At 40.9% G+C, this 72,089-nt stretch overlaps 2 protein-coding genes across 2 annotated transcripts; both read right to left on the reverse strand.

The window, feature by feature from the left end:
• Window positions 1-664: 664 nt before the first annotated feature.
• Window positions 665-2,842, reverse strand: LOC117757461 (guanylyl cyclase-activating protein 2-like). The gene is made up of 4 exons (XM_034578651.1): window positions 2,415-2,842; window positions 2,165-2,314; window positions 1,146-1,254; window positions 665-1,031 (listed from the first exon to the last, which is right to left on the reverse strand). The coding sequence occupies exons 1-4, from the start codon at window positions 2,610-2,612 to the stop codon at window positions 904-906; spliced, it is 585 nt and encodes a 194-aa protein (XP_034434542.1). The 5' UTR covers window positions 2,613-2,842; the 3' UTR covers window positions 665-903.
• Window positions 2,843-31,184: 28,342 nt separating this feature from the next.
• On the reverse strand, window positions 31,185-36,842 carry LOC117759343 (ubiquitin-conjugating enzyme E2-17 kDa-like). The gene is made up of 7 exons (XM_034581413.1): window positions 36,689-36,842; window positions 35,238-35,301; window positions 34,708-34,739; window positions 33,301-33,378; window positions 32,724-32,829; window positions 31,811-31,904; window positions 31,185-31,718 (listed from the first exon to the last, which is right to left on the reverse strand). The coding sequence occupies exons 1-7, from the start codon at window positions 36,710-36,712 to the stop codon at window positions 31,673-31,675; spliced, it is 444 nt and encodes a 147-aa protein (XP_034437304.1). The 5' UTR covers window positions 36,713-36,842; the 3' UTR covers window positions 31,185-31,672.
• Between the last annotated feature and the right edge of the window lie 35,247 nt (window positions 36,843-72,089).

The following is a 72,089-nucleotide window of genomic DNA, read 5'->3' on the forward strand; positions in this document are numbered from 1 at the left end:
CTCAGGTGACACAGGTCAGTGCAACCAGGTAGTTGTCAGACCCCACCCTCCATGTGGAGTTTCAGTTTTGCCTTACGTCCTCCCTCCTTTACACTAGACCTCAGCCCACAAGATAAAGAAACAATCAAACCTTCTAATGGATCAAAACTCTCCACGAAGTTGCTTTCTACTATATTTGGCCTCCGAACTCAACCTTGGGTCCTGTGGATACCTCACAGAGAAAAGGTAACTCTTAATTATAATACAAATATGATGTGAATTTGTATAAACTTCTATTTATAGATTATCATGAACATGTTCTGTGTCATGCTGAGTAAAAGATGCCTACAAATATTTCAATGCCTGAACATGATACAAAACCAGATCTGAGCAAAGATTTCAGATCTGAACAAAAAGGACAGATGTTCATACACATGTGAAACCAAAACTTTTCATGTTATTATTTATTGAACCTCAATTGACATATATTTAAAACACGCCTTTAGCATCAATAACATAATCAGGTAAAAACTGAATATTCACAGTGAAAATGTTTTAGTTTTCTCAGAGCAAAAAAAATTAATTAAAAACACAACAAAATTAGAAAAGCAGACAATTTACATTTTAGACAATTAATGACATTTTGTAAGATAAGAGGAGAAGCTGTGACTGTGTATTTGTTTAAAAATACAGGAAGAAAATTAAAATACAAATACTTTTAACTTTGAAAAGAAAGACTTATGTGTAGATAGTATATTTCTCTTAGGCTGAGATTTAAGACAAACGTTGGCCAGCTCTGATAAAACATCTCTCACTCATAGTATCGAAGGTGAATCCTGATTTCACTTGTAAGTTGTGAGTTTAATACATTTCGTAGATCGAATTTAAGGCTTATTCTTATTAAGGCAGATCCACGGTGACATTTCAGAAGTGTGCGCTCCGCCTCCTCTGCTCCAGCACCCATCCAGCAGGGTTCATGTCCAGCTTCAGCATGTTGAGCACCCAGGGGTCCTGCTGTGCACCTCTGATGAACTCCTCCATGTTAATCTGACCTGTCCCAAGAAAACGAAGAAGAACTTGGAGCACGATTGATGTTCTCTGCTGATACAACCAATCCGTCTTTTGTTGTTTTCAGTGTAAATGTGAGGTGGGACACAGATGCTCACCGTCTCCGTCGCTGTCGACCGCCTGCAGCAGGCGATCCACAGCCTCGTCCACTGAAAGCTGAGAACTGCTCGTGTCCGTCCTCGAGCCTTTCTTAATCCTGTAGATGCTCTGAAACAGAAAGGGACATGTTGTGTTTCTTGTTGTGTGATGAGTCCTGACACACTCAGGGACTGATGATTGGTTTATAGCAGCAATATGATTGTGGCATTAAAGTAACATCCCTTTTATATCTGTTAAATCCTGTAAATCCTGAATATATTTGACTATTTGAAGCAATCCTCTTTGTGCTGTGATGTTTAATTCATCTTCTTCATTTAACTGATAATACTGATTGAATTCAAATAAAAAAACGACTCCTCATTCTTAATACACAAATTTATCTATTTTACATTTATTTTATACATGTGTTTTTTACCATCATGTCTTATCTAAATGAAAGAGAAGTATGGAAAAGTAACGATTTGAAATCCGGTGGGGAAACAAACGTGAACTTGAGAAATCGGCTCCGCCAGAAAGCACGTCTGCTGTCAGATCTGCATCCAGCTACAACATCGATGAGAGAGCAGCTACAGTGGAAACCAACTCAATCAGGTCATCTGCTTCACTTCAGCATGAAGAAGTCGCCCTTAAAGCTTTGTATACATACGAATCATTGTATGACTCACGAAGAGATATACTCACTTTACATTACATGAATATTTTATTACTACAGAGAATAGTTTTCCTTCTTTTTCTCCCGACTTCATATTCTTTGACTTAAAAACTTCAAAAACTAAAGTATAAATGAAAAGGGCAATAGGCATATAAGTAGATTATGATACACTTATTAAAGGATGACATTTTAATAATTATATAAAATATTCAAGGATGAAAGCACATTTTCTCAGCATAATAAGTACTGTGATGTGGTTTTGGCACAGAGGGTGACAGTGAGCGGTCGTTCACTGTAAGAAAATCTCCTTTCTCAAAGCCAGTATCTTTAAAAAAATATTGTTACTTGACTCTTTGACTAACTTACATCAATTATTGCCCGCAGCTCGTCCCTGTCCACGTGGCCATTGCCGTCTTTGTCGTACACCTTGAACGACCAGCGCAGTTTGTGCTCCAGGTCGCCTCGGAAAACCAGATTGAGAGCTGCCACGAACTCGAGGAAATCTATGGTGTTGTCCTGAAAGAACACATCACTGAAATGAGAACAGCCGGGTCACGGTCCAAAGTAAAGGTGTCGCACGGGGAGCCGGGATGGAAAAAAGCTTTTACTGTCTCACCCCGTTTTTGTCAAAGGCTCGAAACATGTTTTCAGCATAGTCGGACGCCTCTCCCGTCGGGTCCACGCCGAAGAAGCGCTTGAACTCGTGCAGAAACAGACGTCCGCTTGGGCACTCCATGACAAACTTTTTATACATATCCTGAAGTGCTTTGACGTCAATCTCCTCACTGTTCTCTGTTTGCTGCGTCTGCCCCATGGCCGACGTGCTGTTCAACCGTCCATAGTTGCAGCGATGGCGTGGCCGGACTCGGAGAGAATCTCAGTCTCAGGATTTTGTTTTATAACAGGCGTGGAATCCCAAATCTCCAGTTTACTTTAGGAGGAGTCAGGTGATTAGCGTGGCTGCAGGATTACTTTGGTAGTACGTCAGTGGGGTTTCCTCCACTGAGCTAATAAGGTCTGCAGCTAAATGTGGGTCTCGGCCAAAACACAGAGGAGTGGCAGGTGCTATTCAAACAAAAGGTCCAGTAGTAAAATAAAATCAGAGGTGATTAAAAAGCAGTAAATTAGGAATTCATTATATCCAAACTTTACTTTTCTTGTAGCTGTTGCTCCCCATCAACTCTACATACAAATGTCTGACTCTTAAACTGTGAGATATTCAACTTTCTTAACCAACTCGTTACTAATTCTGAAGTTTGCAGCAATTTATGCCGTCAGAGAATTTTGACTTTTTCTCATATTATTGTTATCAGATATTCCCATTAGCCTCAAGCTGCACTGTGTTCTGAACTAACTCATTCCTAACGTGCTAAACCGGGACAATAAATAAGCATCAGCTGTTCTCTGGGTCCACAGCGGCATGCTAACATTAGCATTTAGCTCCAAACAGGCCTGACGATTATAAGCCTGCAGCAGTGAACCTGGTTCAAAGTTTTCATCCTGTTTGATTGACTGCAGCTTCGTTCAGTCGTCACATTTAAACCGTGCAGGGCAGCAGCAGGTCATCAGCCTGACAGGGTTCAGTTTTACACAGAAACGTCCTCTGCTGTCCCTAATCAGTCCCACTCTTGTTTTTCTCGTCAGGACCGAGAGGCTAAGAGGCTCTAAGTCACGCTTATTTAGAATTGGTGTATCAATCTCTTTTAATCAGATTGTAAAAGCTCTGCTGATAGAGGCACAAATCCCTCAGTGGTAGTAGAGTGAGTGGATCCCTCAAGGTGTCCAAATTAACCCCGAGAGTCCAACAACGTGCTGATTGGTTTCTGTTTCATTTGACTTAATTATCCAAACTTAGTAAATGTTTAGCATCCAGTAATTGAGGTGTCACCACTTTCCTCAAGTCCAGAAAGCAGAGGGAATAATAAGTCAATCCCGAAAATGGACTTTTCAGGGAATTCTCAGTTATACTCTCATGTATTTTGTATGTATTTATTCACCTCACATGAATGGGACAGACTGTGGAAATTACTTTAATAAAAAAAGTTTGAATCTGAAGTTGTTCCAGGTCAATTCCCTCAAATTCAAGGACACAACACGTCACAAATCCTGATTAATTACTTTAACAACACAAAGTTTTTACAGAAGATCTTCTCAGATCTCTCAAGACTGTGGGATTTCTTTTCTTTTCCAGTACATTACAGCAACTTATACTGTGTAAACTGAGCAAAGGAGAAACAGAGATGACAGCAGTACAACATCAAAATATCTTCATCTGTTAATCTCTCATGATTGGGACCACTCTTCACTTCTGTGTTGTGGCCTTTCACAGGCTCCTCATGGAGGTTTCACTCAGTCGGTCTGTAAGAGGATTTAAAGAAAGAGAAAACAAGTTGCTTTTCTATTCATGTCTTCAAGTTATCATAATGAAAAAAATGAAAAATGAAAAACTAGACTACAAGTGTAGTACAATTCTATGCTACTATAATAAATGTGTATTTTATCACTACTTTGCAGATTAAGTTTAATTGTGAGGAGCACGACTCAGTGACACATCACTTACAGCCTGAAATAGTTTAAAACACTCTAATTCCACAATTAACCTGAAAATGATAACTCTGCATATGGGATCAAGAAAGACCTTAAAAATAAGGGATTTAAAAAAAAATCAACTCAATGTGCAGGTGCATTAAAACTAATATATCATATTATCTGTGTTTTGGTGTTAAATCGAAAATCCATCCCATTCTAAAGTTTAAAATTAGCAGAAAATATCAAATTGTATAACAGAGAACAGAAAAGAAACAAGAATGTAATCTTGATATTTATGCAGCGTGTGAGTGTGGTGAGACTTGTTAAATGAAATTACGTCCGTGTTTGGCTTCAGGATTAGTTAATAACTATGTTTAACCCAACAGAGAGAAACAAGGCTAACAGGATTAGAACCTGACGGAAGGATTCTCCTCTCAGGGGTCTGACCTCTCACGTCCTCGGCTGGATTCATCCGTCAACAAACACTTGAACATTGTAAACAGTGCACGATTAAAAGCACAACAGATCTACTTCATTAAGTTAATTACAGTCATTGTATTTTGTTTGTCTTTATCAAGGATTTTCAGTAATTTCTGCATATTTCAGATTAATATTAAATCCCTCTTTTAGATTAATTCATGTATTTCACAAACCTGGGTCACCCAGGTCATATTCATGGATTTATTTAAATTTGTGTTAATAACTACAGATCAATTCATGATTGAAAAAAAAGAACCAGTGAATATTATCTTATGTCCACTAGATGGTAGTGTTGGCTCTTTTTTGGAGCTCGTGAGCTGCACAGTAACGTTCCAGTTTGATTTACTTCATAACGCGGACTGGAAAACTATTAAAATACATCACATGTTACTGTGCATTACATAAAGATACACACATCACAGGAATCACCAAATTAAGAATTTAGGTATTTGATAATATAATAAATATGAATATAATACGGTATTATTACTCTGAGATGCATTTATAAAGCTCTATTACATATATAAAGTTTCCATATTGCTTCATATCTTCATGTAAAAGACTCATATTGGCCAAAGTTACCAATAAATCAATCAGGTTATTGTCACGTTAGCATCATTTGATCTGTAATGAAACAAATATAATTCAGAAGGTTCGTTTACTGAGGTACAGTGAGGAATAAGATGTTTTCGTCTTAGAAGATTTTAAGGATATGATGCAATGGAGTTAAAGACAAATCTTTGCACTACTTATGTCCTTCTTCGACTTGCACCAAAACCATGTCTGTAATTTAATACAGGTCATATACAGATTTACATACAGGTGCTGCATCCAAGGCCAAGTTCTACATATTAAATCTGCCGTCAATATCCTGAGTAATGATTCTATGTGAAATTTAAAATGGCAAAAAGAAGAACAACAACATTTGCTGCCACGTGATGTAATAATCAAACAACTGAACTCCACCGATCTGAATCCCACCTGCTCCACCGGGTGGCGACAGGAGATCACGTCGGCCTCAGCAGCACCGACGCTCCATTCATCAAACCTTTTTCATCTATTGCTCAAATCCTACAAGAGCTCTCTCTGCTGCTTCCTCCGTCCATTAGCCTCTGTCAGTAGAGAGGGAAGCTCATTCCCCTTAAAGCTTCACATGATGAATATTGTGCTGTAATTTGTTATATACACACAAGCTTTCAATGTGTCTTATATCAACCTATATACACAAACAATGATGCTTTCTATAAATCATGACTCGAGCATCACACACACACACACACACACACACACACACACACACACACACACACACACACACACACACACACACACACACACACACACACACACACACACACACACAATAAAGTCAAACCAGCATTATTTGAGTTGTGGAGCGTAGTGGTGTCATGAAGTTGTCGGAGGGGTTTTGTTATGATCTGTGTATTTCAGACAGAAGATGGGCAGTGATGAAGTCGTCTCTGTGGATCTGTGGAGACAGACTGACACAACTATTAGTTATGAGGAAAATATTCACTATGGCTCCGAGCACGACGTATAAATCATCTGCATTTGTTCCTGTTGTACATAGAAAAATGTCACTTTAGTGGGGTATTGCTCATGAAGTGAGAATGAAGATGTAAAATAGAACTCAGCTCAACTCTGAGTCAACTTGTTCCATCCAACTTGTTCATTGAAATTCATATTGCTCGCCGTCAAAGTAAAAGTTTCGGGTTGAGCGGCACATTGGCTGCAGTCGTCAATGTACAGAAAGTAAAACTAACAAAATTAACAAATTATGAATTTACAACAACACTGATTTACACTTGGTGGCCTGCAAATGAAGAACTTTTATTTTGAAAGCAAGCTGTTTCTTCTCATTCAATTCCTTCCTTCAATTGTCATAAAAGTGGCAGCTAGCTATATAACTTAAAATTATAGTCACAATAATCAGAAATTTGACTATTTGTTTATTTGATTACTTATTACTTATCAAAGCCTGCGACTTTTATTTTGAGGGAAAAATGTCTGTTTCAGTCTCTGGATTTCATTTGTTTACTTTTTATTGTAAAAGTTAGAGAAAGACACAAGCCGACACTGAGTACGTCTTCATTCGATGTGACAGTGATGAAGACAAATGTTAACTGGGTTTAAATATCAGTATCAAGATTTCAAGATTCATTAACATCTGTATATGAAAGACAACATTATTAAGAAATATTAAGTGACATTTTTCAATATCATACATGAACAACTACATATGAATGTATACGTCATGTTGAACAGTAAATTCATATCTTGCCACCTGTTGTTTCTCTCTGAACCAGTGCATTCGATTCCCGTCTCTTTTTGAAGACAGATTTCCACCTCGAAGGAGCGTGAGAGGTTTTTGTTTATTTCATTTTTCCAAAGGGGGGGGTTGGGGGTCACATATGTTTCGGAAGGTATATTTGCAGATTTCAAGAGGCTTTTCATATTTTCCAGGGCTCTTATTCTCCAGTGTGGGAGACATCATTCACAGAACATAAGCACCTTGTTCAGACGCACTCGACCCTAAGAGACCATGACATCCTCCACATCTGAAAGCTGGAAATCTCTAAACATCCATTAAAGATGCAGCTTGTCCATATACTTAGGTTGTGAGGTTGTTGAATATGATATAACTCCCAGTTCTTTTGCAGCTTTTGTCTGGAAAATGAGAAACACGCTGTAATCTGAACTTAAAGGGTATTTTCATTCATAAGAAATTACTTTGACATTTGATATTATTCACAAGTAGAGACAATAATGATGTGATGAGAACCAAAGTTAAACCTGCATAAAGCTCTTAGAGAAATGCACTTAATGCAGAATCTCAGAGTAGAACAAAGTCAGCAGGTGAAGACGGAAAAAACATGGAGATGTAACAAAAAGGCAATTACTGTGCAAAATGGCTGTTTTTCCTTAATTGGCACATTACAGAGGGAGACTGAAAGTGTTCTGAAGCCCTGACGAGAAACATCTGAAAGCGTGGAGGTCCTCACCCGGGACGATCAGCCGCCTCGCATCGCTCCAACGTGTCCATTAAGTCTCACAGTTCAATGGTCAGATCTCAGAGCTACCGACCTGGTTGTCCAGTTGGCCAGAAGCTGTTAAAACGTGTTAAAGGATTTCTGGACCCAAAATGCAGGCACTTGACAAAAGGCAGGAAGTTGCCATGAAGATGATTGTATGAGAATAAACATGGTCACGTGGTTCTGCGGCAGGTAGAAGCAGAAAGTCCAAACTCAAGTATTGAGGTGAACAAACATGAGGTAAGACATGAGAGACAAACAGACAAACCAACTAGAGCTGAGTTGATTTCCTGCTGAAGCTCAGGATGTATGTGCTCACACTGTACGTAACTCTGGACGGGTTCTGGCTAGAACTCATCAAAGTTTGGTAAAAAAGGGAAAACCACGCTCTAGACAAACAGAAGGAGGAAAAAACAAAGAGACACACAAGGTAGAGTCAGTAAAGTCAAAGTCAAACGGGAAATAATTACAAATAGACATCGAATAAATAGTCAAAAAGTTCTAAAAGTCACCTACTGAGTCCTTTATGGGGGCAGAACCGAACAGAAACAGCAGTCTGAATGAACGCTCATGTCGCTTTGTGTCGGCTGAATGTGTCAATTCACAAATGTCATTCACGAGAATTTTGTGGAACCAGGACAGATTAGATCTTTGATTGTGTCATTGTGTTGTTCAAGCCCCCCCGAGCATCTGCATCATCATTGTTGTCAGAGTTTCCATTGTCCCCGAGAGAGAAGCAGATAAAATCCTGTTCTGTGCCACAGAACCGAGTTGTAATCCCTTTTTTCTGTGAATCGTCCTTGAATCCGACATCTTGACCTCAGAAAGAGTTTGAATCTCCGAGGTTCGAGACCTAGAGGATGAGAGACTGTTTATTATTTTTTATGGTTTGGATTCAATAGAGATAATGGTTGATGATTAATGATTTTTTCACTTAATGGCCAGTTTCATCAATCATTTAATAAAAAATAAATAAAATAAAATAAAACGTAAAATAAATAAATAAGTAAGAACCCAAGGTCGATGCAGTGTTTCTCTGGACTTTCCTTCCTCTGGCAGCTGCTGATGAAGAGTCTGCGGAGGTCAACGGGCGCCACTGCCTGTGATGAAAGAGAAGAAAAGCACAGATGATATAAGGACGCATTGATTTTTAATTTCTCTCTCTGTACAATGCTGTCAACATATGGTCCTAATGCTTCCTTATGCTTGTCTTAGGCCACACACACACACACACACACATACACGGGTCTGAAGTAGTCCAAGGACACTGTGGATGAATTCTCTTGCTGGGTTTACAACGTCGTTCCCTCCGTCCTTTCCCCCCCCCGTTCCATCACAGCCCCCGTTCCTCATGTAGAAAATCGCCAGCAGTCACAGCGGGTGACATTGAACAATACACTTAATAAACTTCACTCTTTATCGAGACATGTTGTGCCGCTAAATATGAAATAACCAAACTTTAAACGTTAAACAAGATAAAACAGAATAGTGTATAAATCGCAGGCTCATAGATATAAGCCCTCAGTAGACTTTAGCCTCTCATCAAGGCCTAATAATGTCGGCCATTACACTCGCTGTCAACTTTGTCTGATTATATGACAGAAGGAACAAAAATCAATGGGCTTGTTTCTCCGGGGAAAGTGTGCACAGCACGGTTCGTGTCTTTATGAGTAATGACTGAGGGAGATGCATTCATTAGAAAACAGCTGGCGGCGGAAGAGGAAAAGTCTTATTGATTACAGGGCTTTGACTTAAAGGTAAGAGATTAACGAAGAGACATGCAGTAACTTTGGTTAAACCCGTGCTTAAAGTACTGCCAAAAAAACAACATGACCAAGCAGATCGTTTGGGTTTTTACGTGCCGAGCTTGTGAGATATCTGCCTTTTTGGCGCCTCCCCAGTTCAATGAAGAAGAATAGAATTGACCGTTTGCTAAATCCTGCCCCAAACTGTGACCCTCCGCTCATAGCAACAGTGATTAGACACGGCAGGCTGGTCAAGCTATGGATCTGCCCACATGGGGCATTAATGAGAGTGAGGTGGAAACAACAACAGCATAAAGTTTATAAAGTTTACTGCACATGTTCACTTTATATCCAACTCAGTTGTTACCAGAGGGTTTAATCTTGGTATAATCTTCATATTCAGGTTCATCATTTTAATTTGTGTTATTGCATGAGAAGGTTTAAATGCTGTAATGTTCAAATGTAGCTCTTCTGTTCAGCCTGTGTCTGAAACTCTTGTTTTAGCGCCTGTCTCTTTAAAGGTCAAGTGTGTAGGATTTAGTGACACCTAGTGGTGACGTGTCATGTTGCAGCTGAACACCTCTCACCTCACCCTCCCCCCTTCCAAACATGAAAGAGAACCTGTGGAAGCTTTCAGTTTTCATAAACACTCAAGAGGTGTTTAGTTTGTTCAGTCTGGGCTACTGTAAAAAACATCCGCAGAGAGGACCAGCTCCTGATGTGAATATAAAGTATTTAAATATAAAGGGTCTATTCTTGGGTGAAGAAAACAGCAAATCATACAATTTAGATGAAACACACTAGTGAAAACATCACTAGGATTATTTTATATTCAATTTATGCACATAGATCCCTTTCAACTAAATTTTACACACTGGACCTTTAAGGATTTTGGATACACAACAAGAATTAATACTTTTTGGAAAGACAAAGACGAGCAGCGTAGCATCGATCACGACTCCAGCCTCACTCAAATACTACAGGCTACCTTTACGGTTCAAGAAACATGCAACCAGCAACACCAGGCATGTTTAGACAAGGCACTGCACCACTTTTCTTCAAACGCCTGCGAGATCCTGTGATACCTCCTAAGTTGTGAATGCAGTTCCTTTTCTCGGTCGGGGGCCGGTGTGTTATTGTGTTTATGTGGCTTTTGTCCTCGGGTTGCCGGGGGAGTTAACAGTCGTGGTTTATAGGAAATTCTGAATCATTTATACAATTTGATCCCGGCAGCACCGCCGAACTAAAGCAGGATAAACAGCCATAGGTGTGTGGAGGAGGCTGCAGAGAAACAAATCAAACTAACAAAAGAGCAGAAACATTGGCCAGTGCTGAACCACATCCTCCAGTGCTGCAGGACAACAGTTCCACCTCTTACATTGGACTTTAATTGATTTCTTCTGCAGAAACGCCCACTCAGGATTTCAAATCACATCTTCATGTGTATTAGTCACTCAGTCAAACTGTATATGGGAGAAATCCCAGATTAACACCAGCGTTTAATTAGTTGTTTCTTCTTCCATATGTGGCTGCTTGGTTTCCCTGACAGTGTTTTTTTGGGAGATATCATAGAGACAGATGGAAACTAATTAAAGCGTTCGAGGAGATAAATCTTAAATCTGGAAATGTACGTTTCTGAGTCTGCAGGAGTTCAAAAGTTTACTCAGAAAAACAGTAAAAAAATCAATGTGGAATTATTGAAATTCTGAAGAAATATAAAGTGGAGAAGCTAGTGGTTGTTTCCTGTAAATCCCCTCAGGGCATCTGTATGTACTCATGTGCACAAATTGAGGTGTTAGAATAGTTCCCTTAGCTGTACTCCATCTTGGAAAGTTCGTGGCTACAGTGGTTTGGACCAATCAGCATCGACGGAGGAACTACTGGCAGCCTGGGGGCGTGTCTCAGGTGAGACCACGATGCTTTAAAAAAGTTACATCCAAACTTTTGAGCATTTCTTAGTTGAAAGAAGAGCAAAGAACGGCCCTGAAAACTTTACCCGACGCAAAGAATCTTTTCACTTTCTCCCGACTAGCTTCGGTAACTGGTGACAGACAGATGGTTCCTCCAATCACCTGCCAAGTGTTTATTGAAACGCCTGCCCTTTCCCAATTTCCAGCAAAGCCTCCCCATATGGTTCAGTGTAACCAACCATCTGTCACATCCAGGTTCTTGTTCCCTCACTCTCCACAAGAATAGTGAAAGACTATGCAACTGTCATTTATGTCCCATGCACGTATGATACCAGAAGCAAATCCAGTTCCTTTCCACGCCCTCATCGGTTCAGTTCTGATAATCCTCATTCTACAGACTGGTCACGTAGGCTCCATCCTACTTGACACCGGTCCTGTTGTAAAAGCCTTGAAAGGCCCAATGTACCCGTCCATTCAAACACTCAGGAACCATCTCACCTGGTTCACTCCATCACACCAGTGCAATGTCCGCTCTAAACCTGTCTGTCTGGAATGGGCTGTGAGTTTGGCCTGTGGTGATGCCGGTGGCAGCTTTCTCTCTGAAACTGTGAAAGTTACCCTGGAGTAATTGAGCCACTGCTAAATAAAGACCGGCTGCTGAACCCAGTCCACAGAACCTGGAGCTGCACCACTGCTGCAGCACAAAGACCTGGTCCCCTCAGGTCACAGAATAAGAATCAGTTGTTGTTGCCTTCGTCATACACAGTGCTAGTTTCCTGTTTATTTAAATTCTATTATTACTGAACGTACTGTATAATGCAAATTCCACCAAATTTGAACACTAAACATCCTCTGGTTTGTCAAGTGTGACGCAGATAAGATGAAATGTTCGAATGTACATTAAGTGGTGTAGTGCACTCGACTGTATGACTAATGTAGTAGCATTGTTCCGTCCTCAGGAGAACCTACTTTATGACAACATAGAAGAAAGCACTATAACATACATGAAGTAGAAGGAACATTAAACACACCACAAACAGTACGTTGGCAAATTAATCGATTGGTTGAAAGATGATTCCAATGATTAGGATACGAGGATTTCCAGTTTTTTAAATGTGGGAACCTGGATTTCTAGGTTTGCTGTATGTTTGGGTGCAGAAGACTGAAACACAGATTCCCCATCTCGGCAACGCTGCCATGAAACTGTTGGAGCTTATTCCGATTTTAAAATGTTATTATTACAGTGATGTGACTGGCTCAACTTGCAGCTTTGGGCTGGCAGCTCTCAGACCAGCTGTGTGGCTTGCTTGGAATCCAGTGCTGCCAACTCTCACGCTTTCAGGCTCCGTCTCACATGCTCACACTGTCCAGACAAATCTCACTCCACATGAGAGGGAGCAGCAGAAGCCCCTGTGTAATGAAAAATACTATGAAGGCTGGTCCAGTCAAATTTTATTCATGTGGCCCAAAAACACAAATTTGCCTCATGTTGTTTAACAGTATATGGCAGCGACTGTCTGCAGATCCGTGTATTGTTCTGGGAAAATCCCCTGAGCAGGTGTAAAAAGTACAGATCAGAGAACCAGGAATCAGGATTAACTAAAGTGAATAAAGATGAGCTGTACGTTTGCATTTAAAAGGATTAGCACAGTTCGGTTTGTATGATTTTCTGCAGCAGAGGTGCAGACACACACCGGACAGAGCAGGTTGGAGCAGTGAAGAATATTTAATAAACCTGAGCAGGTACAAGTAGATTCAGGAAATATCCCAAAAACTCAAAGCTCAGGCAGGAAACATGGACAGGAATCACCACGGTAACAAAACGGAGCTGAATCAGAGGTGGATCGACGAAAACACACATCGAGAGTGAGCACAGACTTTTCAGACGACTGACAACACAAAAGACTAATTAATTCTAAAAGGCCCAAATTTGTATTTTCGTAAAACTGTTTTCAAATGCTTGGGAATTATCTGCTGCCTTTTCAAGTTAGTAAAGTTACATTTTGCCTTTTTAGCTTGTTGCGTTTCTTGTGTACCGTTATCATCCATGTCCCTTAGCTCCTTACCGATCCAATAGCAATTTTATCAAAGGTAAGTTACACAAGTTTTTCAAAGATATTTCACTTTTTAGAGAAGTTGTTTAATAGGAATTAAATCCATTATCGCTGGAGCCAATCTCAGCCGACACAATGGATCCTACCACATAAACAAATATATTTGCATTATTAGAAGACTGAACTCTTCTATTTGTATGTGGATTTATGACGGACGAGGTTAAAGTCAAATGTAAAGTGTCAAAAGAACTTTCCTTGAAAAAAACCTGTGTTAAAATCTGGGTAACAGTTGATCATTAGAGTTTCTTTCATTATTTTTGGTGCAGGGATGTTAAAACCGACACCAGATAATTAGAAAATAAGTTTATTGTAGCCAGAGCAAAGAAATTAGGATTTAAAAAAACGAGTATGACATTAAATGGCCATTCCAGCGAGTATTTCCTGACCTGCCACTGATGTGTTACTTCCTCCCTCCGACTCTATCTCGCTAATTCTCGCTCACCATGAGTGAACCGCGCGAAAGCCGTGAGCCAAATGTAAGCCTTTGTTGATGGGATGTGGAGTAGAAAAGCGATTTTCTGCGGCAAATTTTTCTCTTCAGCGACGGCGGCAGAGAGCAGTTAAAGAGGATTAAAGGCATCCGGCTCCATTCGGCTCCCACTGTCACCCCGGAGATATTGATGTTCGGATACATGACAGAAAAATATACATTGGTGTTTCTTTTTTCAATCTATTTTCTATCCAGTATGATACTGGAATCCGTCGGATTAGCAACTACGTCACCTGTCATTTGACCTGGCGACCGTTGAACTGTCCATATCGTCTCAGACATTTTTGGGGGAACCCACACACACAACCCCCCCCCCCCCCCCCGTCCACCAGCCCTCTGGTGTGTAGCCTGTTTTTATTCTTCAGTTAGTATTTGCACAAACTGCACACAGGGGAGGGAGGTTTTTGCCCTTTACCCCATCGTTAACCTTTGTCTCCCTTCCCAAGACACAATGACATGCACCGGTGAATATCGACCACACGGCTAAGAAGACAGGGAGGTCAGTAGTGTGTGTGTGTGTGTGTGTGTGTGTGTGTGTGTGTGTGTGTGTGTGAGCGTGACCATTGGCGGTTTTCTGTAACTCACGTCTTTTGTCTCCAGAAACAATAACTGGGTCAATGATCAAGGTCACAGACAAAGTTGTGCTTCAGTTTACTGGAAACACAAAGTCGTGAATTCCACAGTGAAAATCACTTAAAAACAAAAACATGGGGAAACAGTGAAGTGGTTTGTGCGTCATTAGTGTTTTTATCACCAACAACATGTGTGAACACTGATTTTATTGATTAAACACTCACCTGTTCTTTCCCAATGGAGTCTTTTGGTATTTTACATTGAAAACATACAACAATATCTGGAAAGAGCCTTTTAAAAATATTTATGTTTTTATTTTAGTGGAATTTTGTTATACACGATTTCATCTATACTTACAATTTTATTGTATTATTTATATTATATTTTATAAATATTTGTTTGGTATGTTACAGCTGTTTTGTTAAAATTATTCTTTATGAATTGATTCATCTATATTTTATTATATGTTCATTATGTTACTGTTATTTTGTATCTGTTTGTTATTGTTTTTCATATATTTGATTTTTTTACATTATTTTTGTTGTTTGTTTTGTGACTTGTCTCGGTTTATACTTCCATAATGTTTTGGGGACATTTTACTAATTAATTAACTAATGTGTTCATTGTTTTGGATTTTCACATAACTTTTATTAAAATACTATTTTTCACATATCACATAATATCTGTACAGATATTTAACCAACATTTTGATATATGATATAATTCTGGCTGTTCAAAATATTTTGTAGAAGATTTTACTTTTTCCGATTTTTTACTGATGCTGTATCTTCCACATTATTGAACATAAATATTTATGGAACCTGATTTGTTGCCATTAAGGTTTCAGGACAGACTCTTTGTGTGATTTACTACACTAACAGATTATATTTGTGATCTGCTGTTAATGGAAGCCACTCTGCTCCTGTCATCTTCAGGTAGCGTCTATGAGGGAGGAGGTTAATGCTGACCGGTAAGCAGACCAGAACAATTCTCTTATCAGGCTCCGTCCAGAAGCTTCGAGGCTCCAGAAACATTTTGTTTTTCTAATTACCGCCATGAGAAAGTGGCCCAGAAGGAGAGGAAGAGGGGGGAAGGGGGGTGGATGAAGAACGTGCAGAAAGAGCAGAGGGGCTACAGGGTTTTATCAACATGCAGAGATGAACACAGTTCTTTCATTGAACCTAGTTTTCTCTTTACAAAACAACGGCCGATACACAACTTATGTTTTTGTCAGTGTGTGAAAATAAACATTTTGTGCATCTGTGTTTCTTTGCTGCTTTTTGACACAGCATGATGAAGATTAGAGAGATGAAAACAAAACGTGATTTCACTGCACCGACTTCAAATTAGTTCGATTTTTCCTTTTCTCCATTTTATGCTCGAGCACGAGAAAATGTTCCATTTGGACTCATCATAAAACGGCGCTGCTGAATGTTAATGATCACGTTTCACACATTAATAATCCTTGACCTTTTTACTAACTGTAAAGCAAAAGAGCGGAGCATCAAACATTATAGTGAATTGAAATGTCTCAGTTTTTCGTTAATGTCCTAGTCTCCTCCTTTATATCTGAAAATGGGACAACTTGAAATTGGCTCCCTGTAAAAATAAGATGTCGGTGAAAATAGTTTATTACAGGTGTTATTTTTGTCAGCTGCTTTTTTTATTTTTATTAATCTAGTTTTAAACAATGTAGTCATACTTTTAGTCTTGAGATAAAAAAGGCACTTTACATTTACTCGTCTAAAACTTAGTCACTCAAAAAAAAATCGAGACCAAGAATGAGCAGTTTATTCAAACTTCTGGGAATAAGGACTATTTTATATCAAAATCCAAGGCGATGCATGAAATCTGCATAAATGATGACGCATCTCCACTTCCTCCCGTTGTACAAAAAGCCCATCTGTTAACATGGAGAAGGGTTTATGACCTATTTGATTTAGCTTCACTAAGCTGTCACGTCGATACACAATCTATATACGTTGACATTCCCGTTTATGGAGCCTCATAAACCAGTGGGACACTTGTTTTTGCCGTATTCCCTCAATTTCAGTGGAGCTGCTCAGTGACCTACATATACTGTATGTTTCCTTCTGCCTGCCAACTTTCTATCGGTTAACTAAACACACATAACAGGGGCGGGGAGCTGTCTTTGTAATCCTCGGTGTTTACCGAGCTTCTACTGCAAAACTGAAGACTGCAGCCTTTCTGAAGAGGATGTTCATCGTTTCAGTGTTTTGTTAAAAAACTGTATATTTCTTCTATATATTATTAATTTCCTTTAAGTTTTAAAGATTCAGATACATTGCAAACATTATAGTTATAATACATCAAGTCAAAAACCCTTCATTCTTCTAATAGGTGCATTCTAATTAAAATATTATCTAGAAAATCAAAAACTGTGTATGAGGTGTAATGATCCAAATTATTATTTTATTAGATTTAGAAGTGAACAATCTAATTTAATCTTTCTTCCCCGTGTTCCACATGCAGTGTTCTGGCACACATAACACTTCCTGTTCGCCGTCCACGCAGCCAAAACATCACCTGATGTCTGCCGGGCCGGCAGCAGTGTGACGCACATGCATCGCACTCATAAAAATAGGCACACTCACTCTAAGCGGGGGGGGAGCACGAGCTTGAATTCACCGCACGTGCACTCACAGCGTCGTACTTGGGATAAAAACAGCTCTCCAGTGCCTCCTGTCTCATTCCTGCTCCTGCTGCATTCAGGATATTTCATTTAATTGAGTGTAATTGTCGAGGACACACTGCGTTTTAATGTGAAACCCAAATATTGTGCAGCCTCCCTCCTTCCATTTACTGACTTTGTTATCAGGGAACACTGACACTTACTTTGTTCAACTCAAGCATACGTTTCAAAGCTTTTTTTTTTCCCGAAAATGTCATTTAACTTCTCTGTGTGTAACAAAGTCAATTATGCAGCAGCACCGTGTGAAAAAGAGTCAAATTGTGCTTTTGGCGACCGAGGATCAATTTGATTTGAGTTCCTCCTTACGATGTACTTATGTGTTTTTATACAAATTAACGTATTTTAACCTCTCTTTTATGATGTTTATATCGTTTGTTTATCGATATTGTTTGTATGCTAACATATTTATGTTGTTTATTTTGTTTAAGGGCTCAACTCATACACAATTGACCGGAGGATTTCGTTATTTAGCTCTTTCCGTCAGAATAAAAGGAGATTGCCTGCATAGATCGATGGTCTGGGCCCTTTCCTCTTCCCAACACAATGCACAAACAACTCTGAACTCCACAGGTTACATAATGGGTCTGTTGCTCCACACCTCAGATTCCTGTGGACGGCTGACGGAGGTGAATCCTAACATGTTTTTCTGCTGTTGTAGCCCGATCGCCTGAAGACCTGGACATTCTGTGCATTCTGAGATGTTCAAAACAGTCGTAAAAAGTGGTTGTGTGAGTTATCGTAGCATTTCTATTACCTCAAACCAGGCGGACGCTCTCCCTCGACCTCTCTCCCCGACAACATGTGGATGTTTTTAGTTTTTAGTTTTTAGTTTTTTGCCCGAGACAGCTTCAACGGCTCCGATCATCTACAAGCCAAATCAAACCATAAATGTCCAGCCGCACTTATCCGATCAACCAATCATGTGGATGCAGTGCAATTTAAAACCTGTTTACTCTCAGAGGTTTGCAAAAAAGTGGTACATTTTCTCCACAACTTTATGAGAAAATGACTCTCACTTTATTTATAACGTCAGTAAACATTTTTCTAAGGAGTTCAGGGTCTCAATAGCTATTTTCAAGTCTTCCTCAATACAGCATGATGTTCATTTTGAAAATGATGGTCCCATTTAGAGTCAAATTGACGATAAAGCACGGTATGCATTGTGCCGTGGATCCCGCCGAACGGCTTGTGCAGGCTCCACCCCCTGCTCTTCCAAAATATGGTGACTTCTGGTGTAAAACCAAGATGACGCTGGACAAAAGTTAACTCTAGAAACTGATGATAATCCCAGAACACCGGCAGTTTCAGAAATATTCAACCCAGCCTGTATCAAAAATGTGAAAATCACATTTTTCTCACATTCTGAGTCTTGCATCTGAAGGATTTTACACGCCACCTGGCTGACACATGATTGGCTGATGGGATAATTGCCCGGATAAGCAGGTGTGCGGTTTTGCTTCTGCTCTATTTGGCTCGTAGACGATCAGAGCCATTGAAGCCGTCTGGTTCGGGGAGATTTTCCATTATCTCCGATTTAAAGGTTAAAGACCATATTTCTGGTAATTTGTGCATCAAGGTGAGATATTGAGTGGTGTGCGATTATGATAAGATGTGATGTTCAGCGTGTGGCTTTGTATTAATGTGCATGTATCTCCGACAGGTATCTTATCTGTGCTCAAAAACGTTTTACAACAATACAATTTTAATAGGCAATAAGAGATTAGCTCTCTAATGAGCAATGAAGTTAAAAGCTTCCTTTCCCCACTTAATCGGTGCACAGCTGCTGCAGCAATTTAAGATTTTGTTGACATGTGCTTATGAAATATACATGTAACTTAAAAAATACCATACATGTCCTTGAGGGGAAACCCTGACAAGCGTCGGCAGTTAAAAAGAAACTAAAACGAGCTGGATGCTGGAAGTTCTCCAGACAGACGGTGGAGTGAGAAGATGTCAAACTTGTCACATTGAAACAAATTGTAAGGAGAGAAAATCTGTCTTTGGATGAGACCGACCTGTTTTCATTTCCAATCAGGATCATTGTCCCGGCCTGGGAAGTCAGCGGCAGAAAAAACAAGCACACAGCAAAACTAACAAGGTGCAGGATATGAAGGCAATAACAGAAAGTAAAAAAAACAAAATCACATCCAAAGTCGCCCTGAAGGCAAATCAGTGAACGGACAACCTCTGCAATATTTCAAGCTAAGTGAAAACCACAGGGCCAGTGAAATGTCCAGAGTCTCTTTCCTGAGACGCCAGGCAATCGGAGTTGGTTTCAGGACGGAGGAACGTGTGGACAGTCCGTTGGGAGCATCGTGGCCTGAGGGTCGTTTGGGCCGGACTCCAACCGTCAACCTGAGCAGTGATAATACAACAAACAGGAACTGACTGACAGGCCTCTCCTCAGAATCCATGTTTCTCTCTCAGGCATCTGCTTCTCCACCAATAACATTTTAGACCTTGAATATGAAGAACGTAGTTTCTGGGTCAGAAAACAAAAGGACTGGACGTATAAATTCTGCTACGGACCGCACAGTGTTATTGTTGATATGTATCCACATTAGCTTATCCAGAATAGTTCTTGAATCTTGTTTTCTTTCCGAGTTGACACCTTCGTCAGCGTCTCAGATATTTGTCTTCTTCCGATTATTTTCAGTTTTTTGCGTCCTTCGCATGTTACACACATCATAAACACACCCACTTGTTCACTGTGGATCTTTCCAGAAATGTTCCTGCTATATTCTTGCATGGGATCACTCCTTTTCATTTCACTGACGGGCTGTTCGGGGAAAGTTCTGCATAATATCTGGAGCAACTGACTTGGGCATTTTTGTGTTCTGACATTCAGGAGATCCGGACTTCAGCTCATGTCTGAAAGCAGCTTGTACCATCGCTATAGTGTACCTTGGAATCTCAGTATCCAGATAACAACTTTCCTCCCTAATGCACATTGTGGCCAAACGTATAACTTGTGAAGTTAGGAAATAGTGTTAGCCTTCAAAATTAGCAGTCCGCTGGTTTGTGAGGATAATTTTGTCAGTCTGCTCCTGCCAGAGGTTCTGATGAAGAGCACAAAGCTCAGAAAAACCACACATAATGAGATTCTAATACATTTTTTGCACATGGGAGCAACTTTTTGGATCGTGCTCCTGCTCTCTCTCAAATCAAAAAAAGCAATTTCGGACGGCTTCAGTTGTACTTTTCCTCATAAAGGCAAAGACTGAACGAATTAGCTTTGAGTGTTCAGAGATGAACACGGGATACGGAACTAATGAACTTTGTAATAAGACTCATAAGACGAACACGAGACACCTCTCCGTTGAACTACAGAAAAAACGGAGTCATCATAAGCTCTGGGAGCGGAGCGGGCCGGTTCGCAGCTGAGCCGGCGTGGGAGGCGATGGCTGCCAGGTAAGTTGGCACGGGAGGTAACTGATTAGAAGAAGGCACGAAGGAAATCAGAAGAAACGCTGGAAATAACTCAGGGGGGCAGGTAAGTCGGGGGCCGTGGCCCATAACACACACAGACACACACACGAATACAAGTAGAGCAGGAGGAGAACACAGACACACAAGGGAGAGAGAAGAGACAGCGCTGCACAGCTATTGTGTTACATTTAAAATGAAATGACAAGTCGACCTTGACTGTTGTTAGTGGACAGGAAGCAAACTGCAGTTTCCAGTCTCCAGTGGGACCAGAGACCGTAAACAAAGACGAGCGACACGACAGCTTCACAACAGAGAAGTCAAATCGTTTTGATTGCCTCACTAAATAATAAATCCCACCTCCTCCATGTTATCAGATGGGATATGGATCAAACTAGAAACGTCACTGCGATAGAAACCTGGTGAAAGGTCACCTGATATTTCAGTGTCATCTCTGTTGTATAGGTTATAAACTGCACCTCCTCCATGTTAGCAGTTGGGACATGGACCAAACTTTAAAGTCCAGAGAAAGGTACACGTCAAATATTATATTTTTTTCAAAGATGGTTTCTGGCAAAGTAGGTTTATTTTAAAATCACACTGGTGTATGTTCAAGAGTTCATGCTACTAATTTGTTTGGTTTAAATTGGTACTAGAAATGTGAGGTAAACATTTTGATCGACAGCTCAAACTGACTCGTGATTGGTCGGACACTGTGCAGACTCTGGCTGGTAATCAAATATTTTAGCTTCATTTTGTACAACAGGGGAAAGTGAAGATTTAGAATCCATCTTTATTTACAGTCTATGGCAGGTATGAAATGTTATACTGCATAAGCAGCAGTACCAGCAGCTACATCTGGATTTTCTGGACCCAACAACTGGTGGTAATGACCTCTTGTTACAGCCTTACATCAATACTCCTCAGTGTTTCATTTCCAAATCACAAGACCAAGCAGTTTGTGATTTGTGCAATATCAACTTCACGTTTTTTTTTTTTAAATATCGTGATCCTGCCATTTTGCTTTAAAAAAAAAATCCTAGAATAATTGAGACAGTTTTGACAGTTTCCTGCATCGAAGACAACCTCATTAGAGGCAGAAAAACATGCTGCAGGGGATCAGTCACCGATCGACTGTGCCTGTCTCCTCCTCACACACACTAGTCAACATTTGAATTTCTGCTGCTTCAGCCTGCTGAGACAGTGGGTGCCACCAAACGCCCATGAAAACAGATTTTCCACAAATGATTACTCACGTCGCCCTCCTGATCCAATCTAATAATTGCATCTGAAAATGAGCCCGAGCCAACACCTGCGGCTGCGAAGCCTCCATTCATTTTATAAAGCAAAATTAATTTGCTGCCACACATTGTACAATCTCCACGGCCGGTAAAAAAGGCATCTGAACTGAATGTGTTTGCGATCTGAAATGTTCTCGTGTCCCGGACTCTGTTTATATTAGTGAGGAATCCTTTCAGACGAGATATATCAAGGCTTTCTTTAAAAAAGATGAGTCGTGCTCAGGAGAACGCCGGACGCCAGGACCCGGGCGTCTCTCAGCTCTGGGAGGCGACTGGGCGGACACGCAGCGGCAGTGAATCAGGCAGCTGTAGATCATCCTCGGCGAGCAGACGCTCCTTTCGCCTTGGGGTCCACAGCAAACACATGACAGTGTGATTCATGCTAATGCATTACAGGCTGAACAGAGACCTTCATAATGTTTTCATAAAATCTGCATAGAAAGACACAGAAGAGATTTGCTTCCAGTGCCGGATGATTTGGTTCATGAATCCTCTGCTATGGGTGAGAATAAAGTGATTATTGATAATATTATAGCTTTTTTAACACATGCTAATACGACTTTATGGATCAGCGTCTTTTATTCACCACTTTGATGTGATACCATGACTTTTCCTCAAGCATCACCAAAAACTCTGTAAGGTTTTAATGGAATATCTTGGAAAATATGATATATATTGCTTTAAAGTTTGCTACAGATATTCACAGGAACCAGATAATGGACTTTTAGTCGTCCCCTGATGGAGGCTCCAGTCGCACCATGAGGCTGATATCCGAGCTTTTGAGAACATTTTAAAAGCAAATCAACCTCACCCACAGTACAACCCATAGACTATAAAGATGCACCACATGTCAGCTCCACAAAACATCTTGATCGCCCCCTGGTGGCTGGCTGCAGCATGGGTCATAAACTTTGCAACGTCCATGTTAGCATTTGGGACATGGGTCGAAGTATCTGTCACTTTAAATAGTTCTGAAACATCGGTCAAGATGATCCTGCGCCCGTATCCTGGATCTTTTTGGCTTCATCTTTTCTGCAGTGGGAGGAAGTGGAGCTCTGTCTATGGTCCAGATTCACAGAGTAACCGCATGGATGTCGAATCTGTGTTGTTTTATTTCTCTGAAGTGAAAGTATTGATAAGTAAAGACAGGATTCCTTTGTAAAACAGCAAAGATGTGATCCAGGCTGATGCTGCAAAGTCACATCTAACATGCCGTGCATGTAGCTTTTGTTCATTTGAGTGTTTCTTGCTCTTCTTTACCGATTCCTCCCCGGCATGTGTGTTTTCAGATCTGGTGCCTGTGGTGTCCTCGTGCCTCCCACCTCCTTCCAGCATCGCATTCGAACAGATTTGCTCAGATCTGGATTCTCTTTAACACAATTCATTTAAAAGAAACGTTATATTTTTGTCTTCCCACGCTACATTTCTCTCCGCCAATTCTTTTAATTTTTACAGATCTGATATCATGCATCATCACACCACCTGGTTTTTAAAGGTCGTACAGAGCCACCACAGTGTATTGTTCTTACTCAAGCCTACTTCATCCATCTGTTCTACCGGTGACAGCTTTCAGAAGAGCAGCATCTTGCAATAAGAGGCCTTGATACCTCAGATATTTATCTGCGTGATTAGTCTCTCACACACACACACCACAGTTTACTCATAAAAGGCAACTCGACTTTATTCTCAATATGGCAAAGTTCTTCTCTTGTTTGTTTCTATCATTAGAAATGCTTTATTAATTCCACAGTGTTGAAAGAGTCCAGGAACGCTACAGTCCTTCATCATCGCTTCCACAGGCTCATTAGTGCACGTGAAGCATCTGCATTGACAGCTGCAAAGTTCCAAGTTCATCAGATTTTCATTTACACATCATCGGTGCTGCGTAATTACTGGAGGAGCGGGCGGAGAGCCGCACAGTGGAGGAGCACACGAGATGGTACGATTCAATCGGATGGATAATGATAAATAGGATAATAGGCTGTACATTTCATAAATAGCAGTGTTAGGCTTTAATAAATAATTTATATGAGACACAGGAAGAGGAATAACACAAGCTCTCTGCTTTGAAGTGTGTTATTGCTCTGCTGCAGGACAGTTTTGATGGCATTAATTGAAATGCTGTGTTGTTTTTCGATAAACAAGAACAATGATGATGAAATGTGAAACACGTTCAAAAGAAAAACTGAGATGAAAACAAATGAAATGACAACTTTTAAGTGTTAATTACAGAAATATAAGCTGTCGATAAATGATGAAGTCAAAAAGATGTAGTTTTCAATTAGTTTTAGTCCGATGGTTTGAAGAAGGGATTGAGTTGAGCGAACAGAAAGACAAGGAGATAAAATGAATTATAATGAGGAGATTGCAAATAAACATAAAAAACATCTGTACTGATATGATCTGGTAACTTTTTAAAGATTAAATTTAGAGACACTTGATTTGATGAGTCATATATGAGTTATATGTAACACAATAAGAAAATTATTGACAACATCGTCTCCTTTGGCGAAAGATGAACCTTCGCCGCACCTCAATGTTTACACGGTTTGAGGAAATGTCACAATTCTGACCATGATCCAATGACTTGACTTGACTGAGCTTTTTTGAGCTATATATTGTAAAGCAGCCAGGAGCAGTTCATCAAAGTATAAAACATGTCACTTCCTTTAGCCAGCAGGTGGCGCTGTGATTTTAAGTCATGATTTCTGTGTAGATGTCATCAGGCCGGGACACTTGTCTTACATGTCTAGTTTGGACTCGATTGGACCAAATATGTCTGAGATACAGAAGCTCGTGTTTTGATGGCGTGTAATCAAACTTTGATGCCACGCCACGGTCACACCGTGTGATAAAATCAAATATACCAAGGTAGTTTATATCTCCATCTTGTTGAGATGACATTCCCAGAAGTTGAAGTTGATCTGATGAAAGCCCTACGACAAGTTCATCAGAGTAAAAATGTGGAAAATGGCCAATATGGCCACTAAAGTCAAAATGGCGGGCTTCCTGTTGCTTTTTTCCAATTGCACCTCCGACCTTTTTTGTTTGTCTGGTCATGATACACCTGGGCTACGATTTTTGTGAAGATCGGTGAAAGCTAACTGAGGGGCTTTTCCTTAGATGGCGCTGTTGAGCCATTTTGCCACGCCCATTTCAAATTACTCCAGAATACAACAACTTTTTGGGGTTTTGAATTCCCTGCAAACTTTGGTCATGATTTCAGCATGTCTAGGCCCTGAAAAAGCCCCAAAAGGGAAATACAAGTCCTTCGAAATACAATAGGAAATACAAATTATTATTTATCTGAATAAATATGTTTTTTTTTACAGGTATCATTTACAACAAAGATTTATCACCCAAATATTAACAGCAATGGCAGTATTTGTTTGGACATTCTCCGTTCAGAATGGTCTCCAGCACTAACAATTTCTGGAGGTAATTATACTCTTCTCTCTTTATATTTTATTCTGGATGCCTTTTATATTTGAAGTTAAACATTTTAAATTGCCTTGTTGTTGAAATTAGCCATGTTCACACTACACGACTGCACCATTGGTGTCATGTGATTCCGGTTCTGGCAGTTACTGTGAGTTCATATTACACGACTGACGGGGGGTGACAGGGGATCTTGCACTACACCATCTTTCAACAGGATAAACCCTGACTGGTATGTCTGGTCTCCAAACTACATTTGATCAGGAAGAGACACACTGAGTTTGACTGATCCTCTCAAAACGCGTCCATGGAAATCACAGTTGTATGGAAAAATCTAATAATGATAATTATTCTCAACTCTACATTTAACTTTGTAATAATTGTATTTATTTATTAGGGAAAATAGCTTAATATTTACTAATTGCTTTGATAATATACACTTAAAAGTTTTACTTTGTGTGGCTCATACTTAAACCAGGCCTACTACTAAATTTCAAACCAAACCACTACCTCTATATACCACCTTCACCCCATCCTGAGCTCCGATTGGCTGTAATTGTTGCCAATTTTTCTTGATATTTATCTGCTAGAAATCAAGACAGAGGAAGCGGATTTGTCAGCAAGCCTTTAAATCGCATCTTTGAAGAGTTCACAGATAGCGAACGTGAAATAAAATAGCTTAAATGTAATATGGGACAATAAAACTGGAAGAGATAAAGAGAAAAATCTAAAATCTAAATGTCATACTTTTAAAGTATAACAGCCAATAATGTCTCAGGTGTTTATTTGTTTGTTCATGGGACTATCACATGTGTATGTGTGTTGTTTACAAATATAACAGTGATCGAGAATCATTCTATATAATTTCAAAATAGAAAACTAGTTGTGTGACTCTATCATGTCTCTAATTATTTTTCAAAAATGTGTCCTATATAGTAACACTGGAGTAAATATTATCTTTAAAACCCCCAGCAGATGGTATGTACGTGTGCTTGTTTGTGTATTGGTTTTTGTTTCCTATTCAAGACCTTTTCCAGCATAAACACTAATCTTGTCAGGACCAGTGGACCTCATGGGGACCAAAAGAGGCCAGACATGATTTCTGACCTCCTGGATAAGGTTAGTGGTGAGATGTGAATTGTGGTTAGGTTAAGGTTATATGTTATAGCCATGAAATGGTCATAGTTAATGTTAGGGATAATGTTTTTTCGTTTGGGCTGCACGATAAAAAATCTATCATCATCGCGATATCAACATGGGCGATAGACATATCGCAAATGGCGGCAAAAACTGTGATAAATGGTGTTCGATGCGCCACGCATTCACACTCTGCGTGTCAATATATTTGGCCAATCAGATGAAGCCCTGCTACCCTAGATGATAAATTAAAGAAATTCATATCATTGACGGGTTTTTCTGTCAATGAATTATTGTCAAAAGAACAGAGAGAAAACAGATTATTTGAAAAACAGAGATATGACGAAGCCGTGTCGCTCCGTCAAATCTCGCTCTGCCTCCTCCACTGTGGAAACTTCAAGTGATCTCGTTTGTCCCGGGTCAGATTCATCATTATGATAAACGTGTGCATGTCTATCTATAGTTTTGAGGACAAATTTTGGTCCGATACCATCATTGTGAGGACATTTTGGCTGTTCCTCACAAACTCAAAGGACTGTTTGAAGGTTAAGAATTGGTTTTAAGGTTAGGGTTGGATTTAGGTTTAGGTTTGGGCCCGAACCGACTCATTTACCTGCTCCGTCCTATCCGCAAAAACTAAAACCTGAGAGCCCGTCCTATGTGGACTTGTGGTGCAGATGCCAATGTTGATAGTGGGGAGTAAAAAATCCAATACCAATATATTGGCAAATATATCTATGAACATTAAAATAATTCAGACATAGCTAAACATAATTAAGACTTTGTATGTGATATTTTTAACGTATTTAAGACTTTAAATTCAGATTAGGGAATTTTAGACTTTTCCAACCGGCAGTAATTGTGGATTCACAGTTTTATTTCACTGTCTTAAACAATGTGAGACAAAAGATTTCTTTTACATTTTCACTGATTTCACAGAGAATAATTCATGGATCTTGATGAGAATAATAATACATTTAGGGGACTGGTGGAATCCACGATTATTAATCTAGATTTTTGCATTTTGTGATGAAATATGACTATGAAATATGTTGAAAGTAAACATGCAAAAATAAAGAAATCAAGGAATAAATGGAATGTTCCCGGAAGAAGAGGACTGTTTGGGGCGGCGTATAGCCTAACTGGTAGAGCTGCTGCCCCAAAGAGGAAAGCCGACCCGCGGCCATTTATGCATGTCCTCCCCCACTCTCTCTCTGTCCCCCTTTCACAACTAAGCCTCTGTCCTATACAAATAAATAAATAAAGGTTATAAAAAGCCCCAAAAATACATTTAAAAGAAAAGGACTGTTTAAAATGACACGTTTAATGTTAAAGATTAAAGACATGTTCGATGTTCTGTATCAAAGGCTCACGCTCTTTGATCGTAAATGTTCCTTAAATACCTTTTATCATTAAGTCTCTAATATATAGCAACAATAAAAGGAAGGAGATATACCATCTGTACAAAGGATAATGCGACATTGATTTCAGAAAGTGACACCCCACTGTGAGAGAGGGAAAACTTCTACTGACGCAGAAATCTGTTCAGAATAATTGTAACTTTCTATTTCAAACTGAATAGATTAAACCAGTGATGGAAGGTTTTTGTCACCCAAACGTGGAGACTAGTCAAACCCCAGGTTCGATTCAGCAGAACTCTATTTGTATGTCTCAACAAATAAGCTACCTCCTAGACCTGCTGGCGAAGGAGAGGGCCTACCGTAGTACAGAGTACCACTGGAGGATCCAACTGGGCCAAGAGTTGGAGGAGCACAAACAAGAGCTGGTTCGACAGAAAAAGCTAAAAGAAATGTTCATTAACAGAGGAAAGGAAACAAAGCAAGAGCTGGAGATGTTACAAAAGTACAGCAATGCAGAAGCCCTCAGCGCCACAAAGATCGCCTCTCAGGTAAACAACACCATCAAGAGGAAGAAGAAAAAAGACCTTCAGAAAGATTACGAGGAGCTGAAGGTGGCACACATCATCAACCAGGAGAAGTTTAACAATGAGGTTCAGCTGGAGAAGGATAAAAACAAGCTTCTCCAAGAAGAGATGGAGAACTTCATAGCTTCCTTTGAGGAATTATACCAAAGTCAAGAAACCAATCAGGAGAAGTTCAACACCGAGCTTCAGGAGGAGAAGGAGAAGAAGAACGATCTCCAAGAAGAGATGGACAACTTCATAGCTTCCTTTTCAGAATACTACCAAAGTCAAGAAACCAATCAGGAGAAGTTCAACACCGAGCTTCAGGAGGAGAAGAAGAAGAAGAAGGATCTCCAAGAAGAGCTGGAGAAGCTCAGAGCTTTGTACCATTACATGAGCGAAAGCTATAAAGCTGATGTTCTCGCTGCCAGGCAGAAGGTTGACCACTACCAGAATGAGCTTGAGATACAAATAAGGTTCCAAGACGAGAGAGTGTTACAGGATGAGCTCCTGGTGAAACACCTGAGGGATGAGCAGGACTCTCTCCGTCGGCAGACGGAAGAAATGAGACTCATGCAGCAAAACGCTTCTGAGCAGGAAACCATTTTGCAGCAAGAGATGGAGGAGCTGAAAACTCAGTTCTATACTGAGGTCTGTGGTGAGAGTCAGGGGGTTAACACTGAAGTCTGCCAAAGTCATGCAACCAACCAAGAGAAGTTCAACACCGAGCTTCAGGAGGAGAAGGAGAAGAAGAACGATCTCCAAGAAGAGATGGAGAACTTCATAGCTTCCTTTTCGGAATACTACCAAAGTCAGGTAACCAATCAGGAGAAGTTCAACACCGAGCTTCAGGAGGATGAGAAGAAGAAGAATGTTCTCCTAGAAAAACTGGAGAAGCTCAGCGCTACTTATGATGAGGACTTCCAAAGATATATACCTGATGTTTCCAGCACTGAGCTCACTGAGGACGAGTCTCTCTCCAATGTTCTCCCTGATCCCAAACCCAAGGAGACGGGGCTGCCTGAGAAGACAGAGAAACCAAAGAAGGCTTCATTCTGGAAGAGAGTCCGCCGCTTTGTGGGGTTGAGAAGGAGGCGGAAGAAGGAGGTGGAAGAAGGAGGCGGCGCCAACATCCCCCAGCAACTGTGCTGACTTTACCTTCTTCACCTGCTGTGAGGACTGTCAAGGTTAATGGAGGGATTTACAATTTGATTCCAAAACATCATGAAAAATAATAATGTCCTCACAATGATAGTATCGCACCAAATAAAACGATAAAAAAATGAATTTCTTGCATATGTTGATGTATTTAGGATAAGATAAGACAAGATGTACCTTTATTTATCCTCCGTAGAGGAAATTCACAAATGACACAGCAGCAGAAGAAAGTGAGAAACATCCTCCTGCAGAACCGTTCCAGATGTGCACATGCAAGAGTCATGGAACCACAGTTTAGGCCTGTGCATGCACCACCAGTTTGGTTCTCATGGTTTTCCAGGTATGCATATGTCAAACTCTATCAAAGCTGCCAACATTATTAAAACAACATATATATATATATATATATATATATATATATATATATATATCAAATTTTCTTCTCTTCTATAAAATGTTAGATTTTTTTCATCAATATAAACATTTATTAAGTTAACTCAGCCATAACCCTACGTAATAAACATTCATCAAAAACAGCTGTATGCCTGCACACATGCAAATAAAAATATACAGACACTGATATCTATATCTATATCTATACAGACTTTATACAGATTTTGTGAGTTTTTTCAAGGAAACATAAACTTGAAGAGCTTTTGTTGACCTTCATTTGGGCACAGCCATGGAAATCTGACTGGAGACATAGAGTGCTACTTAAAGCTGTTCACTATGCCACCAGTATATTTATTTGTCTATCTTAGAGTGCTGGAATTAATATTCTGCCTTGATGATGTTAGAATGAATACTAGATGTTCAGTTTACCTCTCTTAGTGGGTTTGGAACTCGTGCATGCGTAGGTCTAAAATGGTGGAGAACAGGGGCTCTCCGGCTCTGGAGGTCGATGATAATAAAGAAAGTAACAGCTCAAGTGGAAGAGGGATCCCTCTCATGTGGCTCTCTCTGAGGTCTCTATGTTTTTTTGGGTATCGCACCTTGTTAAGCCCTGTGAGACAAATTGAGATTTTTGAATATGGCCTGTCCAAATAAAATTTGATTGATTGATCTTGTCCAAATCCAGTTTGAAGACATTTTAAGCTTGCTTTTATTCTTCTTATGAATGCCCCACCACAAAGAAAAAACTAGTTTCAAGGTTCTTTGTTTCTTTTAGTGATACTTAATATTTACTATCCGTTTTCCTATAGGTATTTATGACTAAACTTTTGTGCCAAATTAATGCTTGCTACATCATCTAGGTGGTAATTACAAACAAGTTACACCAAAAAATATCATCAATAAATCCGACCACGTCAATACAACAAGATCACATAAAGATCCAAAATGCACTGTGATAAAAATGTACAGACCATAGTCATAACAAACAGTATCATCCTTTAATCAGTACAAAAGGTGCCACAGGGGCGTCAGATACAAGTGACAGACTGTTTACACAAGAACAGAAACAGGATTTTTTTACCCTTTCTATAGCCCAGATGGATATGAACAGAAGAGCATGTTCAACCCTTAGGAACACGTTTGACTGGGTTCAAAATCTGATCTATGTACCTGTGTAAATCCAACAAAAAGCTAATGTCACAGCTTCTCCCAGGGAAAGAAAAAAAAAAAAGAGTACAGTTTGTAAGATTTATTTTGTGATGACTCTAATTGAAAATAATTAAACTGTTAGATAGTTCCCGATGATTTTAATAATAATAATACCCATAATAATAATAATACAAGATGAAGAACACCATATTAAATGACTTGTAATTGCTTCCATTTTTAGAGGAACTGCAACAGTACATTCTTTCACTCAGCTTCATCTGTAACAAGATGCAAAAAAATTCAGCATGTTCTTCCTCTTCTCTTGGATGTTATTATTTTCTTTACATGGCATACTTGCGGGTCCATTCTTTTGCCATGTCGTTGAATCTGAGGAGAGAAAAGAACGTGGTCACCTCACGACAGCACTGATGATATAAGCAGAAAAAAGAAGTCTCACCCGAGCCTGTGTGTACACTCACTTTTTTTTGTCGGTCTTGTAGATTCGAGCTATGTCTGGAACTAAGGGATCATCTGGGTCTGGCTCCCGCAACAATGCACATATGGACGATAAAACTGAAATGAAGAGACACAAAATAACATTAAGATGAAGAATATTTATGCAAGGAAATGTCTTGTTCACACTACACGATTTTCAGCCCAATGTTTCCACTTGTCAACAAATTTTGGAACTCAACAAAAAAAACACTCAGATCAGGGACAAATCAGCGTTCGCTATCTGTGAACTCTTCAAAGATGCGATTTAAAGGCTTGCTGACAAATCCGCTTCCTCTGTCTTGATTTCTAGCAGATAAATATCAAGAAAAATTGGCAACAATTACAGCCAATCGGAGCTCAGGATTGGGTTAAGGTGGTATATAGAGGTAGTGGTTTGGTTTGAAATTTAGTAGTAGGCCTGGTTTAAGTATGAGCCACACAAAGTAAAACATTTAAGTGTATATTATCAAAGCACTTAGTAAATATTAAGCTATTTTCCCTAATAAATAAATACAATTATTACAAAGTTAAATGTAGAGTTGAGAATAATTATCATTATTAGATTTTTCCATACAACTGTGATTTCCATGGACGCATTTTGAGAGGATCAGTCAAACTCAGTGTGTCTCTTCCTGATCAAATGTAGTTTGGAGACCAGACATACCAGTCAGGGTTTATCCTGTTGAAAGATGGTGTAGTGCAAGATCCCCTGTCACCCCCCCGTCAGTCGTGTAATATGAACTCACAGTAACTGCCAGAACCGGAATCACATGACACCAATGGTGCAGTCGTGTAGTGTGAACATGGCTAATTTCAACAACAAGGCAATTTAAAATGTTTAACTTCAAATATAAAAGGCATCCAGAATAAAATATAAAGAGAGAAGACTATAATTACCTCCAGAAATTGTTAGTGCTGGAGACCATTCTGAACGGAGAATGTCCAAACAAATACTGCCATTGCTGTTAATATTTGGGTGATAAATCTTTGTTGTAAATGATACCTGTAAAAAAAAACATATTTATTCAGATGGTACTAGTGTACTAATGTTCATTAGGTTCTGAGCCACAACAATTAGTTTCACATAAAATAATATATACTACATTAAGGATCAAAGTGACAGTTTTTAGCTTTTATCAATACAGGAAGAACTTTACAGAAGATATAAGGATTTAAACACAGTAAGTTTAAATAATGGATTCCAGAGGAAAGCCACCAAACACTTTTTCTTGGCTTCCTGTGTTTTGGAACAGCGAGTAGTTGCTGTTGATCCCAGCTACCTCCTATCATAGAGCCTGTACACAACAGGCTGTAGCTATTCATTATCAAGCTAGTATAATTTCATCACACAGCTAGAATGAGTTGGACAGTCATGGAACATACAATTTGTAGGTTATAATCTCTTAGATAATTTACATCGTTACATTTCACAGTATGACCGGACAAAGCTTGGAGTAACCACAGCACTTCTTACAAGTGGTGGCTTGACTGGGTAGTCGGTGGGGAAGTGGATTGTGAGAAAGAAAACTCCTCCTTGGAATGGAGAATCAGCCTGGTGTAAAGACATGAGAACATTTCTGTCAGCAAAACATTTCCCACTAAATCAGGTTCAAACACAATGTTGACAGATCAGTAGTAATTAATTCAAATAAATCTGCATCAGAACCTGATAAAGACATAACTTTATTTACTTTTATATTGTTATTATTATATAATTTTTGTTGTTCAGACCATGTGTACCGTTAGTAAAAAAACATTTATGAAATCCCAGCAGTTAATGTGGTGGGATCACCGTTGTCATTTTTCACTTTATATATAACTGGAAACCGTTATTGGTAACTGTTTGGTTAACTACTGTTAAAATATTTGAAAATAAATTAACGTGACACATTTCTTCTGCTATAAATTGTATCATTTACAGAAACCCGATTCTCCTGGTTTGTTCAAATTGACCTGTTGGATTGTTATTACTTGTTACTTTGCTGTAAAGTGTATTTTAGACCATGATATGTTTGTGTAGGGACAATGACTTCATTCTTCAACTTGACTGATCAATATGTGGCTTGTTACAAGTTTGAACCTGAATGTTTCGACTCCGTGGCAGGATAGCTGTGCTTCACAGGTTACTCTGATCAATTCCAGTTAAAGTTTCATATTCGACTCTTCGGCGTCATATAAACCATATTTTGGCCCAAAATATCCTTTAGGATATTTAGGCTTAAACAACAGTGTAAATGACTTTGTTTCGAGTCGAATATGTCTGGGCTTGCGGACACTTGGATGACACCACACAAGCAGTATAAAGGCATGTTGTGTGTTTTTTCTGTTGTTTTATTACGTCTCTTTGGCAGAAACACTGTTTACCCCTGAGACTCCTAAAGTGTTTTGTGGACTCAAACACTTCACCCAGCCCTCCATAGGCATAGTGGTGGGGAGATAATGAGTGAATTTCCATCTTTCGGTGAACTATCCATTTAACCTCATACAGCTGCTTTGGTGTGAACTGGACACAAGGTGAAAGTAAATCAACCTGACGGTGCAACTTCTGTAACAGTGTTGGAACCAACTTTCTGAACAATGTTTGATTTCCACTTCAGGAAAAAACAAGAAGTGTGCTCATCAGCTGAATGAGACAAACACTTCGATTACGTGGTTCTACAAGACCATTCAATGAAGTTAAAATCAATAACTGTTTACTTATTCTGTGCTTTAACTTCAGAAACATTAAGACATTGAATTATGTAAATTTAAATAATTACTGGAGGTAATGGAGTTTAGTGTAGGCTACTTAAAAGAATGGTAAACAATCTATGTCCATATAGGTAATAAATGTCGCACAAGATTCTATATGAGAGGACTGAAAGACTTAAATGATACTCACTGGACCCATAATGGTCGACTGCCAATGAAACACTGGCAATTAAGGGAGAAACAGAGAAACACAGAAGAATGTAAGCTGTACATGTCACAGACACAATGTTCATCACTCATAATGAATCCACTATAAACAATGACTGTTTATAAAGATGGACGAAGCGGCTCTACTTCTTCATGATGTACCAAAATAAAGTTGTTCTTTTCAACTACCAATTTTCTGTCTAGTGGAGCCACAGCCACCCACAATGCATGCATACATACAAAGCACACTGCTACAATGGCCTTATTTGTTGGTTTTATGCAAAGTGCGTTTCAGTGTCGCAATTGTGTGCCATTATCCAATATTAACCATCAAAGAGCCCATAGAACGTGGAGTAGGAAGGTTCCACTTTCAAGGGAGGAATGTTGCACTTTTTTTCTAGAACACAGGTATGCTATGTCAAATAATACAAAGGGGGTGGTGCGAGCCTGAGGGGGTTGTTTTACCAGGAATATAGAGTGTGTGTGTGTGTGTGTGTGTGTGTGTGTACTCACAGTCATCCCCAATTGGTCCAGCAGAGCAGTTTGCTGGAGGGTCTCTTCCGATGTCCTGCAGGTCCTGTTCAACACAGCAGAAATACTGCAGTTAGCTATTCTAATGAACAGGTTCTCCTCATTAGTAAAAAATCACTTTTTCTTTTCAATCAAATGACTATGGTTTTTCCCCCCTTGTTCTACCTGATGATGCCTGTGACTGTAGGTGTTGGTTTCTCTTAGTAAAGTCTTTGTTATTAGCATAGCCATAGTGACTAATGCTGATAATGTACACACTGTTTTGTTTCTATCCCATCACACAAGCCAGAAAACTCAAGACTCCACTGTATGTGTACCACATGATACATTCAAACAATAAAATAAATCAATTCAGGGACAGCAGGTGGTAAAGTGGTTGGCACTGTCATCTCCCAGTAAGAAAGTGCAGGGTTTGAGCCTGACGACAATAAATCTGTTTCTCAGTGTTTCTCCAACAGTTCAAAGAACCAGGGAAACTGGAAACTCCACATTTTCTGTAGCTGTGAGTGTGGAAAGTTGTGTGTCTGGTTATGCGAGGACTGTGATGGACAGTGACTTGTCCAGGATGTTTGAGAATGAATGATCTGAAGTGGCTCAACCACATTTCACTGCAGTGCTAAGACGACTCTGAGTTAAGATCTCAAATATCAGCATTGTCTCAGACATTAGGGCCATGGAGGATATTATCACACTGTTTACCACAGGCTGAGTAGCAATGAGGAATAAAATGATCTAAATGAGTAAATTTGCGGGAACAGCATTCAGGTAAATTTGTGTTCTCTTCTGTGAGTCTTAAGTTAAGTTGATGTGCATCTCTCTACTACCACTGTCTTGCTTGCCAGCCACTCCCAGGGGCCTGTTGAGCAAAGCAGCTTTAACTAACTCTGACAAGACCAACTGAAATCTGAGTTGATGAAGCCCGAGATGGGAAACTTCTGAGAACAACCGTGGTAACTCTGAGTATGTTCACTCAGAGGCTGCAGTCTTTTTTTTTACACAAGAATCTGTACTTCTACAGTAAAGAGTGTGTGTACGTTTTCCACCTCTGGTGTTATTGCATCACAATAGTATATTTCGCACATTCCTATGCTAATGCTGAGCTTCGTGCGGACTTGAGGTAAAGTGGAGAGAAGCCTGACGCTTCTGTGGTGTTGATCTAATATTGATATTCTATCCAGACAGTTCCGCTGTCAGCATTACCTGCATCTTAAACCCTAATGAACCCGAAAGGCGTGAAATACAGGAGGGTTGTTGTTTGTAGACAAGACAGAATACGCCACAGTGACATTTAAAACACTGACAGCAGCCATGGAGCTTGTTTTGATGTGAGGACAGCGTCTCAATCTTTATGAATAAACCTTTACCATGAAAATAACTGCTGGGCTAGTCGGCTACCATTAGCTGAAAACAGAAAAGCAGCTAGTCAAACTTACCTCCTGAATTCTCTTCAGCGCCATGTTGATGGTGTAGTTCTGTTCTCGGCTCACTTTCAGTTTTATCGCTGGAGAAGTCAAAGTCTGGAGTTTTCTCCCTGAGTACTTCAGTACTTATACAACCAGGGCTGTGTTTGTGTCTTATAAAACCCTCCTTGTTCCCGCCTTCTTCTGTTGACGGTTGCTAATTCGAAATGGATCATGGGAAACATAGTTCTGAATATTGCATTTGCATGTGACGTGGAATACCCCAAGAATGGACGTTCAGGAATCACATTGGATTGATAATATTTCCTATATATTTATTTTAAAGGTTCCTTTATATTCTGCTTATAAGGTGATTATGAGTAACACACGTAATAAGTTGTCATAACAACAAAATAACCAAACTAAAAAGTATAGTTGACTTCAAATCGACTCATTCTCTAAAATGACTGGATGATGAGAACTCAGTGTGCAGATTTACTGCTGCATCAAATATGTCTAAAATTACACCTATGTAAACCTACAGCCTTCGTTAATAAATTTGCATCATTTGATGTTTGAAAGAGCTGAAATAGCGGAAATCTGGAAGAAAATAAAATGCTCATGTGCCATTTTGTTTGTTTTCCAAACTTACAAAATGGTTAACATGATTAAATGTTAAAAAACCTTTTGAATGTCTTTTCAATTTTAAAATAAAAAAATTGAGTCAGATAAAGTCTTGAGATTGAGTATTATTACTGTAACTCCGCACTACAACCATTTTGTTTGCCTTTTGACACATGTGGGACTGTGATGGACAGTGACTTGTCCAGGATGTTTGAGAATAAATAATCTGAAGTGGCTCGACCACATTTCACTCTAGTACTAAGACGACTCTGAGTTAAGATCTCAAATATCAGCATTGTCTCAGACATTAGGGCCATGGAGGATATTATCACACTGTTTACCACAGGCTGAGTAGCAATGAGGAATAAAATGATCTAAATGAGTAAATTGCGGGAACAGCATTCAGGTAAATTTGTGTTCTCTTCTGTGAGTCTTAAGTTAAGTTGATGTGCATCTCTCTACTACCACTGTCTTGCTTGCCAGCCACTCCCAGGGGCCTGTTGAGCAAAGCAGCTTTAACTAACTCCGACAAGACCAACTGAAATCTGAGTTGATGAAGCCCGAGATGGGAAACTTCTGAGAACAACCGTGGTAACTCTGAGTGTGTTCACTCAGAGTCTTTTTTTTACACAAGAATCTGTACTTCTACAGTAAAGAGTGTGTGTACGTTTTCCACCTCTGGTGTTATTGCATCACAATAGTATATTTCGCACATTCCTATGCTAATGCTGAGCTTCGTGCGGGCTTGAGGTAAAGTGGAGAGAAGCCTGACGTTTCTGTGGTGTTGATCTAATATTGATATTCTATCCAGACAGTTCCGCTGTCAGCATTACCTGCATCTTAAACCCTAATGAACCCGAAAGGCGTGAAATACAGGAGGGTTGTTGTTTGTAGACAAGACAGAATACGCCACAGTGACATTTAAAACACGTTGAACAGCTCATTGGAGCTACGGTGGGAGGCCCTATTGTATTTCGAAGGACTTGTATTTCCCTTTTGGGGCTTTTTCAGGGCCTAGACATGCTGAAATCATGACCAAAGTTTGCAGGGAATTCAAAACCCCAAAAGGTTGTTGTATTCTGGAGTAATTTGAAATGGGCGTGGCAAAATGGCTCAACAGCGCCATCTAAGGAAAAGCCCCTCAGTTAGCTTTCACCGATCTTCACAAAAATCGTAGCCCAGGTGTATCATGACCAGACAAACAAAAAAGGTCGGAGGTGCAATTGGAAAAAAGCAACAGGAAGCCCGCCATTTTGACTTGAGTGGCCATATTGGCCATTTTCCACATTTTTACTCTGATGAACTTGTCGTAGGGCTTTCATCAGATCAACTTCAACTTCTGGGAATGTCATCTCAACAAGATGGAGATATAAACTACCTTGGTATATTTGATTTTATCACACGGTGTGACCGTGGCGTGGCATCAAAGTTTGATTACACGCCATCAAAACACGAGCTTCTGTATCTCGGACATATTTGATCCAATCGAGTCCAAACTAGACATGTAAGACAAGTGTCCCGGCCTGATGACATCTACACAGAAATCATGACTTAAAATCACAGCGCCACCTGCTGGCTACAGGAAGTGACATGTTTTATACTTTGATGAACTGCTCCTGGCTGCTTTACAATATATAGCTCAAAAGAGCTCAGTCAAGTCATTGGATCATGGTCAGAATCGTGACATTTCCTCACACCGTGTAAACATTGAGGTGCGGTGAAGGTTCATCCTTCGCCAAAGGAGACGATGTTGTCATAACTCCAGTGTGCATTGTCCTATCACCGCCAAACTTCTGTCTCATGATCAGAGACCAAGCCTGAACAGCTCTATGTGTCAATATTTCCTCAGTGTCATAGCGCCACCTACTGATTCGCCATGAAACAGGAAGTACTTTGTCCTTGCCGCAGTGCGCAAAATGCATGCAACGCGGAGACGTGTGCTTGGTCATTGATCGCTCTCTCCACTAACCGCAACAGGCTTCAAAATGGCTGTGCTACAACGTAGCCCTAGTTTGAATTATTTCCTCTTCTATTATATGTATACATTTTTCTTGCAATGACCATAAAGACTGAATTTGTATTTTTCATGGTATTTCAGGGATAAATACAAACCTGTCTTTGACTATGAATCCAGGATTTGCAGAGATGTCGTATAATCCACCTTTAAAACAGCAGAATTTCTTTTTCTCACCTTCTTCTACTTCACTATTTACTGCGACTCGCTCCCTTTTCCAATTCCATCTCTTCTCGCTCCGTTCCTCGACTGTCACCCCCCCCCCCCCTTCGCCTGCGCTCTCTCCCCCGCTGTCAGCGTGTGACAGATCGATGCTGTATCCTCTCGGCTTCCCTTTGCAACTGTATTCTCCTGGTAATTGAGCTCAGCTGGTCTCCCAGGGGGCCACTGATTTTCACAGGCGCCTCCAGAAGCTCACTCCACCATCGAAATCATCGCCTGCTCCCTCCATCCAGCCTCATTTGTTTTTGGTCAGCCATCTTTCCCCCCCCCTGCTCACTACCTGCGAGACCCCTAAAACCAATACCCCGAAGCTGTAATGGTTGGATTTCTACCTGCCGTGTTGTTTCTCTCACCCTATAGCGCCTGCTGAGTGTGTCCATACAACACCACACGCTCAAACAAACACATTATCTCCCTTTTACAAACCCACACTTCGAGATGAGGGGGCCGTGAAGAAGTGAACCGTCAGCATTGACAATTTAAGATATCAAAGCTTTGAGGCACACGTCAATAACGAGCGAAGAGATGAGAGTTCATGGTGAATCTGTGTCAGATCCATATTCTGTTCAGTTTGTTTTCAGACTTCACCGAGTGTTGAGGTCCCTTCAGTCCTCTCATTCCTGCTCGTATCGATTATCTTCTGATGCTGGAATTGTTATTGGATTCAGTGCCGGTGATTTCCAGGAGTCTCTCATGGACTCGTGTGGATCTGTGACCACGAGAGAAACAGTGAGGGATGAATCGAAAATTCAGAACCGGGGCACGTACAGCTTCGTCGGTGTGACGGAAACGTGACGATCCAATTTAACAAGGAGTTTGTGCAACTGCGAGATGTTTAGATGTGGCTGTTACGAAATGTATACAAACCCACAGTCACACATTAGAAAGACAGTACGTTCCCAGGACGGCCCCCAGAAGCCTGACGAACCCAGAGAGGATTCTGGGAAGTGCGTGTGTCCGTGAAGGTGTTAATGAGATGAGCAGCAGAATGATTTTGTTCTTTCTGTTTCATTTGCAAGTGTGAATTATGGCGCTTATTCCTAATATAGTGTGTCAACAATATATATATATAAATATATATTTAAGATGTATGAACCTCAATGCGTTACAATCCCTCTGTGTAATTTAGCTCAAACACACGTGTTCTTCTTATTACACTGCTGCTTCCATGTTGTGGTAATATATACTGCATGCATTTAGTGCTGTGCCAAGGATGGACAATAATACTCAAGGAGGGAAATAAGGGAATTGGTGGTGGATTTGATTTATTCGCACCATGGATCGCAATTATCTTTTGATTGCACATGTTAACGAAACAAGCAGAGCCACAAACTGGGCTGTGATTCGAGCAGCGCGGCGGGTGCATCAGTGCGTATGAAGGAAATATATTAAATTAAACTTTAATTTACTTACTTACGTCTTATGCAAAAACGACTCAACCAAGTTTCCTATGTTTTTGTGTGGATCTGGATCAAAGGGCGGATCCAGGATTTTTGTTTTTTCACTTTCTTTAACATTACAATTAACTTTTTAATGGATCGAGATTAAATAAATCAGGAATGTTTACGGGACGTTTGAGAAATCTGGATTTTGTTAATTGGGTTTTTAGGAATTGGGCTTAATTGGAGGTATGCGCTCTACTCAGTTACTACAACGTTACTCTACTAAGATACTAGTTGGTTTATTTGTCAGCAGGATTATACACAAAGTATTACACTGAGTAGTTTTTTCCGCCTGGAGGAAAGATAGGGATTTAAACAAAAAATCGAGAATTTCTTTAGGCTGATATTCATGAGTGTGAACAATTCACATTTTCATTTCCCTGTAGCCTTTCACGTTGACATATTTTTTGTTTTGTGCTTGACTGAGTTTGATTCTAGTTTATTTATTCTTGTTTGGGATCCTTGACTATTAATCAGCTCTTCTTCTCCTCTTCTTCATCTTTTATATTTGTTGGTTAGTTATTGCAAACAGCAAAAAATAATTAAAGCAAAGTCACGTCACGTTATTCATCCCTCAGTCTCGTCCTTGTAGTGCTGACCTAAAATCAACACATCTTTTTTGTTGGGTTGTTTTTGTAAGTTTGAAATGAACTGAGTTGAACTTGGTATATTCGGCCTCCAGGAAAGAGCAATATTCTTCTTCTCTGACGTCCGACACTGACAAAATAAGTTTCACCTTCTTCCCCCCTATCAGACATGAACGGATTAATCAAAGTCTGAGACGCTGTTAGAAACTCACTGGGACTGGGTGGCAGAGTTCAGTTTGCTCTAAGCAGTGCAGGTGGTGACTGACATGTTTTCCCCTCTGGACTTGCCGTAGCTGCCTTTGCTCGCTGCAGAGACTGTTTGGTACTACACACCCGTACAAGCCTGTTTACCCGACTCCACTGTTGCTGATACCAGCCCTCCTGCAGACTCGCAGCCCTCGGCTCTTCGCTAACGTTCTGAACGGAACGCCTGTACGCCAAAGAGAACGCTCAGGGGCTTCCAGGTGTTAGGCCTCGCTGGGTTCGTTCACGTACCAGAGTCAGAGTTTGGGATATTAACTCCTGATTCCTGAGGAGAAACTTGCTTCTGCCGACCAATATGGATTTTTGTGTTGCTGATGCTGATACTGATATCACACCGGGGCCACACAGGCTGCCAGAGTGCTGAGGGCTCATGTTATCAGGTTAGAACGTGGCTCACAATGAAATATACAGCGAAGATTATCCATCACCACAGTTTCAGTGTTTGAATCTGTTGAATAACACTTCCTGTGCACAAAGTAAAAGCACTTAAAGCGTTTCTGTCGTGCCTTTTTTTTGTGTGACTGGCATTGACAGACACCGACATCAACGCGGGGGCAGTTTATCGTCAGCCATCATTATTAAGATTGATCATTTCGTAAGAACAAATTAATGGCACCCGGTGTTGCATGTTCCTCGTCTGCAGTCAACACCATCCATATTTCATGAGTTTCTATTTACGTCTCTCCAGACATGTCAGCGGCTGCCTCACACCTGCTTTCATGTTGTGTGGCAGCGTCGGTGAATCCTGGAAACAATACAACCCTGCGTTTTTAGGCCAGTTTGGTTTTATGCAAATGCGGTAAACACCTGTTCTGCATGATGATATCAGGTGTGAAGATAAGTGTGTGTTTAATTACACATTATACAAACATTTACAGATGTTTGTATAACCACTTCTGGATGGAAAAGAAAGACGTGAACTGACAGAAAAAATTCAACAAATCCCCCCCCCCCCCTCAGCCACAAGACGCGCAGAAATATTAGGAGAGGATGTTCAGTCACAGCTCACTGCTGCTATTAAGAGTGCACATAGCTTTAGCAGTTAATGAATCAACTGATATTAGTGACAATGCTCAACTTTTGGTATATGTCAGATTTTACCACGCAGAGGAACGATTTCTGTGAGGACATTTTAGGCATCACAGCACTTACAACACACACCAGAGGGGAAGACATATACTTACTTATAAAAGAAATGTTAACACAGAGAGGTATCAGTATGAAAGATGTTGTGTCCATCACCACCGATGGAGCTCCCTCCATGATATCACTGCATTATCCATCAGTCTGTTCTGCTCTTTCAGAAGAGTATGGAGAGGTTATGAATACTGTGATGAAACTTATCAACTTTCTCAGGACATCGTCATCACATAAACATCGCAAATTCAAATGACCTGCTGCTGCATTGCACTGTTAGACGGTTGAGCAAAGGCAGAGTTCCAGCACACGTTTGGGCCGTTAGAAATGAAATAAAAATGTTCCTGGAACAACAGAAGAATCATAAGGCCAGACAGATTGCTCAGTTTTTGGAAGATGAGAGAAAAAATGATTTTATGGCCTTCTTAGTTGACATAACCTCACACCTACATGACCTCAACTTAAAACTGCAGGGCAAGAACAACTCTGTGTGTGATTTGGTAGCAGCTGTCCAGTCTTTCCAGCGGAAGTTGGAGATTTTCAAAGTGGATCTCCAAGAGAACTTTACACATTGTCCAGCAATGAAGCAAATTCGTGAGAGATATTTCCTCTCACGTTGAGTTCATTAAAAAAACTGATTGGAAACATCAGGTCCTCCTTTTCATTCAGAACCCTTTTCTGTCAAAAATGTGACCACGTTTTCACAGGAGGCTAAAGTGGGTAGATATGGCCTCTCTACAGATGGAGCTTGTTGATCTGCAAGCAAATGTATTACTGAAAGAGCAGTGTGGAGTTAGAAATGCTGCCAGAAGACTGTACAGGTACAGACTGTACCTGAGAAAGTTTTCCCTGGTCTCACGAAAGTGGCAGTACACACCTTGACGATGTTTGGCTCCACATGCAGTTGCGAATCAGCATTCTCAACACTTAACATTTTTAAGACCAAATACCGTTCAAGAATGACATTCTTTTACATTTACACACCTGTTTGAGAATGGCACTGACCCCATTCCTCCCGAGGTTCAAAATACTAGCAGAGAGAGCTAAAGCCAATGTTCTCCCCCTGAATTAGGGAAGTAGGCCGACAGACAATAGGCTACATGTGAATGAAACTATGAAAATTATTTAAGAAGTTTTTGCTTCAATCTTTAAGTGGTTGTTAAGCTCAGTTCAACTTAAAGCACTCTATATGTGTGTCTTTGAGGAAGTTACATCTTTATGGTTAAGAGGAATGTAGGCCTATATGCAAATTCCAAGACAACATGTTTATTGCACTTTGTTTCATGTTTGTCCAGAATAGGCATTGTATTTTTGCCAGTTTGTGTTTGATTTTGTATTGTTACAAAAGCAACCTTGTGCAATAAAAATGTTAATTAAGCTGATTTAGTCAGAGCCCATATTTGTATGTCTCTAATTATCCGGACCCCAGAAGGGGAGGAGGGTTGATGTCTGGACCTCTTGCAATTTTAGTTGAAGACCCCTGCACTAGAGGAGGAGAAACAATGAACAAGCTTGAATAAAAACACACATGAAAGCAAAGCCCACTGTCATAAAAAGCAGCAGAATGCCGAAAATCGTACAAATGAGAATAAAGGGCACAAACTTTCTCTCATCACGTGCATTCATAAGGGTTTTTGTTATGTGAATAATGAAAAACTAGTGTGCACAACAATCGCACACCGGGACAGTCTCTCTGCAAAGTGTGTGTGTTGGATTGTCTGAGTTGGAAACTGCAGTGGCCTGAGTTGTGACTTCGGGAAGGTGAGGGAGGGAGGGAGGACGTTTCAAATGGGATTTTTCTAAAAAATAAGCTTTTCCTTTGAAGCACACTGAACTTTCAAAGTTTAAATTGGGTTTGTGCGCCGCACACGGGCCTGTTGGTGTTTGTTGGAGCAGACACGCTCAGACATGGGCAGATTGCATCGAGTTTATTTCACCTGGACACAAACCGGACACAGTCGGTGAGGAACTTTATCAGACGGATTATTTCATTTAATGACGACAAACTGTGCATTTCCTACTTTACTTTTCTACTTTGTGTCCTTTGTTTGGGTAGTTTTTCATCGTTGGAATACATTTTATTGTATTTCCCTCGTGTCTATTATACGCTTGCTTTGCCCGGCTGACCCTAGAAACCTCTGGGGAAAAAATCTGTGAGAGCATCTATTAAGAGAAACACTAGGAACTTTTCTTTTGCCCATTATCTTGAACACTGATCTTTCTGCAGATCAGCAAAACAGTTTGGTTCAGTGGAGAATATTCTTGGCATTTACCTCGTGTTCTCTCACTTTGTCTTGCCGTTTGCTAAACTCTCTTGTTGGAGGCTTCTTATAGTCGGAACACATCATCTGGAACATCTGCGCTGTGTCCATTGTCTTCTGAGCTGGAGGACGGCAAGACAACGAGCTGATTACTGATTTGAAGAACAACCTTCTAACCTCTGTGAACTTGCTGAAAATATGGGAAAGGCACGAGAAAAACAATGTGTAAATAATGCAGCACAGATGTACATAATTTATAGAAACATAAATGTTTCCACTAGCTTGCACGGTTCAATATAATATAGTAAGTGAGCAATATCTTCTTGTCTTTATCTTTGTTTCCAACTCTGTTCCATCACGTCACTAGGTCATCTGCCTTGTTACCTACAAAGTGACGGATCCTTTGGTTGAACGCAAGTGGTGGATAATTAAATTAAACTATATTGTTCAGAGCAATAGCTTCCAACGTTATTTTACAGATTTCTCCATCAGGTAAATATTCAATGTTGCTTCTTCTTTCCTGATCCCAGCAGGTTTACAACTTGAGAACCTCTCTCTCTGGGCAGTGCTTCTGTTTATGTTTTACCACCGCATGTCTTGTGTAAAACATATCCTTTAATTCGATATCTGTGTGCTTTTGATTCTACTGTTTCCTCAAAGATTAGTTCTCTGTTTCTAATATGGACATAATGAGCAAAACACTTGATCAGCCATACTCAGCATAATTAAGCTCCAACACGTTTTTCTCTGCTGCACAAAGGAGATCTTCTTCTCATCGAGCAGCAGTCACACTAATGGAAGTCTCTGAAACACAGAGGGTTACTAACTTCTTATTAAATTCCAAAAGCTTACCAAAATGTGCACGTTTTGACTGAAAATGTCTCACGGGTGAACTCTAAAGCAGCTGCTGACTTAGGTTTCCAGATGTGTATAACGTAGTAATAAAGGCAACTAACAAATCAATAATTCTTCAGCTAAAAATTAAACTTCAAACATAATTTATTAGCGGGCAAAGAAATGAAACGTCTCCAAATGTGCAGTGTGAACTTTTGACTACAGAGCGAGTTCAATACACACAACTGCTTGTCATCTTAATTTGTAAACTGGAGAGTCTCTATAAACTTAATGCAGAAATTTACAAGGGATGCGTTTAACCTGCTTATGCTTGACTGTCCGGGTTTATTAGAGTTTATTATGTGAAGGCTGGTCCGTGTGTTCCTCTCCCTGTGCAGACCCAGAGTGGAGGTGGTCTCATATTCTCTAAAGTAGAAGAGATTCACCTGGTAGGAATCTGTCTATTGATCTCCAGGGTTAGCACCAAATTCAAGGGGAGTCCAGGAAGAGATTTACTGGATCAGCACAACCTGATAAACACAATTGCATTTAAGAATAAACACGTTGTCCCCCATTGCATTAGGAGATTTTTAAATTTAAGGGATAGCCTCGTTCTTTGTTCAATAACTATGAGATTACTTGATGTGAATTTTAACACAGATATGTCATGAATCGGCTGTTTAGTTCTGCAGTTACTCCAATATTATCAGCTGCCGAGAAGGTTTTCATGGGCGTCTGTCGTTTGTCTGTAATTTAGCAGTACTGCCCTAAAAACTACTCGCCAGATCACCACTTCAGTATTTTGTGAAGTACTTTGTAACTTTGTTTGGATAAGTGCTGGACAAATAACGGAGGTGCACCTGTACAATTTGGCTTGACTGAACTGAAGGGGTCTGTTGTGCTTTCCCAGTTTAAAAAATGGAATTGCGGTGCTGGTGCAATGGCGGCAAGACATTTGTTCTGCTTCCAATGGGGGCAGTCCGTAAATTTGTGGAACCACGGAAATAAAACCACCTGACACTTTTATTAGGTCACTGACATTAGGACCCCGTCTCCACCCTTTAGCCGAGGGGTTGTCTGATGGGATTTATTCTCTTTGCTCTGTTTAAAAGACACAGTTTTTTCCTCTGATCTTAGGTCCAGCCAACATTTGAAATGCACACTCTGGTGATTTGATTTCTGGCTCATCTGCACCTTTATTTCACACGTATGGAATAATAATAGAGGGACGAATTAGGAAAGGGAATAATGAATGACAACATGCGTCTGAGGTGAGTGACAGAAGCTTTTACTTCTAAATGACAAGTTATGATTGGCGCTGCCCGTGATTCGACAGCAGCTGTAACTGAACCTGAAGACAATTTGTGACATCGCTCAGCTCACACATCCAGTCGAAGCCAATCGGCGAGTTCAGGTATCAACTTCGTGATTGGACCAAACACGTCACACTTCCACGTCGAGTGAGGGTTTGATTTTAGAAATGATGACATTGCTCCAGTTGCATTCCAGCTCGATTCGACAGGGAGCGATTGTCCTGAGTCATTAGCCGGTTGAGCGTCTCACACTACGGTGACATGGATTAGAAGAAAACATGCCGACAGCTGTCACATCATGACTCCTGACAACTCATCAAAACCTGATGGTGTCAAACGAACGCTGCAATTACACCATTTGACTCTATTTATACCAGCACAAATAGCAATTATGCTCTTTTAAATGACACAACGCACACACCTCCACCAAGGAGGTTGTGTTTCCATCAGCGTGTCTGTCTTTGTTGGTTTGTTTTTAAGCCAAGTTGCACAAAAACTACGGAACAGATTTCCACAAACCTTGGTGGAAGGATGCAGTTTGGGTCGAGGAGGAACCCTCAACATTTAAAGGGTTGTCGTTCATATCTGGGATATTTTGGCTTCATTTGTGGATAATGGGAGGAGTGGGAGACGTGTCGTCCATCTCTATGTACAGTCGACATTACAAATATACACAAACATGCAGACACATAATCCCAACTTTAATCCTTATTAAAAAACCAAGTCTTAATTGTGTTTATGTTGTTTTGTAGAGTTTTATCCACAGATGAGAAGTACGTACTAATTATGTAACAGTGAATGGACTTTGTTGATGCAGCAGCTTTTCCAGATAACTGCTTCCTCATAAGATCAAGATATATTTTTCAAAAACAGATCCCCAAAGGAAAAGTTCATAAGGCAGGATCTGACTTAAGGGGATCCATGATGAAGAGGGTGTGTGGAAAGTCTGAACTTCAAGTTGATGCATCTGAATTAAATGAAATTACCCCAAAAAATAATACTGTGTCAAGTCAACAACAACAACTTAACAATTTATCTTTCTTCTCACACAAAACAACAAAAACGAATAACGCAACTAATGAACATCAGTGTTGGCAGCAGACTCCAGTGAATCCTTTCAGATGAAGACACGTGGAGCTGTGAGCAGGAGAGTTGTTCACTTCCACATCAGTGAGCACCTCTGGTCGAGGTACTGTGAATACCGGGCACGGACACTGAGACACATGCACACAGAGCTTTGTTCCTTTAACTGCAAAACTGGGGAACATCAGAGAGAGCAAGTCCTGCTGCACTGAACCCGTGATCCTCTCAGATTGTGGAACATGACCAGGCCAGAGCGGCCAATCGGGGGAAGGAACAGAGTGACCTCCCGGGCCCCAGCTGAGGCGCTTTGGTGATGGCAGGCGCTGAAGGAGTAATTGAATGTCACTACAGTTGACAGGCCTTGTGAAAACCTGGAAAAGCTTGACGGTGAGACATGTCTTGAAATGAGGATTTCTGAGAGGAGAAGGAAACACGCAGTCCCTGTCAGGTTGTGGTGTAAGGTCTTAAAAAACCCTTTCCAGCAAAAACCCTGTAATCCTCCTCTGAGCAGAAATGGAAAACTGTCAAAATACACACATGAAGATTTCACGGAGACAGCAGGAGGACAAACTAGTTCAGAACATATCATTTATTAGACGTAAACAGAAAAAGTGCTCGTTCTACCACTGCAGTGTCATGTTCTGTGTCAAGGAGACAAGGAGCTGTTGCTGTGAGGATATATAAGAGTGGATCACCTTGGTTAAGTGGATCCAGTGAATCAACGTGCGCAGGCTTGACGTGAGCGATTTGACCCGAGTGAAGCTCGTTGATGCAGAAGTTCTTCTCCTCCCAAGTTCGCTGAGACATTTGCATGCGTCATTTGACTTATTTCCATAATTGAGATCTAATCAGTGGTGTTTTAAGACTCTTACTTACATACAGACTTTCCCAACGAAGGAAAATGTGCATTTCTTTAACTTACTCCAAATCGCTGCTCATGCTTATTTTCAATATTTTCTCTGTTGCACGTCTGCTTTTTGTGATTCTTCCTTTTAAGCTGTTGTCTGCATATTTATGATCCGTTTTCTTCTCCCCCCCCCCCCCCCCCCCCCCCGTCCTCATGAGCAACCACGGCCACACGCAGGCTTTCAAAAACACCAAGGTCCAGAAACTGAGCTGGCTCCATTCCGCTGTAATCACCAATCAACACATATCTTTGTTGTAATTAGGCCGACATAGTTTCAAAGAAATCAGGTCAGTCGGTTTTTGTTTGTGTTGAACCGCACAGGGACATAATGCTAATCGCATCCCGGGCTGCTCTTCCTCTCTCATCTCCCTCGTCTTCCTTCTTTCATTTTCTCTCAGTCATCTTGTCCTGCAATAATCTGCTTTCTGCCCAAATCTGAGCTTTGCCCAATGACGTCTTTTCGTCTATGTCTCTCCTGCGCTGTGACAATGTTGTGATGAATATAAAAAATATGGGCCTGGCCTCATTTTAACCTGTATTTCAACCCTTTGCACAAACGTCTGACATCGGATGGAGGGAATTGCTGTTGACTAGCTCGCCAGTTGATCCACTCAAGTGAAACTAACCACCCGACATCACCATGGACGACCCCTGTTTAATGTAGCGTGACAACACGATGTATAATCTTCAGATGATATCTGGGGCTGAGAGGCATTGAACTACAAACTGGTAAAAGTCTCCAGTCACCTGCATCGTGCTCCTGTGGATTCAGCTGCCTGCTCAATAAGAGCCACCATTTTGAGTAAAGATTTTGTAGCGACGACACGCAGGCAAAGGCGAGGGTGATCAGATGAGACGGTCGGGTGTCTCCACGTTGTAGAAGAATATACCACAGCTTTTATGTTATATACCTAAAGAAAGAAAGAAAGTCTGGACTTCTTGTTGGGAACAGCGATCAATAAGCGACAACAGTGAATGAATCACATTTAATCACTTACAGGGTCTCCGGGCTCCCTCTCCACCTGACGTGCTCGTCCTGTGTGGCCGGCCGGTTATTGCCTTGCTCTGTCAACCCTCCAGGGGCCTCGAATAAACAAACATGGGAAGGTTCTGCAGGGCAGCGCTTGTGATCGATACACAGCAGTGATATGTGCTGTTGGTTCAGCGCCACCTTCCAGTCAAAGGCCATTTCCCCTGGAATCAATAGTCGTGTGGCACAGTTGCATCAGGAACACGAGCGCTAACAGGGAGATCGGGGAGATGATCGGCATCACAACATTCTATCAACTCCACCTCAGGACGTGAGCTACGGCCACTTAGCAGCACGAACGGGCCAATTATCTGTAGAAATAGTAGTAGTCGTCCGAGCTTACAGAAAATTGTTGAAAAAGCTCAAACAAAACAGCCCTTGTACGTTAAAATCCTCTCCGTCTTGAACTCTGCGGTGTTGAGTGGTCGTGCAAACGCAGCAACGCAAGATGCCCGCTACACTGATTCATAGTCGAAGCACGAGCTGCAATTAAGTCGTCTAAAGTGGGGAAGTCAAGGTGATGCAATGGCAATAACACAGCGAGCCAGCCAGCAGTGTTTTGTAGCTCTCCCGAGCTGAGTATGATGAGTGTGTTGTCTGCCTTATTCAAACGAGGCAATCTGAAGAGCATTGGAGATGCTAACACGCCGTATGCGGCAAGAACAGCACAGCCCATATCTGATGAAACTCACAGGAAATCGCAGAGTATGTGGGACAGAACCCGTTTGAAGTTCACCAGCGCCAAAACACTCTTGTCACTGACTTCTACAGAAGAGAGTCCAGGGTTCTCAATGTATATTCATGATTGAAAATCCCTTTTCAATAATTGTGCTGATCTTTATCAGCCGAGGCGTTTCCTGCTGCTTGGTGCTTCTGAGTTAAGGAACTTCAAACAGGCCGCTGGCTCGCACACAAGCTTCCTCACTTTTAATTACACTGTTCCAAGTGTTTTGATTTCAGGGCAGGCTGCTTTGCTTCCAGACTACATCAGCAGATGAGTTGTTATGATGCTGGTTGTATGGGAGAGAGGCCTTTTATTCGGCTTTGAACAATGACAATGCACAACACGGCTTTCAGCGCACATATAGAAATGTGCATATTGTATAAATACAATGTTCGTGAAGCCATTGTCTCTCCTTTGTTACTAAGATTAGCTCATTTTAGATACATTGGAGCTGTACGGAGGCTGAGAGAGCTCATCACGCTGCAAATTAAGAAAACAACTTCATCAATTTGTCAACACATGCGCTGCAAAAAGTCACAACACATGCAAATACAGAAACACGCAGTAAAAAAGCACAAAGCATTGAACTACACACAGGTTCATCACTTTTATATTTCCTGTGTCGTTTTGCACCACTAGGTGTTAATATTCCACTGAAAATGATGATGTATCAAATCTGAAATATCTGTAGTTACTTTTCAACTCTCAGAGACTTTTCTAATATAATCAGCCGACGATTATTAAAGTTAAAATGGCAGTGAGAAATCATTCTTTCTACTTTATAAAAAAAGTAATAATCTGTTCTCAGCAAAGTCCTAATCAGTTCAACTGCTCTTAACACAGTTCTAATCACAACTAAATCTAATGACGCCGTACCCAGAAGCACATCATCCACATGAAGCTATAAAGCCATCGTCTGATGTGCCGCGGGAGCCGAGAGAATAATTACCCACCGGTCTCTGCTTCACAGCGAGAAGCAGAGGTGGTCTAACGACAGGTAATTTAACCTGCCTCCCTTAAAGCTGAATTCTGAAAGTCATGAAATTGGCTTTAAAATATAGAAAGAAAACCCTTGCACAGATGTCCCATAAAAACATTATTAATATGGGCTTAATGTACACGGGCATTGAATGAAATTGGAACATTAGGGATGATGTGTTTATTTGTGCATCCAGCTTTCCCTCTGTCTGCCTCCCAGACTTCTACCTCGGTTAATAGCCTGCTATCAAAATGACTTTAAACAATGCCCAGAGAACAGGTGCATGTGTACTTAGAGAGAGCATCGGCAGACTGAAGAGGATAATACGCTCATTACTGCATTTGTTCTGAGGGTGTAATGTGTGAGCATTTCAGAAAATCCAATCTCCTAATTACTAAACTCTGCCTCGTGTCCTTTCTGCAGTAAGTGAATGCAGATGTATCTTTAAGGACAGTAAAGTAATCCTGTGATTTCGGTGCTGACCCCCAAAAATATCAAATTTGTATTTCTTTACATAACAGATAATAACTCACATTGCCCCTGTTTGGTTGTTATGAACTAAAAGCAGTGAATTGCAGTTGCACTCAGCAAAGTCAGTAAGATTTATCCTCTGGGAATCACAGACACTGTACGTGAACAAGTTTTTTATCTTCCAGCGCCATCGGCCATGTCTGCTCTTTGTGTCGGGTACGTCTCAAACTGAACCTGTCATTGAATTTGTCCTCGGCTTCTTTGAGAAGTGGATATTTTCTAAATGGTGGATGTGTTGCATTTCATTCTGCTTTATTTGTGTTGACTCGTATCCTGTTACACACGTCGTTGACTGTCAGACTACACACCGTCTTATCTTGGTTTCACCAAACAACACATCGGAGGGGTAGGACCTTTAGTCGCCCACTCTAACACTGGTGATGATGCGTAGTTAGTCGCATAGAAGTCATTTAAAACATGTAAATCACTGAAACATGCATTGGCTACAAAGTGGTGTTAGAGATGGACACACAGTTCGGAGTTGTTGTTGCCACTTGAGATGGAATTTGCATGAATTGTTCCGCTCGGGAATTGTTTTTCACTCCACGTTAATGTACGATTGCCTACTGCATTGTGGGTAAAACAAGAGGGAAAGGTAGAAGAGCAAGCAGTGTCACTCAATACCTCTCTGCTGTTCAGGAACCTGTAATATCTGTACATTTAAACTATTTCATTCAGTCTGCATGGTGTTTTTTTGTGTTTAATAGAAATTCAATTCAACACTGTACAATACAATGCATCAAGTACCACTTCAAGTACCACTTCAGTTGTACTTTCCGTGAAAGTACAGGAGGTAATTTGCCTTGTGTTGGTTTTCAACAGTGTCCCCTCGTCCTTCTTCTTCATTCACTTCTGTAAACATATATATTCCTGTTTAAAACCAGCGCCAGTGCATTCAACAGAATATCTAGAGCTGTTGATAAGGGTGTGACAAGGTAAAGGGAAACGATCAGGAGCTTATTTCGTGCCGGCTTGCTTCTTAAAGCCCGCTACACTTGTAAAGACAGAATCTCTACAGCGAAGCAAAAACAAATCCTTTGTCTTGTGCGGAGAAGACGAGTCAAACTCTACCCTCCCCCTCTTCCTCTGTCCCCGGCTTCACACACGCTGTTATTTTTGCAGGTGCATCTGCAGTGATCTATTTTTCTCTTCACATCTTTTAATGATTCATGCTTTGGGGTTTCTCGCCCCCTCATTCTAAAAGCTTAGTGAGCACGGAGAGAGAGAAAGAAAGAGACAGAGAGAGAGAGAGAGAGAGAGAATAAGGGGAAGGCTGATCAGAGGAATAAGTGAGCAATCATACGGGTATGAGGAAAAAAATAAGTGTTGGATTAGAAACACAGCGTATAAAGAGGAGCAAAATATTATTTAAAAAAGAGACTTGTAAAAGAAATGTGTTTCAAATATCGAGGTGTTTGGAAATAGTTGCTGAGCCCTGAAGTATTTGCCTGATACGTTCAGAGTGTCTGTGATTCATGGAGGGAAAGAAAATGACATTTCAGCACAAACGACAAAGTCAATACTGACATTCTTCATGTCAGTATCATGGCAAATCGATTAGAGAACAGGGGATTCGGGTCCTGGTCCTTGTGCCTTGTCGTGGTAGAGCCTGTAGAAGGAGCACTGCACTGTCACCAGCAGGAAGAACGAACGTTATGAGATTATAACTGAAGAGATTTTGGACGAACGTTATCAACATTTGTCAATAGCAGGTCTTCAACATGCAGATGTGATATTAGTTTACAAATTTTAAATTCAAAATCGCTGCCTTTCCTATGTATAACTCAAATGTTCTCAATGTTGACTCATTGTATCATGAAGACAGTTCTGACAAAGTATGATTCAAGGTGTATACAACTGTGTGATAAATTGTACTGAGACACATACATAAGTGTTAATCTGCTGGAAATTATATTAATACAATACTTATTTGCAACGAAAAAAAAGGTTTTCTTTTGAAATAAATAACAAATGTTGTTCTGGAGCTTCGTCAACTTTAAGATTATGGAACTTCAAACTTTGCTCTAATTAAGAGGTGAACTGTACAAACTGTGACACTTGTACTGGCGTTTGGTATCGTTGAGGTTATTTTGATAATATAATTTGAGCATAGCATGTGTTACGCCCCACGATTATGTATGTGGCCCTATGGGGCGAACATCGTGTAAGATAACTGACCACCACTGACACGAATCAACAACAGAAAGCCTCTAATGGGATTTATTAACATCAAACGACACAGTTCTCACGATGTTAGAAGACTGATCGGTTAATCAGGATGGAGCTAGAGGGGAGACGAGAGGAAAACAGGGACACAGTACAGATACATTCATTCAAATACTGATACAGATCTTTTACACACAGCATAGCAAAATAATAAATAATCAAACCTTTGATTCAATGGCTAGGTTTTTAGGAAATTAATAATTTACTGAACATCTTGAGTTAAAGGTGTGTGTGTGTGTGTGTGTGTTTGTGAGCCAAACTCGCTGCCTTCACTCAACTTGGTTTGGCAACAGCCCCTTGGACAATTACAACACAGATCATGTTGCAGTTCTTCAACTTCAACTTTAACTTTATTGTCCCTGAGGGGAAATTTGTTTTGCAGCCAGGCAAAAAAATTAAAAAACAAAACAAGGTCACACAGACTCTGGCACAAAAAAGAAAAACATTAAAATACATAAATACACGAATACATCAAACAACATCAGAAAATCGAGAGCTTGTTGCACCATCAATAAAATCGTCATTAAAACCATCAATATGACCCTCGTCAGTCATCAGGAGTGAACAGGAAATGTAGAAGCCCAGTCAGAGGATGTCGAGAACGCTGTGAAACGTCTCGAGCCGTCACTGTAGCTCTCTTACCAAAGGTGAGAGACAGGTCAGGTAACTTAACGCCAACGATCTCACGGGGAAACCTGAACGATATGTTGCAGCTTATTCTTTTCAATAAATGCCACAATGTTCTGAAGAGAGCATCCGGTGGATAGATCGATGCCGAACTCCAATGTTGTTACCCAACGCTGTAAATGAAGGCCAGTCTTTTTCAAGGTACTCGCCCAGAGCAGCATGCACACATTGCTTCATCGTTCTGCTGCTGAAGCTCTTTATTTTAAATCACAGAGGCTGTTTGTGCCCGTGCAGACGAGCAAGGCGCACGTCTGTGGCTGCTGCAGCCTTTTTCAGAACCATTCTGGAAGTTAAGAGCACATTGGTTACACTCGGAGGAGTTTTTATTTCAAGGTTCATGTGAGGAGGTTAAGCTGGTTCTGTGTGTGAATAAGCAGCCCAGTCAGTCAGACTCAAGCTGGGATGCACTTACTGAGGGTTTCTATCTTTCATGCAGCCTTTTGCCAGCATGAATACACCATGTCCAAACTCTTAGCCTACTCAACTGTACACACACACACACACACACACACTACTTCTGTCTTTGTGAGGACACTCATTGACATAGTGAATTCCTCAGCTCCTAACTTTTACCACTACACCCTCGTCACTCTTACTCTTACTATAAAACGAGGTCTTAAAGGGATAGGTCATCCAAAAATGGAAAGTCACTCATTATCTACTCACCCCTATTACATCGTGTTTTAAACCTAAATGTCTGCTGATATCTTCCAATGAGGTGCATTCAGGGACCGTCGGAAATGCTAATGTCCGCTAGCTTAGCCACTTCTGGTGGACTTTTAGACTTACTTAAACTCACCGCTTATCGGCATAGGGGTGAGCAGATAATGACGAACAGAGCGAAAGAGCCATTTGAATTGGCGAAGACCAGTTAAATTACCCTTATTACTTTATGTCTAATTTTCAAAAAGATAGGCGATTACAAGTACACACACACAGGCTTGTTTATTTTCAACAAAGGTCATTTTGCTTACAAGTTCGTTTTTTTGTTTTATTGATAAATAAAAAAGGTGAAAACAGACACAGCTTAAATCAAAAATAATAAGCGAAGTCAATCATGACTTCTTTCTGAGGATGAAGGGTGGACCCCGGTGCATTGTGGGAGCAGATCCTCGTCAGTGTGCCTGAGACTTGGGAGAGAGCACACAGAGAAAGACGATGTACCTCCCCTGTTGGGCCCATTTCCCCTCTTCCATCCTAAATCCAAACCCAAACCAAAGAAACAAGTCCTAACCCTCAAATATGCCTTTGAAGCAGTGAGGACCACCCAAAATATCCTTACTTGACAAAATGTTCATGTGCTATAAGATCTAATGTGAGACAGTCAGTGACAAAGATAGAAGTACAAGTACACACACACTTGTTTATCTTGTGAAAATTTATATTTGAGAGAGCACTCATTGACATGATCTCTTCCCCAGCCCTTTACCCAAAGCATAACCATCACAAATAAATGCCTTAACCTAATCTTAAACCTAAAATAAACTTAACTCTAACTTTAAACCAACTCTTAACTGTCAAACAGTCGTTTGAAGTTGTGAGGATTGAAATGTCCTGGCATGTGAGCAGCAGCAGTTTTATGTTTTCCAGAGCCTCATGTCCACCTTCTCCTTTATATCGTTTCTCCCTTCATCTCCTCATGCATGATTCTGACAGAAGGTATGAAACTACATGTATGTGACATTATTACTTAGTTCCTTTATGATTGGAAACCACAACATCAAAGTCAGTCCTCCCTCTTGTATGTAAGTGATTTAAAAATGGGAAGCAATCACTTCACTTTGCCCTTTGTGCTCATTTCATATGCACATTATAAAATAGAATTAGGTAAAGAACATTGGAAAAACCAATTTGCCAAGAATTCCAACCACAAATTGTTTTGTTTTTTTGTTTTTTTTATCAGTAGCTGCCCAAACCCTTTAAAAAATAATAATCATAGCATGCTGTTGAAAGGCCGGTTTTTGAAGTGGTGTATTACATTGATGTTTTGTCTGGACAAATATAATAATTTGTGATGGACTGAATCCTGAGATGCATTGTGCCTCCCTGCTCTGTGAGTCATCGGTCTGCTCCAACCCACAGTGCAAGGACAGAACAGCCCTGACGAGGGCTGACAGGACAGGAAAGCACTTTATCTGCAAAAGATATTAACATCGCAATTATCAAAATTGCAGGAAGAGCAAAATTTAATTCCGTAGAATGAGTTTACATGTTTAACAAAATCTCATGTGAATACAAATACAAGCCCATTGCTGTGTATAATAAAATGTAAAGTTACTGACAGTCACTATGTGTAGGATATCGGAGCAGTCACTGGTAACACAACACACAAAGAACCACCTCAGGACACGACCTACTTGATGGCTGGTCGGGGGTCTCCGCTCTCTGTCTGGTTTGATGAGGCCGAGCAGCAGGGGCTGGGGTACATTCAATAAAACTGTCCTCGAGTGCGAGTTCAGCTCCAAATACATTTTAATTGATGTGCCCTGCCATTGAAAACACACAGACACAGAGAGAGGGAGAGGAGAGAAATATCTGTGGAAAGGAATAATTGGGAAAAGAACCTGTTGGGTTTCATGTGGTGGTTGGGAGAGTTGTTTAATTATTGAAATGACATCACATATCTAGGCTACGTTCAAAATCAAAACTTTAAACTTTGTGCAATAGACCTTTGGGTGTAGATGACTTTTTATACTCTTACCTGCCTCCTTTTAGATTTCAATAATTCAATATTGAGCAAAACAAGACAATATAATCTTTAAATACAAATATCTCTCCAACCTGAGGAGGCGTTACTAATGCAGGACTATTGTTAGATTCAAATTAGTGAATAGAATTAAAAAGTAGCCGAGCGGTTGTACACTATAGCATTTAAATAACATTCATCTAGTGTTGGTACCAACACCAAAGTGAGTTTTCATTTTATTCAGTGAATCTTTGGACGATTCACGATTGTGCAATATACATGTTATCATTACTGTGTCCAGGTTTGGGATTATTGGCAGAATTACTTAGGTAATGAATATATTGTACACAATTACAGCAGTAGTTTACCCAATTAGGTTTAGTGTTGCAGATGGGGAAGCAGTTAGGCCTGTTGACAATGAGCCGGTGCCTTTGTTGAAAAAGCATTCTAACAGGAACTGCTCGACCATTTTATATCAATCTGTATTTTTATCAGAGTAAATTGAAAGCTGTGAATTGCTCGTGAAACGATTAACTACCTTTGCACAATGTACTGTGAGTCAGGAGAAACTATATGGCATGAATTCATATATGAAAAGTGAAAAATGCATAGTTATAACATGGCAATGATTTCTGAAATTCCTGTGTTATTCATATGCCATTTGCCACCAGGTTGGATGAACACGTATGTAAAAGAAACGTGTGCAACCCGGACAAGCACAAAATTAGCAATTTTACTCGTGTCTCCTCCGCATTGATTCTGTAAAACTGACATTCAAACTGAAGCTGGGGGACTGGGCAGCGTGAGCGGTGTTGAGACGGTTTGAAGTGGCACTGAACGCCCTCAGCTCGCCCGCAGCCATCGGCAACAACAGGTGAGAGTGTTGACAGCAGCATCTGGCACGTCCTCCTCGTCCAGGTCACGCGGGCGGAATGAAATGACGAAGTAGACGTGAGGATGTCCTGTCAGTTTGTTTTTTTTCATCCTGACAAAAACAATGCGGCACAGCAACACAATCAAATCTGACACACGACCAATATAAACTCATTGTTATTCATTTGTTGAAGATTGATTCACCCTCTCTGCCGAGGAGGGTTCTGCGATTTTCCCCCTGACTGTGGCCAACACACTTTGGCAGCTGTGAAACCTGAATTTAACATTATCTTATCCTGATACTTTGTGTTCAACAAGGCCATTTTTTGGAAAATCATGAAGGTTTTTTCCTGGTAGCAAAAATCTTTACTTCATTGATGAGCCAGCTGAAAAAGAAAGACCCGAGAACAGAGCCATGAGGAATACCAATCAAATATTAATCCACTCCAACTCTTTCCGGGCAGCAGGTCATTAGACAGCTGTCTTCTCTTCACCCCTCCAATAAAATCAAACACACAGGGAGCTGCTTTTAGTTTTTTTTTTATGGTACCGGCAAACTTGCATTAAGAGCTGAGCAATACCCCGAGCAGTTATATTTAATGTGTTTTTGAAAACAACAGGAGCTTGTGTGCCGTCACGTCTGGGAGATAAAGGTTCTGTCTGTGGCTCGTAAACACAGGTTGCAGTGCTGCTGCCTCCTCACAGGCTCATGCTCAATACATCATCATATTTAAATAACTAATATTTTAGATCAACGGGAAATTGTAGTCATGTAACAGTTAATGAAGTGAATTGATTTATTATTTTCAGTTTTATGTCCGATGGTAATTTGATTTATGGACATTTAACAAACTCCCTTGCGACAACAGAAACCTGCCGTCCTAGAATATCACTGAGTAGAGCCCATACCTTCGCAACGGAACCAAATTTAAATTAATTTAATCTGGATTTTAAATCTCACACACACCAAATTGCACCGACTCATGTATACCAGTCCCATAAACATCCCAGATTCTTTTAAAAACAAGATCCATAAAATGATTCTCTCAGGAATCAAGGATCAAGGACAATCTCGCCAAGATAAAGAAAGGGGAAAAACTAAAAGATCCTGGATCCTCCTTCAGGTCAACACCAAAATGTGAATGGGTTCCTCCCTGACCCACATCACATCCTTCCACCAAGTTTGCGTTAATCGAGTTGATTAAGTTGATTAAACTTGTCATGGATAAAAAAACAATACTTTTCTCTACTTTTACATCTCTGGATTCTGGTGTTAAACGTGAAACATGCCCGTCAGCTCCTCCTCCCTTTCTGTTCCAATGTGCTGCAGAAACATCACATTCTCCATGTCTGGTTTCAGGAGACTAAGATAAACATTAGCCGACATGATCGCTTTACCTTTTTCTCCTCTTTTTTGGAAAGAATTTACTATTACGAACAACTTGTCAACTGCAAAAGGTCAAAGTACACGAAAACTATTTGTAATACGCTGCTATCGAAAGTATATCTTAATGTGGTGGATTGGGAGACGTTAGTTGTTCAAAATGAGATAAACTGAATGAAGCATCAGGCAGGATGGAAGTTGTGGCCTGTGAGGCTGCCTTGGAAGCAGCGGGTGGGGGGGGGTGAAGCCACAAACGGCTCCGGGGAGGCTGAAGGTCGGCCCGGTGCTGTGGTTTGAGATTGTAAACGAGAGAAGGATAGTGATGCATGAGGCAGATAACCACTAAATCAGAATCACTCGCTTTGAGGAAGTCCCATCAGACACAACAGCCGCAAGGCCAGGCAATCAGTTTAATACCGCCTTTGTGTACTGGTGGCAACAAATGCACAGGGGAATAAATGAATGCATGCACACACACACACACACACACACACACAGGCACAGTTAATCCTTCACACCTTCCATCATACAACAAGTCTTCATTACACTACACAAAACATGTTATTTGTCAGTGCATGATCCAGATGCAGTGTTGGGCTGTGAAATAAAACTGGATAATAGATATACAGGTAAGTATATTGATTACATAATAGTTGGACAGTGGTTAACACTGCTGCCTCACAACAAGAAGGTTTCTGGTTTGATTCCCTGTGTCTACACGGGTTTCCTCACGCAGACATGCAGATTGGAGTTTGGTTTATTGGAGATTCTTATATTGTCCAAGTGTTGTTTATTTGTATATGTTGGCCCAGCGATACACTGGTGTGTATTTGTATGACCAGTATTTCCAGTAAGGTTTGATTTTCTGTGGCTATATCCCCAAATGTCTGAAAGTGAGTGAGTGAATGATAAAGTTAAGTTTGTGTTTAAGTTGCGTCATTGGTCGTCTGATTTCTGCATGACTGACTGAAGTCACACTATTGTTCAGCAGCAAGTTGTGGGAGTTTAATTGCTGTTTCTATTGTTGGAAATCTTTTCAAAACGCAAGTAGCTGCAAATCTGGCAACTTCTTGGACAAACCTAAGACGAGACTCCTCTCTCTCTCTCTCTATCTGTGTTCAGTGAGTGGCAGAGAGTTGGAGCAGCAGTTTGTTACCCAGACAGAGGTTGTGCATTTTGTGACAGAAGCTTTCAGACTGGTTTCAGACTCTGCAACCCTGAACCTTTCTGGACGACGCCCAGAGGAGATGTATGTATGGACACAAATGTCCAAACCAGTTGAACCAGATGTCCCTGAGAACGAAGTCCATGTCCAAGAGATAAAAGTCTGAAACTGACAACTAGAGTAGACACAATACAAATGTGAGGTGATCGTGTGTGAATATACAGTAAATTAACGTACTGGGGATTCACAGTTTTCACATTGACCCATACTTAGCACATCCCTGCACTTTGACTGTGAGGACAGGACGTCTCCAGTGCTGCTAATCGGATATCTTCATATCGTGACATGTTTGGGACAAAGTTGTTAAAGACAGAGTTGAGACTGAGATATATATAATATATATATATATATATAATATATATATATATATATAATATATATATATATATATTATATATATATTAATGTGATGATTAATGTAACTTCTAACCTAAGCTGTAAGAAAATTGTAATTACTTTTTTAAATTAGTGATACGTACGATTTTCAAGATCCAAAACTGCCTTAATGAGCTTTTTTGTGATGTGGATGCTTCATCGTTCAGTGTTGTGTTTAATTATCAAGCACATATTGTAGAGATTGTAATCAGCAGAGGGAGTTTTAGTACTGTGGCGTAACACTGTACTAATGGGTTATTACATTTCAAATCAATAAGGTGTGTGAGCTGTGTGTGTTACGATGTTACTCAGAAACATGAGTCATGATAACCTCCTCATCCATCATAGCCCTGGTTTTCTTTCCTTTTTGTCTGCATCTAGAATTCAAAAACATGTATTTATGACATGTGGAGAGAGAGAGATCATTGCTTTGTTTCATTCTGATACTTACAATTCCTAATCTTCTTTTTTCTACCGTAGCTCAAATCACCCACGATGCTAAAGGGTGCGGGTGCCACCATCCTGCACGTTTGACGTCATGTGGAGACAGAGTCCTCCACGACGTCGAGGTGCCATGGAAACAAGCCCTCGACCAAATAAGAGTCAGTCTAAGCTGTCAATCATGATTTTTCACCACATTTTTATAGCACGAAATGATGCTGTGATGTCATTTGGAGTCTGCACAGTAGCAATCGGTCCTGCAGATAAGTGTCCTCGACCTATTGAGAGTCGGTCTCAACTGTCAGTCATCTTCTTCTTTGTCTTTGTGCGGTATATTGGCGGTTGGCAGCCAACATCAAGGTGCACTACCGCCGTCCACTGTGTCTTCTTCTTCTAATCAAACATTAGTCATCCATCTTTATTTACAGTCTAACTTAGTTTACACTTGGGGTAAATAAGAGCACATTGTTAAAGGCAAGATGTATTTACATTTTATATCTTTAATTATGCATTAAATTATGGCTGTAATGATGCTTCCTCTTTTTTTAAATCTTAGGGGACCGCTGTAAAAATAGTCTTGCGGTACTGGTAACATTTTTTTGTCTTCGGTTTGTTCCCTGCAGTCGCTGTTGTGATGTTCTCGTTCCTGACAAACTGCACTTCTGGGAGGACAGAGACCAGAGCTTGAATATCATTGTTCCTACCTGACGAAACAAAATGAGTAGACACTTGAGAGTCAGCAGCCAAACACACTTGATATAAATGTCCCCTCCTCTTCTGTGTGGACTACAGGAGGCAGCATGAGGGCCATTGTTTTTCAGCCGGTCATTAATAAATGATAAATGTAGGGATCCGCCACTGTTTCACAATGGCTCTTATTTTATTTTGGAATAAAAACGTCATTTTAAATCAGCCGACTCACGGGTGACTTTTAGTTCAGCTTTAGTTCTTTTGCTTCTTTTTCCTAACTCTCTGGGTAAGTTTCTTCAAAGGACGAGCATGCTCCGACATTTAATGCAGTACATCAAATAAATGTCAGGTTTCGGTGTCAGCCCCTCGGACCAAACTCTCCCCGCTCTCCAGAAAAAGCCATTCTGCACCTACGCCGAACCGTCATAAAAGCAGAAATCCACTATAGACGAGACAGAGGTGCCAGTTCCTCCGCTGACAGTAACCTCAATAGACCAGACTTCACTGCAGCCGCCACAAGACATGTTTTCATTACAGGTGTGACTGTTCCTTTTTCTCCGCTGGAAACTCACTCAGACCAGTTTTATCTTTGCCTGTGCTGCTGTCTCTGCCTCCACCTACACACCAACAACCCTACTGCAGCAAGTCCAAGCAAGCGTCAATAATCACAGCGGAGAGTCTCTGACGGGAGCAATCATTTCATTCTCCTGGCAACGTAATGAGCGGCATCACTTCTAGCACTGTGAAAACTGAAATAAACAAAAATAACACCCTTTGTTAAACCTGTCACTCACCACAGGTAAACACCTTGCATTTCTGAATTACTTGACACTTAATAATAATTAATAATAGACTAGAAAAGCGCTATATAAATACAAAACCATTACCATTTAATAAATTAGTCATTAAGCGTCTCAAATTTATAAAAACACCTTTATCCTCCGTCTTTCCTCAAAATATACCAGATGCCAAATAACTGCCAGATGTGCAGAAAGTCATATTAGAGACGGCTGCAGTGTAAACAAGCAGCAGAGCTTCACTCCTGACAAATCGTGTCAATACAGGATTAGTCTCGCATAGCCAGACCTATCTCCTCAGCGCTGTGTCAGCGGTGAAGAATGATCTGGCTGCGTCCATTATTATTCTCCTATGGGGGGAGGGGGGGGGACACTCGGACTTGTTTTTATGTCTTTAAACCAATCACAGTTGTCTTCGGCAGCACTGAGGCCAGGATGCATCGCCCCTGCAAAATGGTGTCGGCGGAGAGTGTTTGCACATTTTGGTGAAATATTAGAACCTGGGGAGGCGATAACTCCCCGTCCCCGTTTTGCAGGATCAAAATCAACGTTATATTTGGAATTTTTCATGACCTCATAGCTTTGCGATGGGGGACAACAGGAAGTGTAATGCAGCATGAGTAACGCAGCCGATTGCAGGTTCACGCTGTGGTCACACCGGCTTCATAAGAACATCTGCCTGTCCCGGGCGACTGCTGCACAAGTACAGCTATATACACAATTAAAAAGCTAAGACTCGAAAGCATGAAGCTGTGCATCTCCCGGTCCTGCAGTTGAAATCTCGTTATGACAAATGAATGGATTTATTCGCAGCCAGTTCGGCCCAAGTGTTAAACCTGCAGCCTGCGTCCACTGAGTCAGACTCATACAGGGTTTCTTCAGTGTCAGCCTCACAGGATCATTAAAAAGAGACTCTGTCCTTTTATTACATATTTTATTCTCATAACAATGTGGCACATTTTTCCATTTAAAAACCATCAGACTGCTCCTTCATTCACTGGAGCCTACGAGTTCAGTGAGTGTAAGAACTGTCCTCACTCAAAACCCAGCTCTGGCTAACGCTGCACTGAACAAACAGGCACGGTTTCTGCCTGGAATATTGTGTAATATATTGTGTAATATTGTGTTTTTCTCCACTCTGCGATTTGTGCAATCGCAAAAACAACTTATACATGTCTTTGTCCTCTTGAGCTCTCATTTAGTGCCATCTTGTCCATGAAGAATTCATTCAAAAGGAACAAATGGTTGGAGAACAGAATCACTTCCTGAAACAATCCAATCATTCCTCAGTTCAGTTGATCTCTCACTCAGCTGTGAGCCAACATGCTGTTGTACACACTGAGGTATACAGATATTTTTTCAGGGGGGGGGGGCATTTTGTCTTTATTGACTGGAGAGTTCAGGCCTTCAGTGGGGAGAGAGATTGAAGCGGAGGTCACAGCCGCTGCAGGAGAACTGCATCATCTTCCAGGGGAACTATCGGGGCTTGTTGGTCACGGTTGATCATTTTGAACTTATTCCTACGAAGCCACATGAACACAGATGTACACCTTTCTCTTACGAGCATTTGCTGAAGAACTTTGACCCGTGTGAGAGGTTGAATCAGACCCAAAAGAACTTATCGATTCTGCTGTTTCCAAACATTTGCATTGTCCTGATTCGTACACACCAGACATTGAGGATTATTACAGAACAACCTGCGTCTTCAGACAACCGTCGTATCTGGACGTGGTGCTGCCATGCAGAACTGAACCCATCACTCTACCATGTGTATGCATGTCTCAGCTGCTCTTATGATAATTACTCCAAGTTGTGGGGTCATGACTCTTTATATTCCAGCTGTGGAATCTACAACTAGCAGTAATCAACTCTTCTCTACTTTCTAGCAAAAGAGCAGCTGAGACATGCAGGAAATAATTATCTTCAGCATTTGTCGATCACATAAGAGACAAGACAATCCTGATAAATAATATTATCGCCAGATCTTGTCTCGCTCATCATCAGGCACTTATTCTCTTTTATTCGCAGGAGGGACAGTGTCTGCGTCGTTCACCGGGGGGGTCAGCAGGTGGGCCACTGCGAGCTACCTAATCTCTGTGCCACAACAAGTCTCCTCTGGGCTCCGGCTATTAATAACAGCAGAGGAAGGGCGAGAGCGAGCGGAGGAAGAGGAGAGGTCTAAGTGGGGAGGCATTAATCAGATGTGGGCGAGGACTGGGAGCCAGGGAAGTCTTATCGAGAACAAGGGGGAAGAAGCAGATACTTTGCAGCAGCATTGAGTTCAACAAACATAGGGATTTATTTTTTCCTTTTTTTTTGTTGGGTCCATGTCCCATGGAGGAGATGCAGTTTATTTTGTACTGTAGCAAGCCACCAGGGGGAGATAGAGACACTTTGGCTCCACTTTTGGTGAGCTGTCATGTCCATCTTTGTAAAGTCTCTGGTGTATCCTAATAATAACTCAGTAATATAATGGTAAACACACAGGAGCCAGTTCTCTTTGTGTTGTTTACGTACATTAAATTAAGCGATTTAGTGGTAATGGTTAAATTTGCCTTCAAATATGATCAGTTCTTCATCTCAGCTACAAATATGAACAAACCCAAACGATTTTAACCAATAACTCACAATCCATGGCATCATTTCTGTCCATATTCAAAGACAACATTCACAGTACATGTGATGAAAAGTATGTAAAGGGTAAAACAGGAAAACATTATTTCTATTCATTGTGCTCATCTTGTTAAATTCCAACTGACACTGTTCAAGTAAGTCGTCTGCATCGTAAACCAAAAGCTGAGAATGTATGTGCTCTCGCTGTCGGGTCCGATAGTCAAGCCACGACCTGACTGCTCCCACGCAGCGTTCCCATCGGCCCCTCCAGACCGTCGCTGCCTGCACCATATGTTCCCGTCTGTGAGCAGAAACATCCAGAAAGAGGCGCCGACGTCTCTCTCTGGTGTGTCGGCCGGGATCGGACGGGGGAAGAAACCGTGAACAGGCAGGTTTCTCATGTCTGCTGGTTTGTCCTGGTTTCATTTTCACCATGTTTTGCCATTTCGCACAGACGATGTAAGAAAGAATGGAATGGAAATGTTTTACCAGAATTTCACACACGTCAGTCAATGTCAACTTTATCTAGGTAGCACATTTAACAACAACTTGGTTGACCGAAGTGCTTTAGAAAATGAAAGGTACAACAAGAAAACTGAAATACGCAATTTATCAAAATACTAATTATAAAAAATAAAATAGAAACCTGCTGGGATAAACATGTTCTCAACTCGAAAAGAAGGCCAAAGAGAAGAGATGTGTTTTCAATGATTTGAAGTGTGCGAGAGAGGAGGCGGATCTAACATAGTAACATAGGTACTGTTCCACAGGTTTGAGTAGAGATTTATCCGACTGTCCAACATCTGATTGCTCCTCACATCCCTCCTCTGCACAACGGACGTCAAACGATGCATTGCAACGATGAAATCAGGTCGAACTCTAAAATAATTCGTGTGTCTCTGAAATCAGATCAAAAACAAGCTCAATTGTACTTTCTCTTGCCACTGTAATATTTTAACTATGTCATATTTCATTACTTCTTCCAGCACCAGACATTAGGTGTGGACATATGCTGCAGTTTTCTGTAGTAAACAGATGCATTGCTGCAGTTTTCCATCACACGAGAAGCACTTGCTCGGCTCTGAGTTCATGCTCTGCTTTAAACAATTCAGAACAGAAAATCCTCTTTTTCCATAGCATGAGATTCAATCCCGGTCTCGATCTTACGGCGCCGCTGCAGATCTGAAGTTACACCCGGGCCTATTGTACATCATCCACCCGCTGAAGCGTGAAATGTGGAAAAGAAATGTGACTACAGTTATTACAAGCGGAGAGTCAACAATGTGCACCCCACTACTGCCCAGGGATGTTTGAACATTGAGTAACTGAACCATCTGCTCTCTCTCTCTCTCTCTCTCTCTCTCTCTCTCTCTCTCTCTCTCTCTCTCTCTCTCTCTCTCTCTCACACGCACACATTTATTTCTTCAAGACCATCTCTCCTTGGGGAGCATATGCGACGCAGCGATCCAACACTAATTCTACTGCCTCTGCTCAGTATAATCCAATCTGCTCCATAGTGGGGAAACAGAGGAAGAGGCAACAGCAACACAAAAAAGCAGAGAAGAGAAGAGAAGAGGCCCCACAAACAAATAAATAACTCGTCTTTCTGACAGCTGCAGCAGACTTCACATTTTCCTGCCACATATATTCCTCTGGATTTGATTTCGCCAAATGTACTTGTGAGGTTGAGCAGAGTGCAATCATAATAATGTCTGTCCCATTTTTTAGTTTTTTTTTTTTATCAGATACTATACTTAGATAAAGCAGAAACAGGATTTCAGATTGGAACCACTCTTCATTTTGAGAGTGTAATGGTTTTTAAAATGCAGGCGGCTCCACTTCCCCCCAGAAGAACATGAATATTTCACCCTCTGGAAACGAGGGCTCATTGGTGAAATGTTTTCGATGGCCGTGATTATGCCGCGGCAATTAGCAAAGCGGTTATGTGATGATGGTTGTCGTTATTGCGCCCTCGTCGAAGGCTGTCAGTCTCGTGTGAAGGTTGTAGGTATGATGAGGAAAAAGGAGCGACGTACTCTCCAGAGAATAGTTGTGTTCGTATTCAGGGGCCTTCGTGCACCGTGGAGACGGCGAAGGCTAAAACGAAATGAGCGGCTCTGATCTACGGAGGATTCCTGTTTTGCGTCACCAGCTTCTCCTGCCTTGCAACAGAGCTGCACACTTTCTTGGACAAGACAGTTTAATGCACCTTGGATTTTTAACATCTATACAATTAGCTGTTTACTTGAGTTGAAGCCTGATACTTAACTGTAAGTGAGTGTGTGTGTGCAGAGCGTGACGGCTGCGTCGCTCTGTTGCATATCATGTGTGTGTCTGTTGTTCACACAGGGAGCGTGCTCTGCTGCGGGTTCTCTGCAGAGCACGCATCTTCCTGTCCTGCAAATATTTCACAATAAAAACCTTGTCAAAACAAACGAGTGGTTTCAGTCGGAGCTGGAAGTGCTTTTACTTTGAAACGGGTACAAAAAGTGTTCTTATATTCAACTGAAATACCCTGAAGCAGTGGTGAAAGATTAATTTCACTGTCTATTCTGAAAATTAGCACGAGTCATAGCTCACGCAGGCAGTGTGGTCGCCCTAACCGGATATGATGGGCAACCAAAACAAAAAGCGAGACGTTCCATGACCCACGTGTGCCGCTCATGCATCTAGCGTGTGCCGGGCGAAGGCTTCAGATATTCTGGTCTTGTCACTTGCCGCTGCCATTATGGCTTTGAAAAACAATTCCTTTGAATATGGAACAGCTTAGTTGTGCTGCTGTGATGATAACGGCCTTCAAATGCTGCCTCAGAAAAATTAAGACACAGTTAATGTGTCAGTAATCTAAATTACAGATTGATTAACGATTGTGGATATTTTATTTCTGCGGCCGTGTCCTGCAGGTGTAAATATATGGAGCACATGATTTCGGCGAATTAAAATCCTCGACATGTATCCAGGTTGATTGTTTTCATGATAAACTGGGCTGTTAAACCAACATGTGTGCAGTGCAGATGAGTGTGAATACTGAATCACAGATTGTACCTGGCTCCACAGTTAGGCAGGAAAAACCTCAATACCTCAGCTTCCAGTTCAAAAAGATTCAGACTTTCTGTTCAAACTAGAAACTCTTTATACCACTGCATGAAAGCGCTTGATCCCGGTGACTTGTGAAAAAATGTCAGGACACTGAAATGATATCGGCAGAAGTAACGGTCAGGGAAATTAGCGAGGAGGAAGAGCAAAGTGCTTTTCTGGGGCAGATGTTACAGTGTGCATTTCCTCTCTGCCTCTCTAATATTTCCATTAACCAGTCCTGACTCCCGTCCTTTCCTCCGCAGCCTCCCACATCTCTCTGTTCAGCTCTCTTCCCCTTGAAAAATTTAAGTCATGCACCAAGCAGATTCCTGAAAAGCAGGGGGTGTCAGGGGAGAGAAAATTCTTCTGAGGATTAGTAACTAATCCGGGTTTTGGTCTGGGAGGCTCTGGCCTCGTCCTCCTGTCCCTCAAAACACTGGGAGCTCTGTTGGCAGGGTCCCCACTAATGGGTGGGGGCTTTAGGGGTTTACAGGGAAGGAGTGATGGGGTGCTCGTTCGCAGGCCACAGGAGTCTTAGCTGCTTGTGTTACTTAGTGAGGATCGGCTGCTGCTGGAGTGGATCTGCAGAGGAGTGGCAGGACTGGCAGGTTTAATCTGAGAGGCAGGGTCATCAATTCAGGGGACAAGTGAAACCTAAAGACAATGAAACTGTAAGAGTCTTATCTAAGTGAGATGTATTGGTGTTTTAAACTCTTTTATTTTCTGCACAAACACTAAAATATCTCATTTGTAAACTCTCAGCAGCCATATCTGTTTTAAAACTGCACAATAAAAACCATACAGACCGTGTTGGTATAATGCAGAGCTGGTCCCCCCCCCCCCCCCCCCCCCATGAGCTGGAATAGATGGTTGCAAATGTACTTTAGTAAAAAAAAGCTTTTCATTTTCAAGAAATCGTTTGGCAACGAGCGAGGTCTGCTGCTCTGGGGCCGGTTCCCTGTGATGATGACAGCTACACTCACACTGGAATTACACTTCAATTTGCTGTCTGCACATAAGACTATATTAACAGACTCTGAGCTGTTGCAGCATTTATTCTGATCCCTGGTCAGTTCATTTACCGAGTGATTACCGTGTTCGATGAAGAGGAAGAGGTGTGAGGAAGACACCATGACGGGGACAGAACTGTAGTCTGGCTTCAAACACGTGATTCATCCAGTGTTTGTGTTTCCCTGACATAGAACCGTCCACTGTCCTGAGGCCAGATGTGGGGATCTGTACTTTTAACTCCAGTTACTGCGATTTTGTATCTTTCCTTTCTTTACTGCATTGTACAGGGACAGTACATACTGTAGTGAGTGTGGTACACTGGTTAAATTGGGACAAAGGAACCCTGGAACACAGAGTCTCAAATTGCAACTATAACGTGGCGTACAATTCATCCTACTGTAAATATTAAATGTATTATTTCAGATGTCCCTCTGGTGACGCAGGAGCAAACACTCCAGCCACTTATCCGACCAGCGTTTGGCCTGTTCTTCATTGTTTCTGTCATGAATGAGTCACCGCGCAGCAGATGCTCTCCTCTCTCCCGTCTCAGAACATAATTACATGACTGATGTGTGTGGACAAGCAGAGAAGTGCCATCCTGTCACACTGTCAATCACACGGCCGCACGGGGAACGAGTGGGCAAGTCCTTCAAAGTTTTGATTGACATTGAAATTAAAACAACTGACCGATCAAGGTCTGCTCTCCACACATCAAGCAGGACAAAAAGACAAAGTATGACGTCGACTCTGAGGAACAATCACAGCTGGATGAGGTAGTGGTTTGCAGCAAAGAATAGAAATGAGTTCTATGATCTCTACCAGATTTCACAGCACGGTGACACGGCCTGGTTTGGAATTGGACCTGACGTCTCTGTGAAGAAACTGATTCTCAAAGTTTGCAGGTGGAAGGAGAATCAGCGTCTTGACGTTGGCAGTCAGAGTTTGGAAAAGCTTCGGAAAGAGCTTCGGAAATAATTGGATTGTGCCATTTTGTTTTTCCTCCTTTTTTGTTAAGCATCATCTGTTCAGGAACGAGCTAGATACACTTCCTGTGTGTGAATGTGATGCTCAGCAAGACAGACGACAACAAAAGAAAACATAAAACAAAATAGTTGAATACTAGAGCCTCAGGTTACAAATTTATTTCCGTTAGTGACGTGCTTCAACAAACTAAATCTTAATCAAAGACCCACCGCAGTATTTTAACACTCCTCTTTTTATGGTGAATAAGGAATCGTTCCCAGATGTGTAGGAGAGGTGCTAACATCTGTAACTGGAATAACCAATAATACACAAAGTTTGTCTAAACTAAGATACTGAAAAATCATCAAAACATTTAAGTTCACATATTACCGGTTATGTTTTCACCTGCTAGTTAGCTGCTAGTTAACAGAAG

Source organism: Hippoglossus hippoglossus, chromosome 3, assembly GCF_009819705.1.
Source record: "Hippoglossus hippoglossus isolate fHipHip1 chromosome 3, fHipHip1.pri, whole genome shotgun sequence".
Lineage (NCBI taxonomy): Eukaryota > Metazoa > Chordata > Actinopteri > Pleuronectiformes > Pleuronectidae > Hippoglossus > Hippoglossus hippoglossus.

Bases quoted from the DNA above. Each gene is read 5' to 3' on its own strand.
- LOC117757461 (XM_034578651.1), bottom strand. From the start codon at position 2,612: ATGGGGCAGACGCAGCAAACAGAGAACAGTGAGGAGATTGACGTCAAA. The intron at 2,315-2,414 runs GTGAGACAGTAA...GTGTTCTTTCAG, and splicing joins GAGCCTTTGACAAAAACGGG to GACAACACCATAGATTTCCT. The intron at 1,032-1,145 runs GTGAGCATCTGT...TTCTTGGGACAG, and splicing joins GGTCGACAGCGACGGAGACG to GTCAGATTAACATGGAGGAG.
- LOC117759343 (XM_034581413.1), bottom strand. From the start codon at position 36,712: ATGGCGCTGAAGAGAATTCAGGAG. The intron at 32,830-33,300 runs GTAAGAAGTGCT...TTTTTTTTACAG, and splicing joins ACCCAGTCAAGCCACCACTT to GTATCATTTACAACAAAGAT. The intron at 31,719-31,810 runs GTGAGTGTACAC...TTCTCTCCTCAG, and splicing joins TACAAGACCGACAAAAAAAA to ATTCAACGACATGGCAAAAG.